The 72,089-nt window shown below is 41.1% G+C and overlaps 4 protein-coding genes and 1 long non-coding RNA gene across 11 annotated transcripts in view; 4 read left to right on the top strand and 1 right to left on the bottom strand.

Moving 5' to 3' along the window:
- Nucleotides 1-28,389: 28,389 nt before the first annotated feature.
- LOC129771054 (uncharacterized) lies at nt 28,390-29,208 on the bottom strand. Its single transcript, XR_008742269.1, has 3 exons — nt 28,908-29,208; nt 28,732-28,844; nt 28,390-28,664 (listed from the first exon to the last, which is right to left on the bottom strand). It is a non-coding gene; the product is annotated as an uncharacterized LOC129771054 (long non-coding RNA).
- Nucleotides 29,209-30,867: 1,659 nt separating this feature from the next.
- Nucleotides 30,868-31,838, top strand: LOC129771051 (nuclear pore complex protein Nup98-Nup96-like). 2 transcript variants are annotated; one of them, XR_008742266.1, is made up of 3 exons: nt 30,868-30,986; nt 31,050-31,144; nt 31,216-31,838. XR_008742266.1 is itself a non-coding variant. In XM_055774336.1 (2 exons), the coding sequence occupies exons 1-2, from the start codon at nt 30,926-30,928 to the stop codon at nt 31,489-31,491; spliced, it is 333 nt and encodes a 110-aa protein (XP_055630311.1). In that variant the 5' UTR covers nt 30,883-30,925; the 3' UTR covers nt 31,492-31,838. The 2 variants fall into 2 exon arrangements, 1 of the variants encoding a protein (XP_055630311.1); XM_055774336.1 differs by lacking the exon at nt 31,050-31,144 and having other exon boundaries at nt 30,883-30,982.
- A 5,743-nt stretch (nt 31,839-37,581) lies between these two features.
- Nucleotides 37,582-39,143, top strand: LOC129771431 (uncharacterized). Its single transcript, XM_055775060.1, has 3 exons — nt 37,582-38,014; nt 38,079-38,313; nt 38,375-39,143. Exons 1-3 carry the CDS (start codon nt 37,713-37,715, stop codon nt 38,858-38,860), a joined length of 1,023 nt encoding a protein of 340 aa, XP_055631035.1. The 5' UTR covers nt 37,582-37,712; the 3' UTR covers nt 38,861-39,143.
- Nucleotides 39,144-47,135: 7,992 nt separating this feature from the next.
- Nucleotides 47,136-49,415, top strand: LOC129766717 (uncharacterized). Its single transcript, XM_055767316.1, has one exon. The coding sequence runs from the start codon at nt 47,136-47,138 to the stop codon at nt 49,413-49,415; it is 2,280 nt and encodes a 759-aa protein (XP_055623291.1).
- Nucleotides 49,416-70,837: 21,422 nt separating this feature from the next.
- Nucleotides 70,838-72,089, top strand: part of LOC129771637 (uncharacterized) — a 44,633-nt gene continuing 43,381 nt past the window's right edge. For all 6 annotated transcript variants that reach the window (XR_008742431.1, XR_008742432.1, XR_008742433.1 and 3 more), the window contains exons 1-4: nt 70,838-70,940; nt 71,007-71,669; nt 71,747-71,804; nt 71,977-72,089. The exon at nt 71,977-72,089 is cut by the window's right edge and continues 508 nt beyond it. Coding sequence is in view for 3 of the 6 variants with exons in the window: in XM_055775498.1 (XP_055631473.1) it covers nt 70,911-70,940; nt 71,007-71,669; nt 71,747-71,804; nt 71,977-72,089 (864 nt within the window). In the remaining 3 variants the exon portion in view is untranslated. The remainder of the gene's footprint in view (nt 70,941-71,006; nt 71,670-71,746; nt 71,805-71,976) is intronic.

A 72,089-nucleotide genomic window follows, 5' to 3' on the forward strand; every position in this document is an offset into this window, starting at 1 on the left:
GCATTGCATACTTTGATTGTTTCTGTTTGTTGTTCCTGGTGTTCTTGACCGCAGTTTCTGCAAAGCGGATTTTCGCGTTTGCATCGTTTGGTCGTATGCCCAAATTTGTAGCATTTGTAGGGGTTTCATCTATTAATTTAGTTATAGAAAGGAGCTTACCAATAATATCCTTGTCCTTGGTTGTAAGAATATCCTGCGTCCTCTTTTTTTCGTCTCGTTGTGGTCGCGCGCTGTTAAATTTATCCCCCGCAACGTTGGAGATAGTTTTGCTAACTATGAACGGATTGGAAGGGATCACGTTCTCTCCTGTTGCACGAAGGAGCAGAATCTGCAAATTGCCGTTGAGTGGGTCGGCCCACTTTGGAGAGGTACGTTGGGTAGGTTTCCCTTCGTACAGGTTTGTAGCCCGGCCTTTAGGAGGCCCGGAGCTACTGGAAGCCATTTTGTTGTCTGGCTACACCCTAGGTATAGCCGACAAGTGGGTTTACTTTTGCACTAAAGCACTGAATAAATCTTGTGGGGGCTTGCAACTTGACACTTGACACATATCCCGTTCCCAGAAAATACAACTTTTTATACGAAAGCACTTGAAAAACCGCCAATATCGCGGGTAAACTTTTGGAATTATTCTCTCCTGTCACTTCACAGTTCGTACGCGTGCGTCTTCTTTTAAAATTTTATTTTATTTTGTAAACACTACCCTTAGAAAAATCCTCGGTCGAAAACTACTAAATACATATGGTAATGCAAAATTAGTAGAATGTACAAATTTTTTGTACATATTGTCAACAAACCCGCATCCCTACCAGAGATTAGTATATTTTACTCGTTAACATTAGTAAGCTTGGATATTGTCATATCTGAAAATTGGTGAGAAAAGCGCGTATTAACCATTTTCATTGTTCCCATAAGGCAATACGGAGGTATAATAAGGATATAATTCTGATACGTGCATTTTCGGCGAGAAAATGTAGCCGATATTGGGCTTCCGAATCATGGTTCTGCTTGACATATGTGTTTATTAGTACGGTCGAAAATGACTATAGATTGGTAGTATTTACCAAAAAATTCGTTATATTTACTAATTATTTCTCTCAGTGTAAGCACTACTATTGAAATTGGCAACACTGCCAGAAAGAAAAAGGGGGCGTGGCGTCAGTGACGCCATGTAAGCGCGCGATTTTCCGGTTCACCGGTAGGCGCCCGCTCCTCACGGTTGAAACGAACTGTTGTTTCCTGCTTCTTTTTCTGCTGCCACACTAAAACCGTTGAAATCACTCCTTTCGAAAACGCCGGGGGGGACGTCCTAGTCCGCTTGTCCAAAACGTCAAACTGCTGAGCTGAAAATAAAAGCGACCTTCTCGGTCGGAGGTTAAAATCAGTAAAGAATGTAAACCCCACCCTCTTTATTATATAAGCTTACTGTATACTTACTTCGATGTTATTCGTTTCTCTCTCAGAGTAAGCTACGAATATAATAAGGGTGGGGTTTACATTTTATACTTTTATGGTTTATAAAATGACGCTTCCTTTGCTTTCGCTCATTTCTTACTCTATCTCGCACCGTGAGGACTCGTTTGTGTGGGACCAAGCACACAGCTCGTTAGTCTTTCGGTGGTAAGGCACCACGAAAGCAGCTCGGATAAGTGCACCAGCCGCGGGGAGTGTGACCACATCGCTATCGACCAGGATCTTTGCGTGAAATTCGTCGCTATCAGAAGTCGACCGAATTGCTGATCCGCAATCTACCTTTGCAGCATTTGATTCGTGGAATTGCTCAGGACTTCAAACCCGATTTGCGCTTCCAAAGTTCCACGGTTATGATGCTGCAGGAGGCCTATTCGAAAATAACAAATTATGTGCTATCCACGCAAAGCGCGTCACATTATGCCCAAGGACATCCAGCTGGCCCATCGTATCCGAGGAGAGCGTGCTTTTAGCTTAGCATAAAATCAACTGTCCTTTTCAGGGCTCCAAATTTGATGGATAAGAGCTCAGAAAAGTTTTTTACAGACCAAACTGAAAGGAATATATTCGTTTGGACGCCATTCAGCATCGAGAAAATTTCGGAATGATCTAATCGTTGCTGAAAAATAGTCTTCCAGTTCCCTGGGAATTGAAAAATACATTCATGCGAAAGAGTTTATTTTAATGTTTTCTAACCATATAACACAGCGACCAAATATTTTTCAATCAAGTGCTATTAACAGGTGGTTATCGAGTTAGCAATAACCACTGGAGGGCTGGAAAGAACTAATCATTGCTGAAAAATAATCTGCCAGTTCCCCTGGGAATCGAAAAATACATTCATGTGAAAGAGTTTATTTTAATGTTTTCTATCCATGTAACACTGCGACCAAATATTTTTCAATCAAATGCTACTAACAGGTGGTTATCGAGTTAGTATTAACCACTGGTGGGCTTCGAGTATCGAGGAAAATCTGAAAAGAATTAATCGTTGCTGAAAAATACTCTGCCAGTTCCCCTGGGAATTGAAAAATACATTGATGCGAAATAGTTTATTCTAATGTTTTCTATCCATATAACACTGCAATCAAATACATTTGGTTTTGTGATTTTTCAATCAATCGCAATTAACAGGAAAGCTTCTGAAAATTATTCTTCCCCATCAGTAGGATATTTCCGTATCCAATACTGGATGCATAAAACCTTGTGCCTCCAACGTAACGCTCTCGTTTTCGAAATCCCCCAAATATTCATTCATTCAGGATGAATTCAGATTCAACTTCAAACAAATGATCTCTAAATCAACGATAGTCCTACGTTACCCTTGCGGTTATACCATAGATATAACCCACTTCCTGTTTTTAATCCGGACACTTTGCATTACATTCAATATCATACCACAGCCACAACATTTTTGACGTAGAACTACGTCTTTCATTAAGGGTGCCAAATCAGAAAACAGGTCACGTTTTTATGAAATAAAGTTAACGTTAATAACTATTTTTGCCGCGAACGGATTTTGGCGATTCACATACTAAACGAATCGGAAATTACGTAAGATTTGTTTAATATGATATACATTAGAATCCCCTGGTTTGTAAATGGTTAAAATTCATGAAAACTTGAGGCGTTTCCATTTTCCATACATTTGTTCTGTCCATTTGTGTGCTTTCCCGAACAGAGCTATCAATAACGAGCAACTTATCGACGACCAACGGAGGGGGAATCGTAGGATTCAAAGTCCCCATGAACAAAGGAAAAGTAGAAGAATGAAGGGGAATACTTGCCTAGAGTATAAACAGTGGATCTCGCTGAGGCAAACTTTCATTCAGCATCGGACTGTTGAGCAGTCCAGTTCACTTTGCTTTCGCTGCGCTTCGATCTAAGATTGGACCCCACCAGTGGTATTCCAACTTGGATATCGTCGTTTGGTTTTTCTGTTCGTTTTTCACGTTATTCGTATCGTGTGTTTTTCTTTCCGCGTCATAAATTGGACGCTTCACGTAGTGTATGATGAGCAAGAAGAAGAGGAAGGCAGGCTCGAGCCCTGCCGAGCGAACGCATTGCCAGGGGCAATAATATTTCGAGGCAAGTGTCATCCAATGATGCACGCGATGTTGGTGCAGTGAAAAGCGCTCGCACTGAACCGAGCCTTCCTGAGTATGACACCGCATCGCACAACAGCGAAGTAGGCGATTTCGGCGCGTCGGTCGAAAATGTAAACGCCGTTACCCAGGCAGCAACCAAAATCAAGCTCCCCACGCTGGTGGTGAAGGCGGTCGCTCTTGACAAACTCATCAGCGAATTCGCATCGATGGGTGTTACAGCAGAGTACAAGCTGTGTGGCATAATTCAGTCTTTTTGACGTAGGATTACGTCTTTCGGGAACATATTGGGGTACAAATTGAAAATCTAAAATCGAGGACATCGCGAAAATTGTCCAATTTCAAACGCTTATTGCTCAGTCATTTCATGATGGATTGATGATATTTTTGCGTCAATCGATTTGGGCACTCCATAACAATTTTGACGTAGGACTACGTCTTTCATTTCTATACCGGGGTGTAAAACCAAAGTTTCGAGAACGAAAGCGTTACGCTGGAGACCGAGATTTTGAGCGTTAATAACTCTTAAACAACTGAACGAAATGGTATGATAAACACTTCATTTGAAAGATAAAATGTATACGCGACATATACTTGTTACTTTTTCATCCAAAAACTTGTTTCAATAGTCTTAAAATTGCTTTCAAAACAGGCTATTGAAATCACCAATCGGTATATAAGCGAGCGCCGCTCGTAAACCCACTCAGTTATGATTGAACAGCGATTGGAGCATGTTGTCGCTGTTGTTGTGGAGCTAATTTCGTTTATCATGAAAACGCTGATGAACGGTGTCACCAAGAGCCTGTTTGTGCACCTAAGGCCAAAAGGGAATCCATCAGGAGGAGAGTGATGCCACGGTTCCGCTTGAAACATCGGAGCAGCCGCCACACACACACACATACACGCGCGGAATTCTCGTTGCTATCATCGTTGCTGAAAAATAATCTGCCAGTTCCCCTGGGAATTGAAAAATACATTCATGCGAAAGAGTTTATTTTAATGTTTTCTATCCATATAACACTGCAACCAAATACATTTGGTTTTGTTATTTTTCAATCAATCGCAATTAACAGGAAAGCTTCTGAATATTTTTTTTCCCCATCAGTGGAAATTTTCGTATCCAATATTGGATGCATAACATGAAAAACGGAAAATGTTTCACATCGCGAAAATCAAGTCATTTTCGAGCGATTATTTGCTTTCTACTCATATAATGCTGCGACCAAATACATTTCGTTTTGGATTTTTTCAATCAAGTGTGATCAATGTAAGACCACGTCTTTCGGCAATTTATTAGAGGTGCAATGAATCTTTAGGAATTCCCGCTCTACGCGCACTGGCAAACAATGTTTACTCAACAATCTCTCAAACGAGAAATGGGTGTTGTGAGAAAGGATTAGCGAACGCGAAAACGACAAACGGGAGAAAGATACGTTTGGAGGTTGAAGGAAATTGGCAGAAAACTTCTTCATTCTATCATTCAAATAATGTGATTCATACTACATCGTTTTGCCAGAAAGAGATTATTAATGTTCAAAGGAGGAATCGAGTCCTCCGAGGAAATTACCCAGCGCAAATTAGAGTCGACTATCGATTGCGGCATTCGTACAAAAATAATTTTATAATGCAGTTTCACCAAAGTGATTTCTTCGGATATATTCACTACATCATGTCATGTATTTCATATTCTTCATTAAGAAATGCATATCCATGGCACCTATCGGTAACGAATTATTATCGAAACCACGATTTTCGCTAAATGCTCCTTTCAGTTCGGCCTGTAAAAAACTTTTCTGTACTCTAATCCATCAAATTTGGAGCCCTGAAAAGGGCCGTTGATTATATGCTAAGCTAATATAGCACGCTCTCCTCGGATACGATGGGCCAGCTGGATGTCCTTGGGCATGATGTGACGCGTTTTGCATGGATAGCACACAAATCGGCGCAAGTCGGTTTTGAAGTCCTGAGCAATTCCACGATCCAAATGCTGCAAAGGTAGCTTGCGGATCAGCAATTCGGTCGACTTCTGATAGCGATGAATTTCACGCAAAGTTCCCGGTCGATAGCGATGTGGCTTCTCCACCTATCCTGCTACTGGTGCGCTAATCCGAGCTGACTTCGTGTGCCTTACCACCGAATGACTAACGAGATGTCTGCGAAAGACTAACGAGCTCGAGTCCTCACGGTGCGAGAGTAGAGTAAGAAATGAACGAAAGCAAAGGAAGCGTCATTTTATAAACCATAAAAGTATAGAATCTAAATCCCACCCTTATTATATTCGTGAGTATACAGTAAGCTTATATAATAAAGAGGGTGGGGTTTACATTCGATTCTTTTATGTTTTATAAAATGACACTTCCCTTGCTTTCGTTCATTTCTTACTCTACTCTCGCACCGTGAGGACTTGTTTCATCGGGACTAAGCAGACAGCTCGTTAGTCCTTCGGCGGTAAGGCACCACGAAAGCAGCTCGGATAAGCGCACCAGCCGCAGGAAGCGTGAAGAAGCCACATCGCTATCGACCGGGAACTTCGCATGAAATTCGTCGCTATCAGAAGTCGACCGAATTGCTGATCCGCAAGCTACCTTTGCAGCATTTGGTTCGTGGAATTGCTCAGGACTTCAAAACCGACTTGCGCTTCCAAAGTTCCGCGGTTATGACGCTGCAGGAGGCTTATTCGAAGATACCAATTTGTGTGCTATCCATGCAAAACGCGTCACATCATGCCCAAGGACATCCAGCTGGCCCATCGTATCCGAGGAGAGCTTGCTATATTAGCTTAGCATATAATCAACAGCCCTTTTCAGGGCTCCAAATTTGATGGATTAGAGTTCAGAAAAGTTTTTTGCAGGCCAAACTGAAACGAGAATTTTCGTTTGGATGCCATACAGCATCGAGAAAATTCCGGAAAGATCTAATCGTTGCTGAAAAATAATCTGCCAGTTCCCTGGGAATTGAAGAATACATCCATGCGAAAGAGTTTATTTTAATGTTTTCTAATTATATGGCGAACACAGCGACCAAATACATTTGATTTCGTAATTTTTCAATCAAGTGTAATTAGCTGGAAAGCTTCTGAAGATTATTCTTTCCCATCAGTAGGATATTTTCGTATCCAATAATGGATGCATAACATGAAAAACGGAAAATGTTTCGTATCGCCAAAATTATATAATTTTCAATCGATTATTGCTCAGTCGCCGGAATTTTCATACTCAGAGAGTTCATTCTCCTCTAGTTTGCCTTCCAAATTGCCATCGTAAACCACACCTTCTCTCGATTCAATCACGCACGAAAAGCATACTGAAATGATATTCTGGTGGTGAAACCCATTCATTTTTCGTGAGGCGTCGTGCACAAATTACGTAACGCGATAAGGGGGGAGGGGTTAGATGTTGCGTTACTTTCTGTTTATTAGAGATAGGAAATTGCGTTACGAAAGGGGGGGGAGGTTCAAAATCCGGATTTTTGCGTTACGTAATTTGTGCACGACGCCTGAGGACATCGACAAGACAACATCGTTACTGAACGAGCTGAACGGCGAGGGATCGAGGTATTCATTACCTGGCTTGACCTGACCTGAAATGCAATCAGTTTGTTTTAACTGTGAGGGAGCGCAGAAAAGCCGATCGATCAGAAGGAGAAGAGAAGGTGACCAAGAGAGTATCAGCATCGAAATACGGTTCCTCGGGAAGACATAGAAGCAGCCGCCACACACACATACACGCGCGCAACTCTTTTCGTTTGCTGGTTATCGAGAGGAAACCTGGAAAGAAATGATCGTTGCTGAAAAATAATCTACCAGTCCCCTTGGAATTGAAAATTACATTCAAGCGAGTTTATTTTAATGTTTTCTATCCATATAATACTGCGACCACATACATTTGGTTTTGTGATTTGTCAATCAAGTGCAGTTAACAGGAAAGCTTCTGAAGATTATTCTTCAGAACAAGGTTTTTTGTATCCAATATTGGATGCATAAAACCTTGAGTCTTCAAAGTAACACTCTCGTTTTTGAAGTCACCCAAATATTTATTTATTCATTCATTCAGGATGGATTTAGATTCAACTTCAAACAAATGATCTCTAAATCAACGATAGTCCTACGTCACCCTTGCGGTTATACCATAGATATAACCCACTTCCTGTTTTTTATATTGAATAAAATAATATATGTCATGACACTAACTATCGAACAATTCAAAAATCTCAACCCCTATCCTAACGTAAATATCCACTTCTAGTTGGTCGAAATTGACGATACATGCGGCGGTTCCCTAACAGAGACATCAAAACCAAGCTGCCTGGGGGAAATCGGTATTGCAAATACATTAAAGTAGGGGTAGCTTTCGTTCCCACCGAAATGTGTTCCCTAATAGAGACATCGAAACCCAGGTGCCCTAGGGATATCGGCATTCGAGAGTATTTTTATATTGCAAGTAGGGTGAGTGATACAATGAATTCTAGCAAATAAAATTGAAATTTGTAATTTTAATGTTGGTTGCTTCGTGAAATTTAATATCAGTGACCGATCGTGTATTGTGAAAAATTTAGCACAAGAGTAATTGTAAAATTGTATATGGTAGCAGTTGTGTTAAAAATGACTTGATATATGAAACGATTCATTTCAATTTCCATAAATAAAAACCAACGTGTGTTCCCGCTCGAGAACGGGTCGTTCGGTTTAAGCTGTCTTTTTTGTTGCGTTCATTTTCACCCAAGGAAAGTTCATGCGGCGAGAAAAAATTGGAAAAATGAAGAAATATTCGAAAAAGTGATTTCCCATATGCTCTACATATAGTATTAGGTGTTTTTAGTCCAATTAAAATTCGCATTGGGTTGAATAAATACTCAGAAAGTAAAAATTATAAAACAAAATTACCTTTTCCATTTCAAATATGTTTTCTCTAAATTAAAGTAACATGTTTTTACTGATGAGAAAAATTGATAATTGTGTTCGGTGTTAGGAATTTTCTTATATTACATTGGTGAATTTTTTTGCTTTATTTCATCCATACATAATACAGGAGGCATCTCGTCTAGGGTCAAAGAGAGCGGTTTTCATCATATGTCATTCAACTTCGGCATCTTCTATCTGATACGCACCGCTCAACGACTGTTTACCATACTTCTTCCATACCTCACTCGGTAAACATTGGTGGAGTGAACAAACAATACCCAACAACCAAATAAAACTGCCTTTTTCAGAGCCACCAAATCATTATCAAAGAGTTTAACGATGTAATTCTTCAACATATCCAAAATCAACAGATAGTCTAACGGAATCCTGCGTCAACTATGCGGTCGTGTCTCGGACACAACCCTCCTGTGACTTTTTCCAAGCAGTTAACATTGTTTGTTTTCCGTCATCATAAATGCTTCGTTGGTGCCTTTGAGAATGCATCAATGCGTTAAACTGACGTTATGGCGAAGCAGGCGTTAAGGTTGTGCGTCAAAAAAATATTTGGGGAATACCAAGCATCTTGAATGTCTTACTGGAATGTTATAAGTTGTTTGGGTTCGCGTGCCAGTTGCAAAACTGCCTTCAGCTAGGATTGCATTAGCGCTATGAAGCATTGCTACTGTTTTCGAGGTTGTTATTAACAAAAAGAGTTTATTTCGCTTGTTTAGTCACCGAGAAAGTAAATGTCGTTCTGGAATTTTGTATGTGGTTTCGCTTGTCAGTAGCAAAACTTCCTCCACTAAGGGTGATAGCTGCGCTTCTCTCGAGCATGAGAAAGAAATACAACTTTTTTTTCGAAGCCAGTAATATTAACAGAAGCGTTTCTTTTGAGAATAGCGCAAAATGATGAGAAGTGTTTTATATTCCTAGTAGTTTCAAGCCACCAATGTATGGCTCTGTATGCATGCTATGGCGAACGCTTGTTTGGCGCTTGGTTTACGTTGTACGAACGATGCCTAGAGGTGCGATTCCTTTAAGGCAATACTAAATAACATGTAGTATGATTTTTGATACTTGCAAGTGTTGTCATTGTTGTTGTTTCCATGCGGTGCCAAAGATATATTGATGTAGTTATGGGATATGGAATAATGGTGCTGGTGCAACATGTATATAATCGACTCTAGCCGAGATTGCGAAAAAAGCAAAAAAAAAAGTGTTCGAGGTAAATTTTCAATGCATTGACATGAAATAAATTGCGACTTACGATTAGCTAGTGTATTGTTTTGCGAGGGCGAGAATGAATCATCAATCAATTATCGTCAACAAATTCTACAATGAAAAAACCATTTCAGAGATTATTCTACTAAGCAATTGTTTCTAAAATTTCACAGCATTATAGAATAATATCCGAAGGTATAAATAAGCGACTTATATAGAATAACAGCGTAGTTCTACGTCAACAATGCGGTCGTATCTTGGACACAACCTCCTATAATTTTTTTTATATGTTGAATTTATGCGATTAATAGTTACTAATATAGTTACTGATAGTTACTAATCAATCGCATTAATTCAACATGCACAAAATGTTGTGGCTGCGGTATGATATTAAATGTAACGCACAGTGTCCGGATTCAAATACATTACTGTATACTTACTTCGATGTTATTCGTTTCTCTCTCAGGGTAAGCAACGAATATAATAAGGGTGGGGCTTACATTCTATACTTTTATGGTTTATAAAATGACACTTCCTTTGCTTTCGTTCATTTCTTACTCTACTCTCGCACCGTGAGGACTCGTTTGTTTGGGACCAAGCAGACAGCTCGTTAGCCTTCGGTGGTAAGGCACCACGAAAGCAGCTCGGATAAGCGCACCAGCCGCAGGAAGTGTGAAGAAGCCGCATCGCTATCGACCGGGAACTTTGCTTGAAATTCGTCGCTATCAGAAGTCGACCGAATTACTGATCCCCAAGCTACCTTTGCAGCATTTGATTCGTGAAATTTCTCAGGACTTCAAAACCGACTTCCGCGGTTATGACGCTGCAGGAGGCCTATTCGAAGATACCAATTTGTGTGCTATCCATGCAAAACGCGTCACACCATGCCCAAGGACATTCAGCTGGCCCGTCGAATCTAAGGAGAGCGTGCTATATTAGCTTAGCATATAATCAACGGCCCTTTTAAGGGCTCCAAATTTGATGGATTAGAGTTCAGAAAAGTTTTTTGCAGGCAAAACTGAAAGGAGTATTTTCGTTTGGATGCCATTCAGCATCGAGAAAATTCCGGAAAGATCTAATCGTTGCTGAAAAATAATCTTCTGGTTCCCTGGGAATTGAAAAATACATTCATGCGAGTTTATTTTAATGTTTTATATCCATATAATACTGCGACCACATACATTTGGTTCTGTGATTTGTCAATCAAGTGCAGTTAGCAGGAAAGCTTCTGAAGATTATTCTTCAGAACAAGGTTTTTTGTATCCAATATTGGATGTATAAAACCTTGAGCTTCCAACATAACGCTCTCGTTTTCGAAGTCCCCCAAATATACATTTATTCATTCATTAAGAATGGATTTAGATTCAACTTCAAACAAATGATCTCTAAATCAACGATAGTCCGACATCACCCTTGCGGTTATACCATAGATATAACCCACTTCCTGTTTTTTCAATTTAGATTCATTTCAGCCATTGATTGTCGTCAGTATATGGTAAGAAAGTTGGAGTTTTGTATTAGGCTGTCAAAAAAGTCCTGCGGTAAGCACGTAGTTCTAGTTGTATTCATTGTATCGAGTCATACTATAGCTTGTTGGAAAGGTAGAATATAGTCCTTGACAGTGTTTTGTTTGGTTAAGTCGTTCGTGAGTTATAGTGTCGCAAATATGGAGCAAAATAAAGAGAAAATCCGACATATTTTACAGTACTACTATGACAAAGGCAAAAATGCATCTCAAGCTGCCAATAAAATTTGTGCAGTTTATGGACCCGCTACAGTTTCCATTTCCACCGCACAACGATGGTTTCAACGTTTTCGTTCTGGTGTAGAGGTCGTCGAAGATGCGCCACGCTCCGGAAGGCCTGTCGTCGAAAATTGCGACAAAATCGCTGAATTAGCGGAGGAAGACCGGCATAGTAGCAGCCGTAGCATCGGCCAAGAGCTGGGGATAAGTCATCAAACCGTTATTAACCATTCGAAGAAGCTTGGATTCACAAAGAAGCTCGATGTATGGGTGCCACACACGTTGACGCAAAAAAACATCTTTGACCGTATCGACGCATGTGAATCGCTGCTGAATCGCAACAAAATCGACCCGTTTCTGAAGCGGATGGTGACTGGCGATGAAAAGTGGGTCACTTACGACAACGTGAAGCGCAAACAGTCGTGGTCGAAGCCCGCTGAAGCGGCTCAGACGGTGGCCAAGCCCTCATTAACGGCCAGGAAGGTTCTGCTGTGTGTTTGTTGGGATTGTCAAGGAATAATCTATTATGAGCTGCTTCCCTATGGCCAAACGCTCAATTCGGACCTGTACTGCCAACAACTGGACCGCTTGAAGGTAGCACTCATGGAGAAGAGGCCATCTTTGATAAACAGAGGCCGCATTGTCTTCCATCAGGACAACGCCAGGCCACACACTTCTTTGGTGACGCGCCAGAAGCTCCGGGAGCTCGGATGGGAGGTTCTTTTGCATCCGCCGTATAGTCCGGACCTTGCACCAAGTGACTACCACCTGTTTTTGTCCATGGCGGACGAGCTAGGTAGTCAGAAGTTAGCCACAAAAGAGACCTGTGAAAATTGGCTATCCGAGTTTTTTGCCAATAAGGAAGCGAGCTTCTATAACATGGGTATTATGAAGTTGGCATCTCGTTGGGAACAAGTCATCGAACAAAACGGCGCATATTTTACTTAAAACAGATGATTGTAACTAATTTTATGAACAAATGAAAATTCAAAAAAAATACCGCAGGACTTTTTTGACAGCCTAATATATTTACGATGGTTTTAACACGCGATTTGACCAAAGTCATAGATAATCTTCGAAAATTTTAAGTTTGATAATGCATACCGGTTATTGATACTATGATACTATGGATAATTACGATGAAATCGATATCATATCAAATTGGCTGATATAATTGATTATGTAGAGCCGATACGAGAAGGATTTGTAGTATTTTTAGCGCAATACACGCTATTCATCGTTTACTTAGTTGAAAAAACAGGAAGTGGGTTATATCTATGGTATAACCGCAAGGGTGACGTAGGACTATCGTTGATTTAGAGATCATTTGTATGAAGTTGAATCTGAATTCATTCTGAATGAATGAATATTTGGAGAACTTCGAAAACGAGAGCGTTACGTTGGAGGCACAAGGTTTTATGCATCCAATATTGGATACGGAAATATCCTACTGATGGGGAAGAATAATCTTCAGAAGCTATCCTGTTGATTGCGATTGATTGAAAAATCACAAAACCTAATGTATTTGGTCACAGTGTTACATGGATAGAAAACATTAAAATAAACTCTTTCATGTGAATGTAATTTTAAATTCCCAGAGGAACTGGTAGATTATTTTAATATAAATGATGATGGTCCCACCTCTTTCCCCTACATAGGTTTGAGCTGGACGAGTTATCTTGTGGATAATTATATGGAGGAGTTTCTTTGTAATATCAAATCAACCAGTAAGCTAGTTAAAAACAAAAAACGGTCCGGTTGTACCACTGGCATAGATTGTTTATCAAAAGAACAAGTAAGGGCATTATCTAAACGCTAAATATTCCATGGCATGTCAAGAGAATTTCCAATCCGGGAAGACACTTGACCGATCGGGAATCGAACCCAATGCCTATATCAGCATTAGCCATGAATTTACAAGGGATTTCCCGCTTTACTAGATTCCCGAGAACGATCTACTAATGCGATCGCTTTCGAGTCCAGACAGCTGAGCAACCCCGAGCCTAATTCTAGCCGACACTTCAGGCCCAGTAACTCTCCCAAGGCATGTCAAGAGAATTTCCAACCCGGGAAGACCCTTGACCGATCAGGAATTGAACCTAATACCTATGTCAGTACCAGCCTTGAATGTACAAAGGAAATCCCGCTTTACTGGATACCCGACAACGATCTGTTAATCGTTTTCGAGACCAGACAGCTGAGCAAACCTAAGCCTAATTCCAGCCGATACTTCATTCAACCTGGGGTATAATCGCGTCAATCTGAATCTGCAATGAGATCTGCCACAACACAGAAAGATCTCGTCAATCATCTGTCAAAAGGATAAATTTACAAGTATTCCGGTTGAGCTATCCCTAGCTTCTTTTCAGTTTCCACTTTCAATCCCTTGGAATGGATCGATCTTATTAAACAAAACAAAAACAAAGAAAAAAAAGTCACAGGAGACACGAGACACGACCACATAGTTGACGTAGGATTCCGTTAGGCTATCTGTTGATTTTGGATAAGTTTGAAGAATTACGTCGTTAAACTCTTTGATAATGATTTGGTGGCCCTGAAAAGGGCCGTTTTGTTTGGTTGTTGAATATTGTTTGTTCACGTCATCAGTGTTTACCGAGTGATGATGACAGAAGAATGGTAAACAGTCTTGGATGGTGCGTATCAGATAATAGATAGTATCAGATATAGATAAGTGGAACGAGATATGATAAAAACCGCCCTCTGTGATCCTAGACGAGATGCCTCCTATGTTATGTATGGATGAAATAAAGAAAAATAAACTCACCAATGTAATATAAGATAATCAACAATTTAGAACACAATTATCAATTTTTCTCATCGGTAAAACATGTTACTTCAATATAGAGAAAACATATTTGAAATGAAAAAGGTAATTTTCCTTTATAACTTTTACTTTCTGAGTGTTTATTCAACCCAATGCGAATTTTAATTGAACTAACAGCACCTAATACAATATGTAGAGCATATGGGAAATCCTTTTTTCTATCATTTCTTCACTTTTCCAATTTTTCTCGCCGTATAAGCTTTTTTTGGGTGAAAATGACACAACAAGACAAACAGCTTAAACCAAACGACATTTTCTTAAGCGAGAACACACCTTGGTTTTTATTTATGAAAATTATCATATCATATATCAAGTCATTTTTAACACAACTGCAACCATATACAATTTCACACCTACACTTGTGCTAAATTTTTCACAATACACGATCGGTCATTGATATGAATTTTCACGAAGCAACCAACATTAAAGTTCCAAAAGTTTCTCTGTTAGGGACCCGCCGCATGTGTCGTCAATTTCGACCAATCAGAAGTGGGTATTTCCGTTAGGATAGGGGTTGAAATTGTTCAATTGTTCGATGGTTAGTTTCATGACATATATTATTTTATTCAATATGAAAAATTATTATGGAGTGCCGAAATCGATTGACGCAGAAATTTCATCAATTCATCATGAAATGGCTGAGCAATAAGCGTTTGAAATTGGACAATTTTCACTATGTGCTCGTTTTTCGATTTTCAATTTGTACCCCAATATGTTCCCGAAAGACGTAATCCTACGTCAAAAAAAAAAAAAAAAAAACCTACCCTAGTGTTGATCCCCATTTGGGTTCTCAAATGGGGATCAACACTAGGGTAGGAGCCTACCTGTTGGTCTCAAATGTTCCTATCTCACGCCTCCACGAAGATCATATGACGACATTTTTAGATCGGGCGTGAACTGGAAACACACACCTGGTCTTGGCTCCGAGAACGGGTGTCGAAAGTGGCTAAGTGAGGGGGTGCGAGCGAGTCAGAGCGCTATATCTCTCCCGGGGAAGGCCTCCCGGGTCATGGAGGCCTTGCCAACCCGCTGTCTCCCGGGCAAAGGAGATACACCCAGAAAATGGAGCTACGTTCACGAAGAATACTCAGAATGCGATCGCCCGAGAAGGGTCCCCGAACTGGAGCTGGTCCTGGAACGGGCGTAAGAGCGAGCGGCCAGCGGCTGGAGGGCGATGTGCAAGAGCGGGCCACCAGCCGGGTTCAACCCGAAGAGCTACCGCCACACGGAAACAGCAGCCATCGACATCACCAACGAAACGCTGCGCCTACGAGGCGTGTTGCGACTGTCAGACGACAGTCGTCCACACTTGTGGGTACTACTAGGCGACGGATCATGTGGACACACGAAATGAATGAATTCGTGATCCGCGCCTATTACATCTGCACTGCTTTGGAGACGGACATGAGCGGTCGCCCTCGAATACTCGCAATGTTCGAGGAAGCGTATCCAGAGTTCGTCGGGAGGATTGACCAAAACGCGATGAACGCGAGGCGTAGAGCGATTGTACGCAACAATATGCTCTCCCAAACGCAAGTCGACGAGATCAAGCAGCAGCTGCAGAGAGAACTAAGCTCCAGAACAAGCAGAGCAAGCGATGTGTCGAGACGAAGTTCAGTACGGCTGAGCAATTCATTCGCGAGTGGGGCACGCGAATCAGCACCAGTGGAGGCCACAGTACAACAACCCCCTGAGCCGGAAGACCCACAGCCAGATCAACAACTACTACGCGATCTGGTCTTCCATTACGACGAGGCGATCTCACAGTTCCGCGACACGGACCCTTTGTCGCGCCCCAGGATCCCGAAGTTGCAGCATTCCCGCAGGCTGACAAGTGCAGTAAAGCTCATGAACGAGCACGTTCTTCCGCTGCACTTGGTTGATGCTGAGAACATGGAGGAGCTGCAACTGAAAGTTTACTGTGCTGCTGTGGCGACCGCCAAAAGTTTAGGATACCGTATTAGGCCAAGAGGCGGACTGCTCCAACATCTCCGTGAAAGGCGTGAGCCTCCATGGCGAAGGAGATTGGAGCAACGGATCCTAAACAAGCGCGCCGCAATTGGAAGACTGATGGCGTACAAAAGAGGCAGCAGATCGGTGAAATTATGTCGCCAAGTTGCTGTGATCGTGCGGCCTACTGAACTTCGCCAGCTGGGAGCTCACCAGCTGACGGAAAAACTCGACACACTGGTACATCAATTGAGCGTCCTAACTAAACGGCTGAAACGTTACTCTGACTCTGCAAAGCGCCAGGAACAAAATCGGATGTTCAGAGATAACGAAAAAGCGTTCTACGACCACATTAGCGACGAGAAGCCCGACTACCGCGAAGGTTTGCCAGATATTAGCGATGTGACGAACTTCTGGGCTGGTATTTGGGAAACCCCAGTACAACATCGCGAAGGGCAAATGTGGTTAAGACGGGAGGAGGAGAGTTGTGGTGAAATTGGAGAGATGCCAGCTATCATCGTCGGAGAGAACGATGTCCGCGAAGCCTCGCGGTACCTGAGGAACTGGGCAGCACCGGGCCCCGATGGTGTCCAGAACTTTTGGCACAAGAAGCTGACCGTCGCACATCCAAAGATAGCTGAGTGCTTCAACAAGGTGCTACGTGACCCACACAACCTTCCTGAATTCGCCACCCGTGGCGTCACCTTCCTCCTCCCGAAAGACAGCAACACATTGAACCCATCAAAGTACAGACCGATAACGTGCCTATCGAGTATGTACAAAATACTGAGCAGCATAATTACCGCCAAAGTTTCTGCTCACTGCGAACAGCATCACATCATCACAGAAGAGCAGAAAGGATGCAGGAAAAATACGCATGGCTGCAAAGACCAGGCCATCATCGACGCAGCCATAGTCGGCCAGGCGGTATATAACCAGCGGAACCTAAGTATGGCCTACATCGATTACAGGAAGGCTTATGACTCCATACCTCACTCGTTTCTCGTCCGGGTATTGAAGCTCTACAAAATTGATCCCGTCGTCGTTAGGTTCCTGCAGCATGCGATGAGGCAGTGGAGTACGTCTCTGCACCTCAGTGATGGGGAAAATGTGTTGCAGTCTAGAACGCTGCAGATAAAGAGGGGGATATTCCAAGGCGACTCTTTCAGCCCGCTTTGGTTTTGTCTGGCACTGAACCCCCTCAGTAGGACGCTCAATAGAAACGGTCATGGCTATAAAATAAGGTATGGCGACGGCGCCCACGAAGAAGTGACCCATACCTTCTACATGGATGATCTCAAGGTCTACGCTGATTCACGTCAGCGTCTAGGTGTAGCTATCCGGGTTGTCGAAGACATAAGCAGGGACATCTGCATGGAGTTCGGCCTCGACAAGTGCCGCTGTGTCCATCTGCTGAAAGGGCAGCTTACCGAATCCGGAGGTTACGAGGTCTATGACGGCGAGTTCATAAGAGACATGGTTCGTGGCGAATCCTATAAATATCTTGGATTCCGACAGCTCACCGGGATTCGCCACTCCGACATCAAGACGGAGCTGCGAGACAAGTTCTTGAGTCGAGTGAACTGTGTCCTGAGGACTTTCCTCAACGCGGGGAACAAGGTACGCGCGATCAACACATTCGCGGTTCCCCTGCTGACCTTCAGTTTTGGTGTAGTCAAATGGAGCAAAACTGACCTAGAGGACCTTGAGAGGAGGATGAGGAAAGCATTCAAAGAGGCCGGAATGCACCATCCTCAATCGGCACTGGAGAGAGTTTCACTGCCACGCAAAGAAGGGGGACTTGGAATAGTCGACATATCTGCACTGTGTGTTGCCCAGGTACGACAACTGCGCGAGTACTTCGCAGAACGCGCTATACCGGGCTGTCTGCGCCGCCGACAGAGGATACAGCGCTCTGCACTTGGCGCAAGCGGAGTACCAACTCAACTGCAATCTGCAGACAGTGGAGGAGAAGATTGCAGCTTGGAAGCAGAAGGCAGTGCATGGTGCCCACCCCCATCAACTGGACCGGTCACACGTCGACAAGGCCGCATCTAATCTGTGGCTAACGCGTGGTGAACTCTCTTCAGTAGTAGAAGCCGACATGATAGCCATCCAGGACAGGATAATGCCGACGAGAAACTGCAGGCGGTACGTCTGGCATGACATTTGCCAGACATTTGCGTTGATGACATTTGCCGGATGTGCCATCAACCAGGTGAAAACATAGAGCACATTATGGGAGGCTGTCCCGTTTTGGCCAACGCAGCCTACACCGAGCGCCACAACAACGTGGCCCGTATTGTTCATCGACAACTGGCGCTCCAATGTGCTCTACTGGAAGACAACGTACCAAACTACCGGTACCTGCCTGCACCTGTCCTGGAAAATGACCGTTTCAAGCTGTACTGGGATCGCACTGTTCTGACCGACCTCTCGATCCACCACAACCGCCCAGATATAATGGTTTACGACAAGAGCGACCGCAAAGTCACCATCATCGATGTCGCTATTCCACTGAACCAGAATCTGGAGGAGACCCACGGTCGCAAAATCTGCAAGTACCGACCATTGGCCGTGGAGCTCAAGGAACTGTGGGGGCTAAGGGAGGTCCCAAGAATTGTTCCAGTCGTTCTCTCTGGAACTGGAATTGTCCCGAAGACACTTCTGGAAGCGCTAAAGGTGTTGAACATGGAGAAGGAATTGGCCGGCATCCAAAAGTCGGTCATCCTTAGCACCTGCGCGATTGTCCGACAATTTCTCGGTCAGGACTGAAACAGCCCGAGAATGCAGATACGTGCATTCCGCAGAGCCTAGTCCCCCTTTGGCATTCAGAAGCCCGGGGGCAGGTGAAAATTCTGGCTAGGTTCGCCTAGTTAAGAAGTGAGATAAGTCTGCCAAAAAAAAAAGTAAAGAAGTGAAGGTTCTAGGTTCTCAAATGGGGATCAACATAGGGTAGGAGCCTGCCTGTTGGTCTCAAATGTTCCTATCTCACGCCTCCACGAAGATCATATGACGACATTTTTAGATCGGGCGTGAACTGGAAACACACACCTGGTCTTGGCTCCGAGAACGGGTGTCGAAAGTGGCTAAGTGAGGGGGTGCGAGCGAGTCAGAGCGCTATATCTCTCCCGGGGAAGGCCTCCCGGGTCATGGAGGCCTTGCCAACCCGCTGTCTCTCGGGCAAAGGAGATACACCCAATAAAATGGAGCTACGATCACGAAGAATAATTAGAATGCGATCACCCGAGGAGGGTCCCCGAACTGGAGCTGGTCCTGGAACGGGCGTAAGAGCGAGCGGCCAGCGGCTGGAGGGCGATGTGCAAGAGCGGGCCACCAGCCGGGTTCAACCCGAAGAGCTACCGCCACACGGAAACAGCAGCCATCGACATCACCCAAGAAACGCTGCGCCTACGAGACGTGTTGCGACTGCCAGACGACAGTCGTCCACACTTGTGGGTACCACTAGGCGCCGGATCATGTGGACACACGAAATGAATGAATCCGTGATCCGCGCCTATTACATCTGCACTGCTTTGGAGACGGACATGAGCGGTCGCCCTCGAATACTAACAATGTTCGAGGAAGCGTATCCAGAGTTCGTCGGGAGGCTTGATCAGAACGCGATGAACGCGAGGCGTAGAGCGATAGTACGCAACAACATGCTCTCCCAAACGCAAATCGACGAGATCAAGCAGCAAGTGCAGAGAGAAATAAGCTCCAGGAACAACAGAGCACGCGATGTGTCGAGACGAAGTTCAGTACGGCTGAGCAATTCATTCGCGAGTGGGGCACGCGAATCAGCACCAGTGGAGGCCACAGTACAACAACCCCCTGAGCCGGAAGACCCACAGCCAGATCAACAACTACTACGCGATCTGGTCTTCCACTACGACGAGGCGATCTCACAGTTCCGCGACACAGACCCCGAAGTTGCAGCATTCCCGCAGGCTGACAAGTGCAGTAAAGCTCATGAACGAGCACGTTCTTCCGCTGCACTTGGTTGATGCTGAGAACATGGAGGAGCTGCAACTGAAAGTTTACTGTGCTGCTGTGGCGACCGCCAAAAGTTTAGGATACCGTATTAGGCCAAGAGGCGGACTGCTCCAACATCTCCGTGAAAGGCGTGAGCCTCCATGGCGAAGGAGATTGGAGCAACGGATCCTAAACAAGCGCGCCGCAATTGGAAGACTGATGGCGTACAAAAGAGGCAGCAGATCGGCGAAATTATGTCGCCAAGTTGCTGTGATCGTGCGGCCTACTGAACTTCGCCAGCTGGGAGCTCACCAGCTGACGGAAAAACTCGACACACTGGTACAGCAATTGAGCGTCCTAACTAAACGGCTGAAACGTTACTCTGACTCTGCAAAGCGCCAGGAACAAAATCGGATGTTCAGAGATAACGAAAAAGCGTTCTACGACCACATTAGAGACGAGAAGCCCGACTACCGCGAAGGTTTGCCAGATATTAGCGATGTGACGAACTTCTGGGCTGGTATTTGGGAGACCCCAGTACAACATCGCGACAGGCAAATGTGGTTAAGACGGGAGGAGGAGAGTTGTGGTGAAATTGGAGAGATGCCAGCTATCATCGTCGAAGAGAACGATGTCCGCGAAGCCTCGCGGTACCTGAGGAACTGGGCAGCACCGGGCCCCGATGGTGTTCAGAACTTCTGGCACAAGAAGCTGACCGTCGCACATCAAAAGATAGCTGAGTGCTTCAACAAGGTGCTACGTGACCCACACAACCTCCCTGAATTCGCCACCCGTGGCGTCACATTCCTCCTCCCGAAAGACAGCAACACATTGAACCCATCAAAGTACAGACCGATAACGTGCCTATCGAGTCTGTACAAGATATTAAGCAGCATCATAACCGCCAAAGTTTCTGCCCACTGCGAACAACACCATATCATCGCAGAAGAGCAGAAAGGATGCAGAAAAAATACGCATGGCTGCAAAGACCAGGCCATCATCGACGCAACCATAGTCGGCCAGGCGGTTTATAACCAGCGGAACCTAAGCATGGCCTATATCGATTACAGGAAGGCTTATGACTCCATATCTCACTCGTTTCTCGTCCGGGTATTGGAGCTCTACAAAATTGATCCCGTCGTCGTTAGGTTCCTGCAGCATGCGATGAGGCAGTGGAGCACGTCTCTGCACCTTAGTGATGGGGAAAATGTGTTGCAGTCTAGAACGCTGCAGATAAAGAGGGGGATATTCCAAGGCGACTCTTTCAGCCCGCTTTGGTTTTGTCTGGCACTGAACCCCCTCAGTAGGACGCTCAATAGAAACGGTCATGGCTATAAAATAAGGTATGGCGACGGCGCCCACGAAGAAGTGACCCATACCTTTTACATGGACGATCTCAAGGTCTACGCTGATTCACGTCAGCGTCTAGGTGTAGCTATCCGGGTTGTCGAAGACATAAGCAGGGACATCTGTATGGAGTTCGGCCTCGACAAGTGTCGCTGTGTCCACCTGCTGAAAGGACAACTTACCGAATCCGGAGGCTACGAGGTCTATGACGGCGAGTTTATAAGAGACATGGTTCGTGGCGAATCCTATAAATATCTTGGATTCCGACAGCTCACCGGGATTCGCCACTCCGACATCAAGACGGAGCTGCGAGACAAGTTCTTGAGTCGAGTGAACTGTGTCCTGAGGACTTTCCTCAACGCGGGGAACAAGGTACGCGCGATCAACACATTCGCGGTTCCCCTGCTGACCTTCAGTTTTGGTGTAGTCAAATGGAGCAAAACTGACCTAGAGGACCTTGAGAGGAGGATGAGGAAAGCATTCAAAGAGGCCGGAATGCACCATCCTCAATCGGCACTGGAGAGAGTTTCACTGCCACGCAAAGAAGGGGGACTTGGAATCGTCGACATTTCTGCACTGTGTGTTGCCCAGGTACGACAACTGCGCGAGTACTTCGCAGAACGCGCCAACCAAAACGCGCTATACCGGGCTGTCTGCGCCGCCGACAGAGGATACAGCGCTCTGCACTTGGCGCAAGCGGAGTACCAACTCAACTGCAATCTGCAGACAGTGGAGGAGAAGATTGCAGCTTGGAAGCAGAAGGCAGTGCATGGTGCCCACCCCCATCAACTGGACCGGCCACACGTCGACAAGGCCGCATCTAATCTGTGGCTAACGCGTGGTGAACTCTCTTCAGTAGTAGAAGCCGACATGATAGCCATCCAGGACAGGATAATGCCGACGAGAAACTGCAGGCGGTACGTCTGGCATCAAGACGTTGATGATATTTGCCGGATGTGCCATCAACCAGGTGAAAACATAGAGCACATTATGGGAGGCTGTCCCGTTTTGGCCAACGCAGCCTACACCGAGCGCCACAACAACGTGGCCCGTATTGTTCATCGACAACTGGCGCTCCAATGTGCTCTACTGGAAGACAACGTACCAAACTACCGGTACCTGCCTGCACCTGTCCTGGAAAATGACCGTTTCAAGCTGTACTGGGATCGCACTGTTCTGACCGACCTCTCGATCCACCACAACCGCCCAGATATAATGGTTTACGACAAGAGCGACCGCAAAGTCACCATCATCGATGTCGCTATTCCACTGAACCAGAATCTGGAGGAGACCCACGGTCGCAAAATCTGCAAGTACCGACCATTGGCCGTGGAGCTCAAGGAACTGTGGGGGCTAAGGGAGGTCCCAAGAATTGTTCCAGTCGTTCTCTCTGGAACTGGAATTATCCCGAACACACTTCTGGAAGCGCTAAACGTGTTGAACATCGAGAAGGAATTGGCCGGCATCCAAAAGTCGGTCATCCTTAGCACCTGCGCGATTGTCCGACAATTCCTCGGTCAGGACTAAAACAGCACGAGCATGCAGATACGTGCATTCCGCAGAGCCTAGTCCCCCTTTGGCATTCAGAAGCCCGGGGGCAGGTGAAAATTCTGGCTAGGTTCGCCTAGTTAAGAAGTGAGATAAGTCTGCCAAAAAAAGAAAAACCCCCTTTGGCATTCAGAAGCCCGGGGGCAGGTGAAAATTCTGGCTAGGTTCGCCTAGTTAAGAAGTGAGATAAGTCTGCCAAAAAAAAATCACTTTTGCCAATGTTCAATTTCAAATTTTACTATGCCGGTTCACGCGCGCGATGCTCAAACTCTTGTAGACTTCACAATTATTTTGAAACTAATCTAATAACTAAAATTATTAAAAATTGAAGAAAAAAAATAATAAAAACAACATACCATCATCATCATAGTCTAAAGATAAAAAAACACACACACATGCACTTACACCTAAAACAGTACTCTATTCATTATGTAATAATGATGACGGTCCCACTTTATTTTCCTACAACGATTTGAGCTGGACGAATTTTCTTTGATAACTATATATATATATATATGGATTTCTTTTATAATACAAACAAAACCAGTATATTAGTTAAGAGCATATACATAGATTGTCACTCGAAAGAGCAAGTAAAGGCATTATATGAACGCTAGATATTCCATCAGTAACCATTCCATTTTCAGTAACGATTAGATATTTCCACATTTTCCTCGATACTGGAAGCCCACCAGTGGTTAATGCTAACTCGATAACCATCTGTTAATAGCACTTGATTGAAACATATTTGGTCACAGTGTTACATGGATAAAGGGTGTGTCACATCAAATTGCATCACGGAAAAAACGCTTATATCTTCAGCTTTCGCTTATAATCAGATAAGAGTGTATAGATCACGTTGGCCATGCTTCACTGTCAATTTTTCGTAAATTTGGAAAAATGTCGTCGAACGAAAAAGAGCGTCGTGAATTAATCCTGTGCACTCATTTCGAGAATCCGGAGTTGTCACATCGGGACATCGGTAAGATGCTGGGAATCGTCCAATCCACGGTCAGCAGAGTACTAAAACGATACTTCGAGAACCTAACCATCGACCGGAAGGTGAAGAACGGCAAAAATGGATGCTCCGTCAGTGAAAAAGATCACAAGCGCGTAGTTAAGCAGTTTAGACGTGATCCGAGAAGTCCGGTCCGGGATGTCGCCAATAAGCTGAATTTGTCAAGTTCATTCGTCCAGCGGACCAAGCAGCGGGAGGGCCTGCGTACATACAAGGTTCAGAAGGCTCCTAACCGCGACGAAAGGCAAAACATGGTGGGGAAGACGCGAGCCCGGAAGCTGTACACCGAAATGCTGACGAAGCCGCATTGCCTGGTAATGGACGACGAAACCTACGTCAAAGCGGACTTTCGTCAGCTGCCGGGCCTGTTGTTCTTCTCCGCAGAGGACAAATTCAGCGTTCCGGAGGAGATTCGCAAGCAGAAACTATCCAAGTTTGCCAAAAAGTACATGGTGTGGCAAGCGATCTGCTCTTGCGGAAAGCGGAGCGCCCCCTTCGTGATGACCGGCACGGTAAACGGGCAGGTTTACCTTAAGGAGTGCCTACAGAAGCGCTTACTACCACTATTGAAGCAGCTCGAGGGCCCGACCATCTTCTGGCCGGATCTCGCTTCGTGCCACTATTCAAAGGACGTGTTGGAGTGGTACGAAGCCAACGGGGTCACCTTCGTGCCAAAGGAAATGAACCCGCCCAACGCGCCGGAGCTTCGCCCAATAGAGAAATATTGGGCGATTATGAAGCAGGCCCTCCGGAAGAACCCAAAAGTTGTCAAATCGGAGGCGGATTTCAAGAGAAAATGGATTTCTGTTCAAAAAAAACTACAACCTGACGTTGTACAGAACCTTATGGACGGGGTAAAGAGAAAGGTGCGAGCATACGGGCTTGGGCTCGAAGTATGAATAAAAAGAAAATGCCAAAAGTTGTTGATTAGTTTTTATTTTACTATCTAAAATTTTCAAAAGGATCGGTCTACTGGGCGAATTTCTACAGCGTTTTTTCCGTGATGCAATTTGATGTGACACACCCTTTAGAAAACATTCAAATAAACTCTTTCACATGAATGTATTTTTAAATTCCTAGAGGAACTGGCAGATTATTTTCCGGATCTTTCTCGATCCAAACGGAAAGAATTCTGTGCATGTATGTGTGTGTGTGTAGCGGCTGCTTCGAGATCTTCCCGGGGAACCGTTTGTAGCATCACTCTCCTCCTGATGGATTCCCTTCTGGCCTAAGGTGCACAAACAGGCTCTTGGTGACACCGTTCATCCGCGCTTTCATGATAAATGAAGAGCTTCACCACAACAGCGACAACATGCTCCAATCGCTGTTCAATTAGAACTGAGTGGATTTCCGAGCGGCGCTCGCTTATATACCGATTGGTGATTTCAATAGCCTATTTTGAAAGCAAATTTAAGACTATTGAAACAAGTTTTTGGATCAGAAAGTAACAAGTATAGAACGCGTAGACATTTTATCTTCCGAATGAAGGGTTTATCATACCATTTCGTTCAGTTGTTTAGGAGCTATTAACACTCAAAATCTCGGTCTCCGGCGTAACGCTTTCGTTTTCGAAACTTTGATTTTACACCCCGTTATAGAAATGAAAGACGTAGTCCTACGTCAAAAATTAAAGTTACAATACTTATAACAAGGCATTCCTCATAATATACATAGCACATTGTAATATCATGATTTTCTAACCTTTTCAGCGTGGAAAGAATACTTGAATTCTGGAAATTTGAAGAAAATTCGAATTTTTCTAACAAATTTAAAAGAATTTCATATTGAATAAACAAAACATCATCACTTTACTTGCTGCCCCATCTTGTTGTAAATCTAACGTAAATTCGTCAATTGAAGCGTAGATGCATAGCAACCAACGTAATTCGAAAGGTACTGAAGGTGTTCTACTGTTCTTTACCCGTTTATAAGGACGTGGAAACTAGACAAGAGGCCATATGAATAAAAACAAAATTCAGCTTTACTTTACTTCATTCGAGTAGTTTTTGGGGCCGGGGAAGGTTTTCGTGATAGTTTGAGCCCCCCCTCCCCTCTCTAAGGGGGGCTACCATATAAATGAAACACAAATTTCTGCTTTACTCGAGATTTTTTCAAGCAAATGAAACCAAATTAGGCATATGGAGGTTTTAGGGTGCAATAAGCAATAAATGTTCCTATGGTGGTTAGACTCTCCACCCTTCTCTCTAAGGGGGGGCTGCCATACAAATGAATCACAAATTTCTACATTACTCGAGAACTAATCAAGCAAACGAAACCAAATTAGACATATAGAGGTTTTACGGTGCAATAAATGTTTCTATGGTGGTTAGACACTTCACCCCCTCTCTAAGGGAGGGCTTCCATACAAATAAAACATAAATTTTTACATTACCCGAGAATTAATCAAGCAAATGAAACCAAATTAGGCATATAGAGGTTTTAGGGTGCAATAAATGTTTCTATCTTGGTTAGATACTTCACCCCCCTCTCTAAGGGGGGCTGCCATACAAATGAAACACAAATTTCTACATTACTCGAGAATTAATCAAGCAAACGAAACCAAATTAGGCATATAGAGGTTTTAGGGCGCAATGAAGGTTTCTATGGTGGTTAGACACTTCACCCTCCTCTCGAGGGGAGGGCTGCTATACAAATGAAACACAAATTTTTGCATTACTCGAGAATTAATCAAGCAAACGAAATCAAGTTTGACGTGTGGAGGTTTTAGGGTGCAATAAATGATTCTATGGTGGTTAGACACTATTCCTCCCTCTCTTAGGGTTGGCTGTCATACAAATGAAAAACAAATTTCTGCATAACTCGAAAACTAATCAAGCAAATGGAGCCAAATTTGGTATGTGAAGATTTTAGGGGGCACGAAACGTTTCTATGGTGAATAGACACTCCTCCCACCCTCTCTAAGGGGTGGAGAGGGGAGGGGTCTGTCTTTATTATATCATATTTTCTGTATTAAACATTTATTCCATGTAACGGAGAAACATGTTAAAATCTTGAACGAGAATTGTGTCTGAAAATAATATGATATTATAATGATGAGTTTTGGTAGAAGTACTAGGAATTTTTTAGTAAAAGGTAGATTCAACGGGGTCGATTAGAAGATCAATCAATGAACAGTTCTGCGATTGGACTCATGAACTTGCGCTTAGAAAACGAGAATGTTTGAAGGTATTGATAACAAAAAACAAATTTTGGACGGGACGAAGTTTACCGGGTCAGCTAGTCTCATATAAAAATTTCATCTGAAGATAATTTGATATTATAATGATAAGTTTAGTGGGAAACTAATCTCGTATCCAGATGTCGACGCCGTACCGTTGTCATCGCGGATACGTTTCATTCCGTTTCCACCGTGAAGTGTATTCGAGAATCAGGCCCGATGTGAAAATTTTCATTCAAATTTTAACATTTGAAAACTGGCTTCGTGTCTTCTAATCTGATAGGTATTACACTAAGGGCGATTACACATTATCCGGTTTCTGCCGGACCGGTTTCAAAAAGCGCCGCTGGGTTTGGACGGAAATCCGGACAACAATGTGAAAGAGACCTCGCGCTACACAAAACCGTACATCTCTCACAAACACATATATGCATTTATTCATATGTGGATTTGACAGGTAAACATTGCTTCAAATATTCCGGTTACATGCAGCTGAGTGCAGACGGAAAACCTTAAACCCACAGCTGCTGCGGCAACCACGAGCGTTCTTATATGTATGTTCCTTGGAAATCACATAAGGCCGAATGTTGGAGTGTAGCACACCATGAGCATGATCAAAGTGAGACCAGGCCTCACGGACATTACACACATCCTGCATCATAACGGCGTTCTTACCGTACCTATCGTGAATACTTCCGCCCCACTTCAGAATACGTTTAAAAAACTAACTTTAGTCCAGCTGCGGTTTATTCATTCGTACGCATAATTATTTCGTTTCCAAGCATACACGAATAGTATGATTTATTTCACACGCTCTGTTGCCACATAATTTTTCAACAGTCTCAGAAACACGGTTAGATAAAAGTGCAATTTGATGAACCAATAATAATAACATTCCGTTACAAGCCAGAGGCACTATTTATTTATATGTATAATGTGTTCACTTCCTGTGATTATTTTGGAATTTACCTACAAGAGAATGTATACACATCCATTCATTCTAGAGTTTTTTTTATTTCATTAATACAGTAAACAAATTACGAATAAAATAACATAATTCGTTCAAACACTATTCCATTGCTGCTTCCGCTGATCCTCGTCGAAGAACGAGCTCTACATATGCCGCAATTCCTCGAGCACGTAATCCTGGGGCATGGGCAGCTTCTCGAGCCCAATTCGCATCACAGCTATCAATACGCGGATCCGGGGCAAAGAATGACCGAATCAGATAAGCTGGAATTTCGTTCTGACAGAACCGATGCTTTGGCGTCGGGAATTGGAACATTTAGACCACAGAGCACATATCTGACAGTTTTGGCTGGAGTGCCTTGGTCTCGTCGTCGATCGCGTCGCCGGTCAGGTCAAACTGGAATACCCAAAGAATATTAGACGAGAGAATTATTTTTAGTGTGTTCAAATTAACAAAAACTAACCTTCTCATTCAGCTCGATAAAGCCGCTCGAAATCCGCCCCTCCATGAACCGATTGAAGATTTGTTTGACATCCCCGAACTCGTTCAATAATTATTTCAGATAAGGGATGTTGCCTGTGAACAAAAAATAGAAGTCAATTAAATAACTCGATCTGCTTGTCAAAAGACACCACTCACCGTTAATAACACAGTCCGTGGCAATATGCTAAATGATGACATCGTGCACCTGTGACCATTGCTTCTCTTTGAGCAGAAACTTGCATCACAGAATTAGTTCCACAACACTGGTAGTTGTTGAAGAAGTGAAATAAAAATTTCAGCATCCATATCGCTTGCAAATTATCAACTGGTTTCAAAATCAACAAACAAACGTCAATAGTGCACACATACTATTACATTAGACGAAAAATTGCCTGAATTGTACTAATACTAACAGACATGACAAACAACTGTCAATTCGCTTTCATGGCATGGAGCTTCGTGCTCCGCTTTTGGGAAATGATAGTGATAATGGATTTTCAGGTGCATTAAACACATATCTTAAAATAAAAACTTAAACTATGAATGAAAATTAACTTCTTCTCATGAAATGTGTTCTTTATGTAATAAAGTAATGCGTTCTTTTGCAAGTTGGGAAACCTCCTGAACAATAATTGTGTCTGATAATGATTGTATATTACAATGATGAGTTTTAGTTAAAATATCAAGGAAACTATACAAAAATGGTTAAGGAAGAATCAATACCTCAGGTTCTGACCAATCAAATAATATGAAGTAAAAGTTTTCATTAAAAATTTAAACAACTTAAAACTGTCTTGAGGTGTGATAATCTTATAGAGAATGATTTGCTTTCCCAAACCGATGTCTCCACCAGACGTCGACACTATTCTATACCGGACAAGCATTATACGCGATGACAGTAGTATTGTATCGACATCTGGTGGAGACATCAGTTTGGGAAAGCAAATCATTCTCTATAACATTCTCAGACTTGTCTCAGAAGACTCAGACAGCTCTCTAGAGCACTGAGAGCAAAAGGCAGACAATCGGATATCCCCGTCCGGGATATCTTAGGTAGCCGTGATCCTGATCTTCTGCTTCATCTATACCTGTTCCTCAGAAACGCCGATGTCAACGTTTAATGATGTTTCCTTCGTTGTGTCCCTGTTTCATATCCCTCCTATCCGATCTATAAACTTTTACTTAGTCGCGCACTCACACTCTTTACAGATACACGGGCCAAAGGTTGTGCAGTCCACTGATCATTCAACAAGAGCCAAAGGTTGTATCGCTCATGACAACTCTACACGAGCTGATGTTTGCGCCGGCTAGTGACCATCCTATCCTGGATTCCTCGAGTCGAGAAGACGCACCACGCTAGATATGGGGTACAGACTAGGGGGCGTTGCTGATTAATGGTCAGCTGCATCCCAAAAGGAAGTATCCCGTGTCGGGCACAGGTACAGAGCATTGGAGACAGCAACATCACAATTACGAAAACACTTGTAATACTAACCTCGAGCCAACCGCGAGTAATCGGTTACATATTACTAACATAGTTATAAGGCAAACATTGTCGAAATATTGAACTCCCGGCCCCGTTAGGCTGACGCCATATGAGCCTTAATAAAAATATATATTTTGGAAAAAAAAAAAAAAAAAAACATTCTCAGACCATAAGGCAGTTTTAAGTTGTTCAAGCTTTGAATGAAAATTTTCACTTCAAATTATTTGATTACTCAAAACACGTGGAACTGATTCTTACTTAATTATGTTTGTATAACGTTCTTGATGTTTTCACCAAAACTTATAATTATAATATGAAATCAGTATCAAACACAATTCTTGTTCAGGGTTTTTTCACTACTTGCGAAAGAACGTATTGCTATATTACATAAAATATATTTATTACAAAAAATGTTTATTTTCATTCATAATTTTTATTTTGTATATGTGTTAATTGCACCTAAAAATTTATTTTTACTGTCACTTCCCAAAAGCAAAACACGAAACTAAATACCATCAACGCGAATTGACAGTTGTTTGTCATGTCTGTGAGTATTAGTACGATTCAGGCAATTTTTCGTCCCATGTATTAGTATGTGTGTGCTATTGACGTTTGTTTATTTTGAAATCATTTCAAAAGTTGCAAGTGATATGGATGCCGAAAATAAATTTCTGCTCAAAGCGAAGCAATGGTCACAGGCGCACGAGGTCATCATGGAGTGTTTTGCCATGGATTGTGTTCAACGGTGGGTAATGCCAGCGACAAATTATTCATAATTCATTGATTAACTTCTGTTTTTGTTTTGCTCACAGAAAACTTCCATCATTTAAATTCGATACTGAACGAGTTCTAGAATGTCAAACAAATTTTCAACTGTTCCATCAAGGGGCAGATTTCGAGCGACTTTGTGAGTGTTTGTTAACTTGAACACACCAAAATAGTTTCTCTTCTAATATTCTTATTCGGTATTTCATACAGTTCAACCTGACCCGGAACGCGATCGACGAAGAGGTGGTTAAAGCTTGGCTCGAGGAATTCAAGACGAAACTGACCGATCTGTGCTCGGTGATCAAGATGTTTCCCTGCCCGACGCTGAAGCATCGACTCTGTCAGAACGCAATCACCCAGCTATTGGACATCCGCTATGCGTTGATGCAAAATGCGCTCGAGAAGCTGCTTCTGCCCCAGGAATACGTCCTCGAGAAATTGCGGCTGAGCGCGTTTCTGGACGAGGATCCGCGGAAGCAGCGATGAATAGCGTTTGAAAGAAATGTATGATGTAATTTTAATCGCAAAGCATTATTACTACAATGCTGAAACAAAAAAAACACTCTAGAATAAATGGATGGGTACACATCCTTTCGTACGCAAATTTCAAGATGATCACAGGAAGTGAACAGATAATACATATAAATAAGTAGTGCCCCTGGCTTGTTAGGCAATGTTATTATAATTGGCTCATAAAAAATTGTTCATTTTTATCTAACTATCTGAGACTGTTAAAAAAGTATGTGGCAACAGAGCGTGTGAAATAAATCATGCTGTTTGTGTATGATTAGAAATAAAATAAATTAGTGAGTGAATGAGTACACAGCAACTGGACAAAAGTTAGTTTTTGTAATACTGTTGATGACAGCCAAGTCTTTTGTCCAGTAAGTTTTTCATGTTCATTTATCATTGCAAATTTACGTTGCCGTCGTTGTGATAATCATTGTAAAACGAGATGCGCCTAAGATGAACGTGTGCGCTCTGCAAATTACGGAAAAGGTTTGCGAACGTATTTTGAAATGGGGCGGAAAGGTTTATTACACCTTTGACCGCTCTGACGGCACTTATCGTTAAAAACACCGTCCTGATGTGCGCCTGCGAGGCCTGCACTCACTTTGGCCGTGCCAAACTTCGACATTCATATGTACTTTCCAAGAAACGCAAATTTGAGCAGGCTCGTGGTTGCAGCAGCAGCTGTGGTTTCAAGATTTTTCATATGCAATTTGTTCATGACCCATCCCCAAAAGGCACATCATGAGAGGGTGCTCACAAACAATGGTGGGAATTCAGAAAACACGGGTTCGATCAGCTCGGTGCAGCTGTACCACAGGTAATAAGAACAAGGTACAGATGCTTGATCTTCGCTCACTCATATGCGATCGGGAAGCGAAAGATGCGCAAGGGAATTGGGGAGTTCACCGCTGCCGATAGCGATCGAGAACATCGCACAGATATGCGTTCAGCAAAGCGTAAGCGGAAATGATTTTATTATTCTGCCGAGCAGATACTTCCGAATCGTTCACTATGGAATCAACAATAAATTAAATATTTTATCGGATGTTTTGTTAAATGAATACAAGTTGTAATGTTGTGAAACTGTACATTATGAATATAAGTTTTATATACCTAGTGTTTTCATGTGAATATATGTAGTTCTACCAGAACTGTATTTTGAATGAAGAGAAGGATTCTTTGATGTTTGTGCCGGTTGTTCCGCCGTTTTGTATTTACTGTCGACATTGCGTGGAGTGCAGTTCGAGTTTTTGTTCGCCGATAGCAACTTGTGGTGGGGAAAATAATTTCCCCATACAATGTTGGCAGTTGGAAATTGTGGGCTGTCGAATTGAGCCAGCCACCTAACAGCAATCAGTTGTATGTAGCAGAAATATTTGCAGCAATGTTCACCTGTCAAACCACTGTATAAACAAATGCATGTATGTGTATGTGAAAGATGTACGGTTTTGTATAGCGCGAGGTCTCTTTCACATTGTTATCCGGTTATCCGTCCAAACCCAGCGGCGCTTTTTGAAACCGGATAATGTGTAATCGCCCTAACGAGATAGGGACCCAAACTATACATTTTGAAACGAAACCTAAACAATCAGTTGACAGATGTTTAAGAAAGTAAAAACTATGTTCGAATTCGAACATGCGTTAAAATGAAATTAGTAAAGTAAACTTTCATTCATACGGATTCAAGTAAATACTAGGAAAGTTTACTTTACTTAGAAACTAAATATTTTTGACGTAGAACTACGTCTTTCATTAAGGGTGCCAAATCAGAAAACAGGTCACGTTTTTATGAAATAAAGTTAACGTTAATAACTATTTTTGTCGCTAACGGATTTTGGCGATTAACATACTAAACGAATCGGAAATTCCGTAAGATTTGTTCAATATGCTATACATTAGATTCCCCTGGTTTGTAGATGGTTAAAATTCATGAAAACTTTAAGCGTTTCCATTTTCTATACATTTGTTCTGTCCATTTGTGTGCTTCCCCGAACAGAGCTGTCAATAACGAGCAACTTATCGACGACCAACGGAGGGGAAATCGTAGGATTTAAAGTCTCCGTGAACAAAAGAAAAGTAGAATAATGAAGGGGAATACTTGCCTAGAGTGTAAACAGTGGGTCTGGCAAACTTTCATTCGGCATCGGACTGTTGAGCAATCCAGTTCACTTTGCTTTCGCTGCGCTTCGATCTAAGATTGGACACCACCAGTGGTAATCCAACTTGGATATCGTCGTTTGGTTTTGACGTAGGACTACGTCTTTCATTTCTATACCGGGGTGTAAAATCAAAGTTTCGAAAACGAAAGCGTTACGCCGGAGACCGAGATTTTGAGCGTTAATAGCTCCTAAACAACTGAACGAAATGGTATGATAAACACTTCATTCGAAAGATAAAATGTCTACGCGTTATATACTTGTTACTTTTTGATCCAAAAACTTGTTTCAATAGTCTTAAAATTGCTTTCAAAACAGGCTATTGAAATAACCAATCGGTATATAAGCGAGCGGCGCTCGGAAATCCACTCACTTCTAATTGAACAGCGATTGGAGCATGTTGTCGCTGTTGCGGTGAAGCTCTTTATTTATCATGAAAGCGCGGATGAACGGTGTCACCAAGAGCCTGTTTGTGCACCCTAGGCCAGAAGGGAATCTATCAGGAGGAGAGTGATGCCACAAACGATTCCCTGGGAAGACATCGCTACACACACATACACGCGCGGCTATTAACAGGTGTTTATCGAGTTGGCATTAACCACTGGTGGGCTTCCAGTATCGAGGAAAATGTGGAAATATCTAATCGTTACTGAAAATAATCTGCCAATTCCTTTGGGAATTTTCAAAATATATTCATGTGAAAGAGTTTAATTGAATGTTTTCTATCCATGTTACACTGTGACCAAATATGTTTCAATCAAGTGCTATTAACAGGTGGTTATCGAGTTGGCATTAACCACTGGTGGGCTTCCAGTATCGAGGAAAATGTGGAAATAACTAATCGTTACTGAAAATAATCTGCCAGTTCCTTTGGGAATTTTCAAAATATATTCATGTGAAAGAGTTTAATTGAATGTTTTCTATCCATGTAACACTGTGACCAAATATGTTTCAATCAAGTGCTATTAACAGGTGGTTATCGAGTTGGTATTAACCACTTGTGGGCTTCCAGTATCGAGGAAAATGTGGAAATAACTAATCGTTACTGAAAATAATCTGCCAGTTCCTTTGGGAATTTTCAAAATATATTCATGTGAAAGAGTTTAATTGAATGTTTTCTATCCATGTAACACTGTGACCAAATATGTTTCAATCAAGTGCTATTAACAGGTGGTTATCGAGTTGGCATTAACCACTGGTGGGCTTCCAGTATCGAGGAAAATGTGGAAATATCTAATCGTTACTGAAAATAATCTGCCAGTTCCTTTGGGAATTTTTAAAATATATTCATGTTAAAGAGTTTATTTGAATGTTTTCTTTCCATGTAACACTGTGATCAAATACATTTGGTTTTGTGGTTTTTCAATCAATCGCAATTAACAGGATAGCTTCAGAAGATTATTCTTCCCCATCAGTAGGATATTTCCGTATCCAATCGATTTGCGCCCGCAATCGATTATTGCTCAGTCGCCGAAAGTTCCGAGCTCAGAGAGTTCATTCCCCTCTAGTTTGCCTTCCAAATTGCCAACGTAAACCACACCTTCTCTCGATTCAATCACACACAAAAAGCATACTTAAGCGATATTCTGGTGGTGAGACACATTCATTTTTCGTGAGGACATCGACAAGACAACATCGTTGCCTAACGTGCTGGAGGAGGTGGACGGCGAAGGATCGACACATACACGCGCAGAACTCTTTCCGTTAGGATGCCATTCAGCATCGAGAAAGTTCCGGAAAGATCTAATCATTGCTGGAAAATAATCTGCCAGTTCCTTTGGGAATTTTCAAAATATATTCATGTGAAAGAGTTTATTTAAATGTTTTCTATCCATGTAACACTGTGACCAAATATTTTTCAATCAAGTACTATTAAAAGGTGGTTATCGAGTTAGTATTAACCACTGGTGGGCTTCCAGTATCGAGGAAAATGTGGAAATATCTAATCGTTACTGAAAATAGTCTGCCAGTTCCTTTGGGAATTTTCAAAATATATTCATGTGAAAGAGTTTAATTGAATGTTTTCTATCCATGTAACACTGTGACCAAATATTTTTCAATCAAGTGCTATTAACAGGAGGTTATCGAGTTGGTATTAACCACTGGTGGGCTTCCAGTATCAAGGAAAATGTGGAAATAACTAATCGTTACTGAAAATAATCTGCCAGTTCCTTTGGGAATTTTCAAAATATATTCATGTGAAAGAATTTAATTGAATGTTTTCTATCCATGTAACACTGTGACCAAATATGTTTCAATCAAGTGCTATTAACAGGTGGTTATCGAGTTGGCATTAACCACTGGTGGGCTTCCAGTATCGAGGAAAATGTGGAAATATCTAATCGTTACTGAAAATAATCTGCCAGTTCCTTTGGGAATTTTCAAAATATATTCATGTTAAAGAGTTTATTTGAATGTTTTCTTTCCATGTAACACTGTGATCAAATACATTTGGTTTTGTGGTTTTTCAATCAATCGCAATTAACAGGATAGCTTCAGAAGATTATTCTTCCCCATCAGTAGGATATTTCCGTATCCAATATTGTATGCGCCCGCAATCGATTATTGCTCAGTCGCCGAAAGTTCCGAGCTCAGAGAGTTCATTCCCCTCTAGTTTGCCTTCCAAATTGCCATCGTAAACCACACCTTCTCTCGATTCAATCACACACAAAAAGCATACTTAAGCGATATTCTGGTGGTGAGACACATTCATTTTTCGTGAGGACATCGACAAGACAACATCGTTGCCTAACGTGCTGGAGGAGGTGGACGGCGAAGGATCGACACATACACGCGCAGAACTCTTTCCGTTAGGATGCCATTCAGCATCGAGAAAGTTCCGGAAAGATCTAATCATTGCTGGAAAATAATCTGCCAGTTCCTTTGGGAATTTTCAAAATATATTCATGTGAAAGAGTTTAATTGAATGTTTTCTATCCATGTAACACTGTGACCAAATATGTTTCAATCAAGTGCTATTAACAGGTGGTTATCGAGTTGGCATTAACCACTGGTGGGCTTCCAGTATCAAGGAAAATGTGGAAATAACTAATTGTTACTGAAAATAATCTGCCAGTTCCTTTGGGAATTTTCAAAATATATTCATGTGAAAGAGTTTATTTGAATGTTTTCTATCCATGTAACACTGTGACCAAATATTTTTCAATCAAGTACTATTAAAAGGTGGTTATCGAGTTAGTATTAACCACTGGTGGGCTTCCAGTATCGGGGAAAATGTGGAAATATCTAATCGTTGCTGGAAAATAATCTGCCAGTTCCCCTTGGAATTGAAAATTACATTCAAGCGAAAGGGTTTATTTTAATGTTTTCTATCCATAAAATATCCATATATAACATTTGGGTTTGTGATTTGTCAATCAAGTACAGTTAGCAGGTTAGCTTCTGAAGATTATTCTTCAGAACAAGGTTTTTCGTATCCTATATTGGATGCATAAAACCTTGTGCCTCCAACGTAACGCTCTCGATTTCGAAGTCCCCCAAATATTCATTTATTCATTCATTCAGAATGGATTTAGATTCAACTTCGAACAAATGATCTCTAAATCAACGATAGTCCTACGTCACCCTTGCGGTTATACCATAGATATAACCCACTTCCTGTTTTTCTGTTCGTTTTTTGCGTTATTCGTATCGTGTGTTTTTCTTCCCGCGTCGTAAATTGGACGCTTCGCGTAGTGTGTGATGAGCAAGAAGAAGAGGAAGACAGCTTCGAGCCCTGCAAAAAACGAACGCATTGCCAGGGGCAATAAAATTTCGAGGCAAGCATCATCTAATGCTGCACGCGATGTTGGTGTAGTGAGAATGCTTCCTTTAAAATGCAGGCTTTTATTCGCATACGATTTTCTCGCTAGCGATATTTTTCAATGCACGTCTTTACAATGGTGCGTGATATCGCGCAATAATCTGTCATAATCTGTCTGTCAAACCTTCATCCCTGCAATCTAACTGCCAATGACAGTTCATTATTTTCATTATTTGTTATTGTTGTGTGCAAACCAGTTATTTTTATGAGAAAAAATGAATCGACGTCAAGCTTTAATCCGATTGTTGATAGAAGTGAGAAAAAGGCGGAGAATAAATGCTTCTAGAATACCTAGAGTATGGTGGGTCAGGCCAATTTTTCTGGAAAGACGAGAACAAGGAGCTTGGTTGAAGCTCGTTCCATCTTTACGTGAAACAGACCCCAAAATGTTCTATAATTTTCTTCGAATGTACCCTGCTCAGTTTGACGCACTTCTGTCTTTAGTACAATGTGGACTACAAAAATTTTCCATACGTGAGGCAATTTCTCCCGGTGAAAGATTATGTATCACATTGAGGTATGTTCTGTCTATGATCTGATGCATATCTTGCATAGCAATATTCATTACCTTTCCTGTGCAGATATTTGGCGTCCGGTGATATCATGACCTCGTTGTCCTATTTATTCCGTGTGGCAATATCAACAATCAGTTGCATAGTATTCGAAACATGTTCCGTTCTATGGAACATTTTATCAACAATAGTGTTCGACAAACCCAGAGAAGAAACTTGGAGGAAAATCTCGGAAGAATTTGAGACTCGCTGGAATTTTCCACACTGTATTGGTGCTCTAGATGGAAAACATTGCATGGTACAGGTATGATTGAATTGGAATAGCACTTTTACCTTTGATCCAATAACTTTTTTTTCAATTACAGGCTTTTGCGAACTCTGGATCAGAATATTTCAATCACAAAAGACATCACAGTCTAATACTTTTGGCCTTAGTTTCTGCAGATTATAAATTTGTAATAGTGGACATTGGAGCAGATGGTAGACATAATGACGCAGGAGTGTTCAATTCATCTCTGCTTGGACAGGCTTTGAGGGAAGATACACTGAAAATCCCACCTCCTTCTGTATTACCTGGTACAAATGAAATGTTTCCATACACTATGGTTGGTGATGCAGCATTTCAATTGAAAACAAATCTTATGAGACCATACGGAGGAGAATTCTTACCTCCAGACAAATTAAATTTCAACTATCGTTTATCCAGAGCCAGGAATGTGGTGGAGAACGCTTTTGGAATTCTCGCTTCTCGATGGAGAATTTATAGAAAGCCAATTGCTGCTCGAAAAGATTTAGCGAAAAATATGATTAGGGCGACTGTGTGCTTGCACAATTACCTTATAATAAATTAAATGCGCAAACGACCTTCACAACGCAATTACATTGCGCCCAATATAGCAGATGTTTATGATTGCACTGGATAGTATATTCCAGGACAGTGGAGGGAAGACACAACAGAATCTGATGCCATTCGAAGACTTCCTTCATCTTTGAGGATATGTGCTCGTAACTTTTCTACTGAGGCTAATGCTGTTCGTGAGAAATTTACTGACTCTTTCCTTGGACCAGGTTCAGTAAAGTGGCAATGGAGGAAGATACCAGTGACTAATAGTAGTGCATAACGAGGAATGAATGGAAAATAAACATGTTTTTTTATTATATTTCTCTCTTTTTAATAATCTAACCATTATCACTAATAAAAATATATATGATGGATGTCGGCGTTGTTATTCAAATAAAAACAGTGTTTAATTTTTATGAGATATTTGAAGACTAATTAAATTATTGGAAACATCTTTGTAAATTGATCTGAAATAGATCTCAGATATTATTAAAATATTATTACAAATATGTAAGTATTATTGAAAATCTATTATTAATGAAGAATGGAAAGCATTTAAAGGATCGATAAACTATTTTTAAAGGAATACATTAATCAAAATAAAAAAAAAACTTATAATCAAAAGGTTGTTCCATATTCATGAATTACCGTATAATTACCACTAGCCATTATTATCTATATTATTGTTGTTAATTTTTGCATTCAGATATGTTTCAATGATCTTATAAAAATATTGTTAAACAAGCCTCTGATGAGCAGCATAATGATGAAAAGTACCAAAAATCTAGAATGATTCGTAATTTTATCATAATTACTAAAGATCATTTCTATAGCTTCAGTATATCTCAGCATTAATGCTGAAAACTTTCCATTAATCCATGGCATCTTTCGAATATCAATGTTATTATTACAATATTACAGTTAAGTGCGATTCACATACAACATCCACGTCACGTTCACGTTCCATCACATCTCGTTGCGTCAATTATTCTCCCATGCAATTCTTATGGAAACATTCACATACACCGGCAACGGCAACTTCGACTTGCCTTCGACTTCGATTTACCGTCGCTGGTGTATGTGAATGTTTCCATAAGAATTGCATGGGAGAATATTTGACGCAACGTGACGTGATGGAACGTGAACGTGACGTGGATGTTGAATGTGAATCCACTTAACAGTAATATTGTAATAATAACATCGATATTCAAAAGATGCTATGGATTAATAGAAAGTGTTGGGAGCACTGCAGATCTTATCCCGCACGGTATGTGAAGTGCCACAAGGGTGGATATGTTTGTAAACAAACAAAGTTGACAGAGATAGGAGAGAGGTTGAGAATGAGAGATAGAGTTGCCAGAAGAAGAAAATAAAGAAATACTATACAAGTGGAATGTTATTGATAGTAGGAAATTTATGAAAAGGAAGTGTTTCTATAGAGCTGAATTAGATACGAAAATAATAGAATTCAGGACATTACACATAGAAATCTTGTAAGCATAAATTCAAATTAAATTTACAAGCTTTGAAACAATATTTATGGCACAGATACAACGAACAGGAATTTAACATTTCACACGGAAAAGTATTTGGAGCCAACGTATAAAACAAATTGTCGATCCACACGTAGAGAGTATATAGAGGAAGGAAGAAAGGAAGAGGAATTAAGAATTTAAAGGAACATTAATTGTAAGGAATATAGTATCTTAAATGTATTTTTTTTTAACCATAAAATAAATTACAGCTTTGATCGGCTGAAAAATTAAAGGTCGATTAACAAGGAAGTTTCTTTGTTCGATCCGAACAAAAATCAAAGAATTAGTTCGGATTTGATTACTCTTCGCAATGACATCTCGTAACACTAAAGACGATGTGGGTCATGAAAAGGCCCCACCCACTGCAAGTTCAGTATGCGTATATTGCAGCAAAGGTGAGTCGGATGATATCGACTGGGTACAATGCAAGAATTGTGAGCAATGGGCCCATTTTTCTTGCGCTGGTGTGGATGAGAAAATCGCTGAGGTTGATTGGCTCTGTTTGCGATGTGTTGCATCTAACGTTCAACAACTTAATGTTCCTAAGCCTGTGAAGACGCGATCAAATAAAGGCAAAAGTAGATTGAGAAGTGATGCGGGTTCTGTTCGCGGCAATGGATCTGTTTCGGACCTAACTGAGCAGCAGTTTGAGGAGGAACAGCTAGCGCGTGAAAAAGCATTTGCGAAGCAAATGGAAATCCGTGAGTCTAGATTACGTCGAGAGATAGAATGGAACGGAAAGCAGTTGGAAATGGAACGGAATATACGCAAGAGGGAACTTGAAGCGCAACGCTTGATGCAGGCAGAAAAGCTTAAACAAGAACAGGAGCTATTAGAAACACAGTTAGCAGATGAACAAGCATTCTTTAAGCAGCGGAACGAGATTCGGTGTAAAATGAATAACAGTCTTCAGAAAGTTCAATCAGTCGTGGAAGAAGGAGCTGCGGTAGCTGAAGCGTCGGAGCAGAAAGTGAAGGATTGGTTAAAAGATCAGAACGCTGAGGAATCCCGGGGAAGAGATGTACGTGGAGCTTACAGTAAGGGTGGGAAGCCGATGGTCAACGTTAAATGTAATGACTTGAAACTCCAAAGCCACCGTTTTGAAGAATCAAAAACACCAGTTAAAGAATGCGTAGTAGATCAAGACGAGTCTGATAGTGATGAAGAAGAATGTGAGGGCGAAAATTTGTTGGTTCAGAGCGAGGTTGGTAGAGATCGCAGTTTAACGGGGGGTCAAGTCTTAAAATTAACTCGTGAGCAGATTGCTACGAGGAAAGTGATATACGGCAACCTACCAAAATTTAACGGGGATCCGGAAACATGGCCGCTTTTTATAAGCTGCTTCGAGAATACAACCGAGGCTTGCGGTTATTCAAATATTGAAAACCTTGAACGTTTGATGAACAGTTTGGGAGGAGAAGCACTGAATGCTGTGAGAAGCATGTTGATACTTCCGGGTTCAGTGCCGGAAGTTATTCGAGATTTGCGCAGGTTATTTGGCCAGCCAGAGAAATTGTTGGGAATGTTGCTGAAGAAGGTAAAGAACGCCTCAACGCCGACGACAGATAATCTGCAATCATTTGTGAGGTTCGGCATAACTGTTAAGCAACTCTGTGATCATTTAGAGGCAACCCGCCTTCGTGATCATCTTCGCAACCCGCTTTTGGTGCAGCAACTTGTTGAAAAACTGCCACCAGACTATCAGATGAAGTGGGTAGAGTTCAAACGTGGTAAGAAGGGAACACCACTACGATTGTTCACTGATTACATAACAGGGATCGGTGACGTCGCCTCCGAAGCAGCGGCCTACTCGTCACTGGACAACGATTACGCGCGATACTCGAAGAATAAATCTGCAAAGAAGAACGAGTTTATACACCTACATGATTCGGCGACGGACAGTGATGAGGGAATGCAGCAGGAAAAGGCAAACAAACCATGCTGGATCTGTCAGCGAACTGATCACCGGATTAGATACTGCGACGACTTCAGGAAGATGAACATCGTAGAACGGTTGAGAGCTGTAGAGAGACTAAGGTTATGTAGCCTCTGTCTAAATAAACATGGCGACAAACCTTGCGGTTCCAAGATACGGTGTACGGTAAAGAACTGCAGAGCGAATCATCACACACTTTTACATCGCGTGGAAGAATCCGTGCAGCTACAGAAAGTAGAATGCAACGCACACAGAGGGGCAGATCGGTCGGTTATATTTCGCATGGCACCGGTGACGTTGCACTTTGGTAGCAAACGATACGATACTCTGGCATTTTGACGTAGGACTACGTCTTTCATTTCTATACCGGGGTGTAAAATCAAAGTTTCGAAAACGAAAGCGTTACGCCGGAGACCGAGATTTTGAGCGTTAATAGCTCCTAAACAACTGAACGAAATGGTATGATAAACACTTCATTCGAAAGATAAAATATCTACGCGTTATATACTTGTTACTTTTTGATCCAAAAACTTGTTTCAATAGTCTTAAAATTGCTTTCAAAACAGGCTATTGAAATCACCAATCGGTATATAAGCGAGCGGCGCTCGGAAATCCACTCAGTTCTAATTGAACAACGATTGGAGCATGTTGTCGCTGTTGCGGTGAAGCTCTTTATTTATCATGAAAGCGCGGATGAACGGTGTCACCAAGAGCCTGTTTGTGCACCCTAGGCCAGAAGGGAATCTATCAGGAGGAGAGTGATGCCACAAACGGTTCCCTGGGAAGACATCGCTACACACACATATACGCGCGGCTATTAACAGGTGGTTATCAAGTTGGTATTAACCACTGGTGGGCTTCCAGTATCGAGGAAAATGTGGAAATATCTAATCGTTACTGAAAATAATCTGCCAGTTCCTCTGGGAATTTTCAAAATATATTCATGTGAAAGAGTTTAATTGAATGTTTTCTATCCATGTTACACTGTGACCAAATATGTTTCAATCAAGTGCTATTAACAGGTGGTTATCGAGTTGGCATTAACCACTGGTGGGCTTCCAGTATCGAGGAAAATGTGGAAATATCTAATCGTTACTGAAAATAATCTGCCAGTTCCTTTGGGAATTTTCAAAATATATTCATGTGAAAGAATTTAATTGAATGTTTTCTATCCATGTAACACTGTGACCAAATACATTTGGTTTTGTGGTTTTTCAATCAATCGCAATTAACAGGATAGCTTCAGAAGATTATTCTTCCCCATCAGTAGGATATTTCCGTATCCAATATTGTATGCGCCCGCAATCGATTATTGCTCAGTCGCCAAAAGTTCCGAGCTCAGAGAGTTCATTCCCCTCTAGTTTGCCTTCCAAATTGCCATCGTAAACCACACCTTCTCTCGATTCAATCACACACAAAAAGCATACTTAAGCGATATTCTGGTGGTGAGACACATTCATTTTTCGTGAGGACATCGACAAGACAACATCGTTGCCTAACGTGCTGGAGGAGGTGGACGGCGAAGGATCGACACATACACGCGCAGAACTCTTTCCGTTAGGATGCCATTCAGCATCGAGAAAGTTCCGGAAAGATCTAATCATTGCTGGAAAATAATCTGCCGGTTCCTCTGGGAATTTAAAAATACATTCATGTGAAAGAGTTTATTTGAATGTTTTCTATCCATGTAACACTGTGACCAAATATGTTTCAATCAAGTGCTATTAACAGGTGGTTATCGAGTTGGCATTAACCACTGGTGGGCTTCCAGTATCGAGGAAAATGTGGAAATATCTAATCGTTACTGAAAATAATCTGCCGGTTCCTCTGGGAATTTAAAAATACATTCATGTGAAAGAGTTTATTTGAATGTTTTCTATCCATGTAACACTGTGACCAAATATGTTTCAATCAAGTGCTATTAACAGGTGGTTATCGAGTTGGCATTAACCACTGGTGGGCTTCCAGTATCGAGGAAAATGTGGAAATATCTAATTGTTACTGAAAATAATCTGCCAGTTCCTTTGGGAATTTTCAAAATATATTCATGTTAAAGAGTTTATTTGAATGTTTTCTTTCCATGTAACACTGTGATCAAATACATTTGGTTTTGTGGTTTTTCAATCAATCGCAATTAACAGGATAGCTTCAGAAGATTATTCTTCCCCATCAGTAGGATATTTCCGTATCCAATATTGTATGCGCCCGCAATCGATTATTGCTCAGTCGCCGAAGGTTCCGAGCTCAGAGAGTTCATTCCCCTCTAGTTTGCCTTCCAAATTGCCATCGTAAACCACACCTTCTCTCGATTCAATCACACACAAAAAGCATACTTAAGCGATATTCTGGTGGTGAGACACATTCATTTTTCGTGAGGACATCGACAAGACAACATCGTTGCCTAACGTGCTGGAGGAGGTGGACGGCGAAGGATCGACACATACACGCGCAGAACTCTTTCCGTTAGGATGCCATTCAGCATCGAGAAAGTTCCGGAAAGATCTAATCATTGCTGGAAAATAATCTGCCAGTTCCTCTGGGAATTTAAAAATACATTCATGTGAAAGAGTTTATTTGAATGTTTTCTATCCATGTAACACTGTGACCAAAAATGTTCAATCAAGTACTATTAACAGATGGTTATCGAGTTAGTATTAACCACTGGTTGGCTTCCAGTATCGAGGAAAATGTGGAAATATCTAATCGTTGCTGGAAAATAATCTGCCAGTTCCCCTTGGAATTAAAAATTACATTCAAGCGAAAGAGTTTATTTTAATGTTTTCTATCCATAAAATATCCATATAATACATTTGGGTTTGTGATTTGTCAATCAAGTACAGTTAGCAGGTTAGCTTCTGAAGATTAGTCTTCAGAACAAGGTTTCGTATCCTATATTGGATGCATAAAACCTTGTGCCTCCAACGTAACGCTCTCGTTTTCGAAGTCCCCCAAATATTCATTTATTCATTCATTCAGAATGGATTTAGATTCAACTTCAAACAAATGATCTCTAAATCAACGATAGTCCTACGTCACCCTTGCGGTTATACCATAGATATAACCTGTTTTTAGATATAGAGGTTCCTGTTTTTAGATGAAGGTTCGTCTACCACGTTGGTCGATGAAGATGTTGCATGTCGATTAAAGGCGGAAGAGGAACCTGAGCCGCTCATTGTTACGTGGACGGGAAACATTAATCGTTTCGAAAATAATTCCCGTAAAGTCGAGTTAATGCTGTCGGTAAAAGGATCAAAGGAAAAGATTCCACTAGAGAATGTTCGCACTGTATCAGAGCTTTTGCTTCCAAAACAAGACACACATTTTTCAGATGTTGTGAAGCGGTATCCACACTTAGCTGGACTCCCTGTGAATGATTTTCCAACAGGGCAAGCTGCGATATTGATCGGTTTAGATAATCTACATCTCTTTGCACCACTGGAGTCACGGGTTGGCAAACAAAACGAGCCCATTGCTGTGCGGTCTAGAACAGGTTGGACGGTATATGGTCCAGAGAAGCGGAAGCCGAGCGTCAGTACTTTCCTAAATTTGCATACAGTCACAGCAGTGAGTAATCAAGAGTTGCACGATTTAATGCGCAACCAATATATGTTAGAGGAGTCTAATTTTTCGTCGTTCCCTATTCCTGAACCAAAGGAAGAACAGCGTGCGAAAACGATTCTGCAAGCTACGACTAAGCGGATAGGAGAGCATTTTGAAACGGGGCTGCTATGGCGAGAGGATGAGCGGGCTTTCCCGACAGCTACCCGATGGCCCTGCGGAGAATGAAGGCTCTTGAACGAAAGCTGGAGAGAGATCCATCGTTGAAGCGAAATGTTTACCAGCAGATCAATGATTATCAAATGAAGGGCTACGCCCACAAAATTACCGACGCAGAACAAGCGCAGACACCGGGCTCGTCGGTCTGGTATCTTCCAGTGAACGTGGTTTTGAATCCACGTAAACCACAAAAGGTGCGTCTGGTATGGGACGCTGCGGCGTCGGTCAAAGAAGTGTCTTTGAACACGGAACTGTTGAAGGGGCCGGATATGCTGGTACCACTCCCGAAGGTTATTTGCCAGTTCAGAGAACGCCCCATTGCATTTGGCGGAGACATCCAGGAAATGTATCATCAAATCCGAATTCGTGTGGAAGATAAGCAAGCGCAACGGTTCTTATTTAGATTTGACCCAAGAGAAGTACCTCAGGTGTACGTGATGGATGTGGCCACCTTTGGCTCCACGTGTTCGCCCTGTTCCGCGCAATTTGTCAAAAACCTCAATGCGGAACAATTTGCGGAGAAGTACCCGGATGCAGTGACAGCAATTCGTGAGAAACACTACGTGGACGATTATTACGACAGCGTAGACTCGGTAGAGGAAGCGATCCAGCGGGCCAAGGAAGTGAAGTATGTGCATTCAAAAGGTGGTTTTCACATCAGAAATTGGGTGTCAAATTCGAAGGAATTGTTATCGGAGCTAGGTGAACGTAATTCGGATGCTGCAGTCCATTTTAATCGGGATAAAGGTACAGAGTATGAGCGTGTGTTAGGCATTGTTTGGGAGTCTGTAGAAGATAGCTTCTGTTTCGCCACCGCGTCGAATACAATGTACAAGGAGTTTCTTGATAGCGAAAAATGTCCAACGAAACGAATTGTACTAAGCTTCGTAATGGCCCAATTTGATCCAACGGGGTTCCTTACCCCCGTCACCGTACGGGGAAAGATGCTAATACAAGATCTCTAGCGCACTGGCTGTGATTGGGATACGAAGATCGATGCGGAGTCGCTAGAGAAATGGAGATGTCTGATAAATATAATGCAGAATATCGGGTCCTTCAAACTACCAAGAAGTTATTTCAGCGGGGCCAAATCGAGCGAGATAGAGGGTCTTGAGTTACATATACTAGCTGACGCAAGCGAAAAGGCCTATGGGTGTGTGGCTTACTTTCGAGCGATTGTTAAGGGCGAAGTGAGGTGCGCATTGGTGATGAGTCGTTCTAAGGTGGCTCCACTAAAGCAGGTATCAATACCGCGCCTAGAGCTACTAGCAGCAGTTCTTGGCGCACGACTATTACGAACGATTCATGAAAACCACAGTTTTGCGATTCACAGAGTCATCTTCTGGGTTGACGCTAGTGTCGTCCTTTCGTGGATTCGGTCAGATCAGAGGAGGTACAAGCAGTTCGTCGGTTTCAGAATTGGCGAGATTCTCAGTATAACTAAAGTGAGCGATTGGCGTTGGATACCGACTAGACTAAATGTGGCTGATCAGCTAACGAAATGGGGTAAAGATCCGGAGATGCATTCCGACAGTGTGTGGGTACGAGGACCCACATTTTTATACGAAATCGAGCAGAACTGGCCAAAAAAGGAACTACCGCCAGCAAACACAACAGAAGAACTTCGTATCCACTTATTATTGCACGAAACAAAAGGACAAGCAATTCTAATCGATGCAACGCGTTTTTCCAAGTGGAACGTGCTCGTTCGGACAATCGCGCCCGTATTTCGCTTCATCTCGAATTGCAAACGAAAGACCAAAGGGTTACCGATTGAGACATTGAAACCAACGGAACGACAGGCGAAGGCGTTGAAGCAGAATACAATGGCCTGCATACGTGTACCGTTGCAACAAGAGGAGTATGAAAAGGCAGAACATTGTCTGCTAAAAATGGCACAGGCGGAAAGCTTCATCGACGAGCTGAAGGTGCTGAAACGAAATAAAGATAGACCAATAAATCAATGGCTTCCGTTAGAGAAATCCAGTCCACTGAAAAAGCTGACTCCGCTAATCGACGAAAATGGCTTGATTCGAATGGAAGGCCGCTGCGAGCGAGCAGAAGATCTTCCGTTTGATTTAAGGTTTCCAGTAATTTTACCAGACAACTCAAGGATTACCAATCTGATTGTCCAAAACCTTCATGAGAGGTGTGGTCATGGATATCGACTAGCGGTGAAAAACAAACTCAGGCAGTCGTTTCACGTAATTCATGTGGATGCAGTGGTGAGAAAGGTATCGTCGGCTTGCATCTGGTGCAAAGTTCATCGTAATCGTCCTCAAGTTCCTAGAGAATCTCCGTTGCCAGTGCAGCGATTGACTCCGAATCTCAGACCATTCAGTTTCGTGGGAGTTGATTACATGGGACCATTTGAAGTGGTTGTTGGACGGCGCAAAGAAAAACGCTGGATAGCATTATTCACATGCATGGTAACGCGAGCGGTGCATCTAGAGGTGGCTCATGGGTTAACCACGCAGTCCTGCTTGATGGCGATAAGCCGTTTCATCTGTCGTCGAGACTGGCCGATCGAATTTATTTTCGATAACGGTACCAATTTTCAAGGGGCTAGTAAAGAGTTATTGGCGCTGCTTGAAAACATCGTGTTCGATTGTGCAGATCAATTCACTAATGCGAGGACTAAGTGGAGATTCAATCCACCTGCGGCACCTCATATGGGGGGTGTGTGGGAGCGACTGGTTCGCTCAACCAAAGAAATTTTGAAGGCCCTAGATGATGGTAAACGACTTACTGATGAGATTCTCCAGACGTGCATCGTGGAAGCAGAGGACATGATAAATTCACGTCCGCTTACGTACGTGTCACAAGAATCAGATGAAATGGAAGCGTTGACGCCAAATCATTTCCTGCGGGGCCCTCCATCCAGCCTCCGAAACGCAGCGATTCCACCCCCGTATCCGGCTGAGGCTCTTCGAGATACCTACAAACGATCACAACAGTTAGCGAGTGAGCTGTGGCAACGCTGGATCAAAGAGTATGTTCCGTCATTGAATCAACGCACAAAGTGGTTTGGCGAAACGAAACCACTGAAAGCGAGCGACTTGGTGTATATTGTCGAAGGCAACAACCGGAAGTGCTGGGTCCGCGGAATAGTAGAAGAACCCATCGTGTCTAGCGATGGACGTATACGGCAGGCATGGGTGCGTACCAGAACTAAGCGATACAAGCGTGCTGTAGTGAACTTAGCCGTGCTGGAGTTAGAAGCTGGTAACACCGAACCGGACATAACTTCCGGACCAGGGTTACGGGTCGGGGAATATGTTGGGAGCACTGCAGATCTACTACCGCACGGTATGTGAAGTGCCACAAGGGTGGATATGTTTGTAAACAAACAAAGTTGACAGAGATAGGAGAGAGGTTGAGAATGAGAGATAGAGTTGCCAGAAGAAGAAAATAAAGAAATACTATACAAGTGGAATGTTATTGATAGTAGGAAATTTATGAAAAGGAAGTGTTTCTATGGAGCTGAATTAGATACGAAAATAATAGAATTCAGGACATTACACATAGAAATCTTGTAAGCATAAATTCAAATTAAATTTACAAGCTTTGAAACAATATTTATGGCACAGATACAACGAACAGGAATTTAACATTTCACACGGAAAAGTATTTGGAGCCAACGTATAAAACAAATTGTCGATCCACACGTAGAGAGTATATAGAGGAAGGAAGAAAGGAAGAGGAATTAAGAATTTAAAGGAACACTAATTGTAAGGAAAATAGTATCTTAAATGTATTTTTTTTAAAATAATAATAAAATATAATAAAATAAATTACAGCTTTGATCGGCTGAATAATTAAAGGTCGATTAACAAGGAAGTTTCTTTGTTCGATCCGAACAGAAAGTTTTCAGCATAATGCTGAAATATACTGAAGCTATAGAAATGATCTTCAGTAATTATGATAAAATTACGAATTATTCTAGATTTTTTGTACTTCTCATCATTATACTACTCATCAGAGGCTTGTTTAACAATATTATTACAAGATCATTGAAACTTATCTGAATGCAAAAATTAACAATACTAATGATAATAATGGCAAGTGGATGTATATGAATCGCGCTTTAATCTAAGACCGACTAAAAATTGAACATAGGGTTGTCGAATTGTTTGCAATCCGCCAAAAAAAAAATCTTCGCTATGGCTAACTTAACTGTGGCTTTTTCTTCGTCATTCAATTTAATCAAAGATGGACCAAAGCTTTTCAAAAATAATATCTCAGGCTCATCTTCTCTAGCTAATGCCACTAAAGCCACTTCCAGGGACTTATCTGTTTTCTCGTTCGCATTTTTAATTTTCTTACACCTTGATCTGTCTTCCTCTCTGATTTTTTTTGCTTCTTTTTGAGCTCTATTTACAAGATCCTGCCGTTGTTTCTGTAGATCATTCTCCACTGCCTGGGGTATACGAGTTGATCTAGGAGCCATGTCATTTTCCCCTATATTTGAATGAACGGTCTCTGGACTGTAGGATATTATAGGGAAAACATCGAACATATCCTGATCTTCAGCTTCATACTCAAGATGTTCTTCTAGATGCTCCATGCCGGTATCTCCCATATAAATGTTCTGACTGTAAGTTTTAAATTTACAAATCATTTTAGTGTTAAAAAAAAGTGTTTTCAGACTTACAAATTTGAATCGGATGATCGACTTGTACCGTTAATTGAGTTCGATTCGTCGGAATAATTTAGATTTGACTCTGTGGGCCCATCATCTCTACCACATTTTTTGGAGGAAAAACAACCTTTCGTACCAGCACCTTTTTCTCTTCGTTTTCTGGCCGTCCCCGCTTTTATGTGTTCTCAAGTATACATGTTCCTTAATCCAGCAGTCGTATAAATTTTTCCAAATTTTAGCGCAATACGCACCACCTGTGGAAAGGGGAAGCTAAAATTAGATAATTGAATCTATAAAAAAAATATCAACAAATATTTACCAGTTACACTCAGGTCGGAAAATGCGCTCGCTATCTCTTCCCACATCCTCTGTTTTGCACAATTATCTCGATTGCTTTTCAAGTTAATCCACCATAGCTCTGGCATTTCTTCTACCAAGTCTATTAATTTTTCTTTTGAAAAGGGATACATTGAGATCGACATTTCAAATAAATGTCTTCTATTATCAATCAACACTTACCTAATGAAACAGATCAAAACAACATGAACAAGGTGGTACTAGATTGGTGGAACAAATCGTTCATAGCGTAAAGAATGTGATTTCAGATGGTTCGTAATTAGAAAGATAACAAATTCAATCGGATATAATCAAAAAAATTTAAACATAATTTTGATAATGCAGCAAAACGTTTACAATAGGTGTTTGTCTCAATTCTCACTTATAGAAGTGTCTCATCTGTATAGAACAGAACAATTATTTCGATATATCGTTCCACCTTTCTAGCATGTCTTGTTCGTACTGTCTGATGCATGTAGTGGTTCCTGTCAAAGCTACGCGATTTTCGCAGCCAAAGCTTGGAAAGTTCTATCTTTTTTCGCACTGCCATGAGTGATCTCGCGCTTCGTTCTGATTGGTTGACGAATATATTTTTTTTTCGTTAGAGAAAATCGCGCTCATTGTGAAGGATTGTAAATCCGGCAGAAGCGCTCACACTGAACCGAGCCTTCGCGAGTGTGACACAGCATCGAACAACAGCAAAGTAGACGATTTCGGCGCGTCGGTCGAAAATGTAAACGCTGTTACCCAGGCAGCAACTAAAATCAAGCTCCCCCGTTGGTGGTGAAGGCGGTTGCTCTTGACAAACTCACCAGCGAATTCGCATCGATGGTGCCTTTGAGAATGCATCAATGCATTAAACTGACGTTATGGCGAATCAGGCGGTGAGCTGAGCGCCAAAAAATTATTTGGGGAATACCAAGCATCTTGAATGTCTTACTGGAATGTTATAAGTTATTTGTGCCAATCGCAAAACTGCCTTCAACTAGGATTACATTTGCGCTAATATTGATCAAAATGAAGCATTGCTACTGTTTTCGAGGTTGTTATTAACAAAAAAGAGTTTATTTCGTTTGTTTAGTCACCAAGAAAGTAAATGTCGTTCTGGAATTTTGTGTGTGATTAGGTTTCGCTTGCCAGTAGCAAAACCTCCACTAAGAGTGACAGCTGCGCTTCTCTCGAGCATGAGAAAGTAATGCAACTTTTTTCGAGGCCAGTTATATTAACATAAGCGTTTCTTTTGAGAATAGCGCTAAATAATGGGAAGTGTTTATATTCCTAGTAGTTTCAAGCCACCAATGTATGGCGACTTATATAAAAAAGACGGGTGGGTAATGTCGGGGACATAACCGGAGTGACGTAGGACTATACAAAGGGGACAGCTTGTTAAATATATATTTTAAATATATTGTTTTATTTTCTTCTCCTACGTGAATACTTACCTATCTACCTGAAAAATGGATTAGTTTACTGTTTACTCTTTATGAATATGTTGATGGTTCTGAAAAGAACCTTTGGTGTTGTGTTTTTGTTATCACTCGATATTCCCATCTTGTTCGGTTAAACCTTCCTGTTTAGCTACAGCTTTCACAGTTGGAAAATTTCTTCCCATTCGACTTGTCACATATTGTTCAGTAAATTACATGCATTTGCCACTCGCCACAGCTTTCACAGTTGGAAAATTTCTTCCCATCCAGCTTTGTGACATGTTGTACAGTAAATAACATTCAATGGCACGTCGCATTATCACCACTCAGTGTCGGATTGGAGGTAATTTTAACCTGTAATTGAACATTTGCGATGACAGTGGTACAGTGTCGACTTTCAATGTGGGGTCATAATTTGGACCCCGAACTCTATGTTTACAAAAATGTCCAAATAAATATGTCGCATTACAGGTCCGTCCAATTAGCTAAATGTCGAGATAAGTGTAAATTACTGTACTTTCAATCTAGAAGCAATTTAAGAATTGATGAAAATCAATAAGCTCAGAACAACTGCCAAATTCACATACTCATCATATCCTGGCAAACAAATTATGAAACTTGTTCTGGATTTGCCACCAAAGCAGTTTGTATAAAGAACAAACTTTTTTCTTCTGCTACCTGATGCCGTTTTGCGATTGCGTTTGCCACTCGCCACTCGCTGCAACTGCCTGTTATTGTCTTGATGTGTTCTGTTCTGAATGCGGTTTCTCATATCGTCGCGAGCAGCTTTACCAGCCAACTCGATCACTTCGGCGGCCGAAACTATATAACGCCGGCTAGGTGGACTGGTGCACTGGTACTAACGCGCTCGGCCTAGCTACCCTTGCGGGGAACTCCAGATCAACACGGTTCGAGCGGGATTTTGCCTTTCCCTTCACTTTTCCTCCTTTTCCATGTCCAGACATGGCTGCTTGGGTTGGTTTGTTGAAGTGTTTTGATGCGAACCGATGTGGTGTACGGTTTGAATGAGAATGATCGTTACGGAAGGAAGGAAGGTATTGTATTATAGAGACTTTAAACTTTTGCAGTTCATTCGTCTCTAGCCTTGAGAAAGGCCCTTTGAAAACTCTACTGTATTCTACTCCAGCGCTACCACCTCCGCCCTCTTGCCTTGAGAAAGGCACTCGATCCCTCGCCGTCCAGCCCGTCCAGCAACGATGTTGTCCAGTCGGTGTCCACACAAAGAATGAAGATATTTTTTTGGGGTCCGCGTGTTTTATACTCTAGCGGTACACACTCACAGGATAGAGACGAATCGGCAGACTTAGCCAGAGGGGCGAGTCCAACGAGACAAACGAATGAGCCTTAAAAGGGAGCGATGGCAAAAAAATACATCATACTGATTTTAACCTCCGACCGAGAAGGTCACGTTTTTTTCAGCTCGGCAGTTTGGCGTTTTGGACAGCGGACTAGGACGTCTCCCCCTGGCGATTCCGAAGGAGTTATTTTTAATTATCTTTAAGTGGCAGCAGAAGGAGAGCGGGAAAAGGCAATAGCTCGTTTCGACCGTGGAGAGCGGGCGCTTACCGGCAAACCGGAGAAGCGCGCTTTTTTTAGGGCGTCACTGACGCCACGCCCCCTTTTTCCGGGGAGTGTTGCCAATTATTTTGTAGTGATTGTAGTGATCTCTAGTTATAATTAAAAAAAAAAAAAAGAAATAACACGCGCATACTGACAGTGAAGTGACAGTAGGAAAAACAGTTTTAAAATAATTTCGAAAGTTTATTCGCGATAATTGGTGGTTTTGTGCTCTTGCTAAAAAAGTTCGAATTTCTGGACACATCCCCAAGTGTAAAGACCCAACAAAATTTCTCAGTGTTTTCATCTGAAGATTAACCCACTTGTCGGCTATACCTAGGGGATAGCCTGACAACAGCATGGCTTCCAGTAGCTCCGGGCCTCCGGGAGGCCGGGCTACAAATTTGTACGAGGGTAAACCTACCCAACGTACTGCTCCAAGATGGGCCGACCCACTGAACGGCAACCTACAGATCCTGTTACTACGTGCCACAGGAGAGAACGTGATTCCGGCTAACCCGTTCGTCGTGAGTAAGACGATCGCCAACGCTGTAGGAAAGAAGTACTACACAGCGCGACCGCAACGAGACGACAAGAAGAGGACGCAATATATCCTTACGGCCAAGGACGAAGATATCATTTGTAAGCTCCTCTTAATCAACAAATTAATTGATGAAACCCCTATTGAAGTGATTTACCACCCAACCCTTAACCAACGCAAATGTGTTGTTACTTGTCGCGATGTCATGGACATCAAAGAATCCGAACTGGTGACAGAGCTTTCCGATCAAGGTGTGATCGATGTCAAGCGCATCACCAGAAAGGAGAACAATATTGTTGTGCCAACTGCCACTCTTATTTTGACGATTCGTGGAACTGTTGTTCCCGATTTCATTAATTTTGGATTTATTCGGGCTGGGACTAGAAATTTCTACCCCAACCCAATGCAATGCTTCAAGTGTTACAAATTTGGACATACTAGCAAACGATGCAAACGCGAGAACCCGCTTTGCCGAAATTGTGGACAGGAACATCCAGAACAAAAGGATGGAATTAAAACCTGCAACGCTTCAGCATTTTGCTTGAATTGCCAAGGGGACCATTCCTCTTCGAATAGGAAATGCCCCGTATGGCAAACCGAGAACAACATCACAAAAATCAGAATCGATTATGGTATCTCCTACAAAGAGGCGAAAGAAAAACACAACGGTCAAAATAATGGACCAACTTTTGCAAGTGTTCTGCAAGACAGACTCTCCAACTTGCAAAAGCCAACACCCAGCTGCAACTGCAAATGTAACTGCGCCTCGGCCGCTTCGGCCTCTTCTAGCCGCGAAAGCACTCCCCCAATTGACACTACAATCGATACTTCCATGACAGAGTCGACAACCGACAGCTCAACAACGGAATCCGAAAACGAATCAGTCATTTCAATGGACACTTCTGATGTTCCAAACAAAAATAAAAGGAAAATGGCGAAAGGATCATCTTCAGATTCAGATCAAAAATCCGAAGATGAAATCCAAACAAACAAGGACAAGAAAAGAACTAAGAATGAACAAAGAACTACACCACCAACAAATAACAACACAACACCAACAGAAAACAACAACAACAACAACAACACACATCAAACAAAAAACAACAGTAACAACAACAGCAACGCACATTCAACAAAAAACAATACAAACACTCCAAAGACTTCTACACCAAACAAAAACAACACCAATACCTCAAAGAAAGCTTCTCTTTCCAAGGGTAAAGTACCATCGAACTAATTCTCTTTGAATAGTTCAAACATACACACAATTAAGACTTAGGAATTAGAGTTAAAAACACCAACACATTCACTCCAACACAGAAATTCGGGATACAATGGAACATCAGAAGTATCCGACGAAATATTCTAGAATTGAAAATGCTTATTTCAAACTCTAATCCCACAGTCATAGCCCTTCAAGAAATTATGACACCAAACAATTTCAATAAACACTTCATCTCAAAATATATCACATATTTCAAAGAGGGTCCCAACCCCTCAAAAAACGGAGTTGCAATCGCAATCAAAGATGGCACTCCACATGATCTTCTTCCCATTACCACTGATCTTCAGGCAGTGGTAGTGCGCATTAAACACCCCTTTCCAATCACCGTCGTTAGCATCTACATCACTAATGATTCCGATCCGAACACTCTACGCGGACAACTGGACCATCTGTTCGCCCAACTTCCCGCCCCAATCATGCTTATGGGAGATTTCAACGCCCACTCATACGCCTGGGGAGGTGCATACCTCGATCGAAAAGGATCCATCATTGAGGATTTCATATCCGACCATTCTCTTCTCCTTCTTAACAACGGCCAACACACCAGAATCCATTATTCTGGTACTACTTCAGCCATCGATCTCACTATAGTATCAGACAAACTATCTTCAAAACTTTCTTGGAACATCCACGATGATACTTGCGGAAGCGATCATTTTCCAATCTTCACTTCCTTCGGCCAAACTTCTCCAGAGTTGTCAACAAGGCCAAGATGGAAATTTGAATACGCTGACTGGGCTGGCTATCAGTTTGACATTGAAAACCGCCTCTCCGCTAAACGAGATTGGGCAGCCGAGGAATTCTCCAAAGTTGTCCTAGAAGTTGCAATGGTGCACATCCCCAGAACCAGTGGCATCCCTGGCAGGAAATGTGTCCCATGGTGGTCGCCTGAGCTGAAGGCAGCGATCAAAGGTCGACGTAAGGCCCTACGCAAATTAAGAAAGGCCCATCCGGACAGCCCACTGAGACCCACTCTGCTTGCAGAGTTCCAAAGGGCTCGCAAAGAAGCTAAGACTGCTATCAACACAGCCAAGCACAACAGTTGGGTTAAATTCGTCAGCGAAATTAATCCCAACGCGTCAACAAAGGAGTTATGGAGTAAGATTGGCAGGCTTCATGGAAAGAAAAGAAGCAAAGAATATAATCTTCTAATTAACGGTCAATACACCAATGACCGGAAAATCATCGCCGAGGCGTTTGGAGATTTCTTTGCTTCCGCCTCCTCCAATCAAAACTACGACCAAACCTTTCTAACCCACAAAACGGAATGCGAAAGAATTCCCATCGATTTTCATACCGATGTGGAATTTGACTTCAACAAAAACCTCTCCCTCAAAGAGCTAGATTGGGTACTGAACAAAGTCAAACAAGGATCCACAGGACCTGATGACATCAGCTACCCTATGCTTAAGAGTCTACCCCATCTCGGGAAAAAGCACTTCTGAAGCTCCTCAACAAAGTCTGGGACAGTGGAACCCTCCCCAGTTGCTGGAAAGAGGGTTTAATGATCTGTATCCCGAAACCAGACATGAACAATCATCTTCTTGACAATTTCCGCCCCATCACTCTCCTAAGTTGTGTTGGGAAAGTCTTGGAAAAAATGATCAATCGACGCTTAACTACTTTTCTAGAGTCAAATAAGCTGATTGATCCCAGACAATTCGCCTTCCGTGCGGGAAAAGGTACAGAAGATTGCCTTGTAGCAATCGAAAAAATCCTAGACGACGCAACTGAAAAATTACACCACATTGATATTGTTTCCCTGGATTTATCCAAGGCCTTCGATCGGGCATGGAGGTACCCAGTGCTGAAAAGCCTTTTCGACTGGGGGATTCGTGGGAGATTAGGTCTCTTCGTTAAAAGTTTTCTAGAAAACCGGTCTTTCAAAACCGTTATTAACAACCACCAATCTTCTCTAAAAATCCCAGAAAACGGCTTCCCACAAGGCTCAGCACTTTCACCAACCCTCTTCAACATTGCCATGCAATCTCTATTCGAGATTATCCCGGACCATATAAAGATCATAGTCTATGCAGATGACATCACTCTTATCTCTACGAGCTGCTTCGGCTTAATTCAGAGAAAGAGGCTTCAAAAAACCTTAGACTCCATCCAAAACTGGGCTCTAAAAACAGGTTTTAAAATTTCCCCGGAGAAATCCAAACACATACATATCGGAAAAGCTCTCAGAAGGAGAACCTATCTTCAGCTCAACAAAATCCCGATCCCTACAATGAGGACATTGAAAATACTAAGGGTTACTTTCGACAAGAAACTCAACTTCACATCACATTCCCAAAAGACCAAAATAGCCACCAGAAAGAAATTGAACATCATCAAGGCTATCTGGCCATAGAAAGACGCTGCTAAATGTTGTAAATGTTTGGTTGGTCCCACAAATCCTTTACGGAATAGGCACCTTCAGCCGTGGAGGGGACAGGGTGTTAAACACCATTCAACCAATTTACAATAAAGCAATTCGGCTCGCAATTGGCGCTTTTCCCACCAGTCCTACTCTTGCCGTAATGGCAGAAAGTGGGCAACTTCCCTTCACCCACCTGGTAACAAAAGCCATCACTAATAAAGCCATCCGTCACTTGTCACTCCCCGAAAGCGACCACAATGTCCCATTAATACATAGGGCTAAAACATGGTTCAAAAATCTCACGAACAAAGATCTTCCCTATATATGTGAACGTTCGTCTGCGACGGGAAGAAATTGGAACGTCAAACCGCCGAACATTAACCTTGAACTTCTCAAGGCAGTTCGGGCGGGAGACCCTTCTCCAAAAGTCAAAGCCTGCTTCAATAACCTCGTTGCATCCAATTTTCCAAACAACCACCAGGTATACACAGATGGTTCAGTCAGTGCCGATGGAGTTGGATGTGGAATCTTTGAGAGTAGATACACCGGTAGCTTTTCTCTTCCACCGCAATGCTCCATCTTCAGTGCGGAAGCTTTCGCCCTTTTAATAGCTACCCAAGAATGCACCCATGATTTTCTTCCTACCACAATATTCTTCGACTCAGCTAGCTGTCTCCATGATCTTCTGAGTGGAAACAGCAAACACCCATGGATTAAGCAAACAGAAGAGGCTGCTTCAAATAAAAACATCTCCTTCTGCTGGGTTCCTGGTCACTCAGGAATACGCGGAAACACAGCCGCCGACATACTGGCCGGCAAGGGCAGCAAAATAGAACCCCCAGACATGCCCTGTCCTCCATCTGACATTGTCCGCTGGGTAAAACAGCAAGTCCGTGAAAGTTGGGACATAGGTTGGATAAACAGCCGTCCCACTCATCTTTATAAAATTAAAAATTCCACTCTCCCTTGGGAGGACCGTCTCAATAGTAGGGAAAGGCAAGTCCTTACCCGTCTTCGAATTGGGCACACTAACTTCACCCACTTACACTTGTTCTGCAGAGCCGAAAAACCCCAATGTGCTTGCAACGAAGCTCTGGTTTCCGTTAGCCATCTTTTACTTGAATGTCAACATACCAAAGATGCTCGAGTCCGACACAACATAGGTCAGAGTCTCCGAGATATCCTCAGTAGAGACGAGACCCAAGAAACCAATTTAATTGCGTTTCTGAAAGAAACCGACTTCTTTGGTAAAATCTAAATAGAAATACTAAATACCTTGGAAATTGCTTAGTAAAGTTCGCCACTTCACAGTCATGTATGCGTGTTTATGTGTGTATACACATGTATGTACGGGTCGGAAGGAAGGTATTCATACATGTATATACACGCATTCAATAATAATAAATAACAAATAATATAATATATACTTTCATACCCACATCTATCTTCTATCCATTACATTATACTTTAATCAACTTCCTATTCCTACAGCCACACTCACCAAGGAGGATAAATTCATTAAATAAACCTCTCCATTTTTCAGCTATACTATATACCATTAAATTCAAAACCACTATATTTTATTATCTATTCAAACTGTATTTCATTTCATTTCACCCCACCCCACACCCACTCCTCCCCTCTTTCCTTCCCATACCACTCCCACCCCCTCCCACTCCACTAATCCCACCCAAATCCTTTCCACTCCTTTCCTTCCTATCCTCCTGAGAAGGGCCGTTTTGTTTTTTGGCTTTGGAACACGCCTTTCGCTGGGTCACTTGTGCTTCGTTACTGCTTTGGTCCTCGGATCAGTAAATTTTTACTTTTCTTTACAGCATATATTAAATATCTTATGAAGCATAGGATCCCTTCCTACCTTCTTCTTTAACCAAGAGTCGAGCGGACAGATCTGATGAGTGATTTTTTTTTTGGTTTCCCTTTCGCCAGTCCCCTCTGGGCTGGTTTTATTGTGGCTCTTCACTGGACTAGAGGCGAATGAACTGCAAAGTTTAAAGCCTCTTAAAAACAAAGAAAGAAAGAAAGAAAAATACATTCATTACGATTTGTACATGCAGGCTAAAAAGGGTCCTTTTCAGGATCACAAAATTATCTTCAATCTAAAGAGTTTATCGTTTTGTTATCACTCGATATCCCCATCTTGTTCGGCTAAACCTAAGCGATTTGTTGCCACTCGCCACAGCTTTCACAGTTGGAAAATTTCTTCCCATCCAGCTTTGTGACATGTTGTACAGTAAATTACATTCAATGCGACGTGCCGAAGCGCCACTCAGTGTCGCATTGGAGGCGATTTTAACCTGTAATTGAACATTTGCGATGACAGTGGTACAGTGTCTCTATGTTTACAAAAATGTCCAAATAAATAAGTCGCATTACATGTCCGTCCAATTAGCTACTAATTGTCGAACTAATTGTATATTACTGTACTTTTAATCTGGAAACAATTCAAGAATTGGTGAAAATTGAATAATCCGGAAAGTCCCCAACTATCAATAAGCTCAGAACAACTGCCAAATTCACATACTCATCAGATCCTGGCAAACAAATTATGAAAATTTTGGATAATGTTTTAGAAAGCATTGAACTTTATTTCCTAAACTCTTTTTTGGAAGGTTTAATGGCCCTGAAAAGCGCCTTGTTTTATGGAATAGTTCCAATTTCGAAAACTTTGTACTCGTGGTTTTGAAAAAAACCATTTCGAACGCCCTCGATGCCGCCTTGTTCTGGATTTGCCACCAAAGCAGTTTGTATAAAGAACAAACTTTTTTTTTCTGCTACCTGCTGCCGTTTTGCGATTGCGTTTGCCACTCGCCACTCGCTGCAACTGCCTGTTGTCTTGATGTTCACCGAACCGAATGTGTTCTGTTCCGAATGCGGGTTTTCTTATCGCCGCAAGCAGCTTTGCCGGCTAACTCGATCACTTCGGCGGCCGAAACTATATAGCGCCGGCTAGGTGGACTGGTGTACTGGTACTAACGCGCTCCTTCACTTTTCCTCCTTTACCATGTCTAGACATGGCTGCTTGGGTTGGTTTGTTGATGTGTTGTGATGCGAACCGATGTGGTGTACGGTTTGGATGAGAATGATCGTTACGGCAGCGGAGCGGGGATTTTTAAGCTGACTGGCTGGCTCGAGAATTACGCATGTGTGAGACTGCGACCAATATTTCGTTCATTGTTTCTTTTTCCTTTCCAATCGTGCTTCATTCTATTTCGCTGCTGCTCTGGTTGCCCGTTTTGGTCGGTACGATTTGAGGAGCACAAAATGGACCAATCAAAAATGGGCACATAGTGCATTTTGACAATGCTTGATATTTCACAATTATTCAATTATTTATCTCAAGAAAAATGAAATGTTATTCGTTATGATAGATGCGTAGATATATTTCCTATCAATTGATGCAAAAACCTTTACGATCTATTGAGAAATGCTCGAGTTATAAGCGTTCCAAATCTTGCATTTTTTCCTACTTGTTCAGTGCCTAGATTTCCATTTCACCCCCTATATCTTCCGGTTAGACGTAGTCCTACGTCAATAACAGTGTAGTTCTACATCAACAATGCGGTCGTATCTTGGACACAACCTACTATATTTTTTTCTATTCATGCGACCTAAGGAATCGTCTCAAACTTCAGTAAAAAATAATCCTTACATGAGGAAGAACACATATATACCATTGATAAAAATAAACTATTAGTTGAAAAAAATTGATCTAGTTGCCACTGTCTCATAAGCTCACTTTATTGCAGGTATAAAATAGAACGGAACAATGTAGCAATTAAAAATAAGACTTTGGTTGAGCAAATTTTAAAACAATATTTCTAGTGCAGCGAAGAAAATATTGTTGGCAAACCTTAATTCTTTTGACGACAATTTCAGCCAATGATAGAAATTTTTGTGGAAATGAGATCTTCCAAAAATATACATACAATATCCTACTGAAATGACTTCACATTCTTCATAAACATCCCTATTCCGGAACACGATCAAGTTTGAAATAAACACGATGTTGCATTCTGTAACCCGAACGAAATCAACTTGTAAATAAAACCCATCCGAGATTCAAACATTTAGATCAATCCAAGATATAAACCAGGTGTATGACACGATTATCGCTATCTCACTCTACCTACCGTCACCGCCTATCTCACTATCCCTCTGCCAGAGAAGAGAAGTGGAGAGAAAAAAGTGGCAACGATTTGTGGCAAGAAAATGTAAACAGTGAAAAAATTAACAGATGGTTTACGCTCTAAAAATTGAACATAATGTTAAGATGTTTCTAAAACGATGGGAGACGTCATATATAAGGTGGGAGGTATATATATATATATATATATATATATATATATATATATATATATATATATATAGACGCTGAGAGTTCTGTGGACAAATATTATAATGAATTTTTATCGGTTTATGTATAATGTCGTTAATATTTACATTATCAAAATAAACCCATATGTATTGTAATCATAACTTGCTGTACTATGTACTACTTTATGGTCGTATTCCACCAATAATGACAAATGTGTAATTTACGAATGAAGCTTCGCCATAGAAACTGGACAAATTAAAATATGGCAAGAGCATCAGTTGAAATATTTTAAAGCATTCTCATCGAAATAAATTGAATGATACAATAATTATACGACTAGGTAACGTATGTACGCTTAAAAAACAACATAAAAATATGATTTCTGAATAAATTTATTTTTTTTCAATACCCTCTGTTGGTATTGTATCTAGAATTTACAAGATAATGAATAGTTAACATCAATTAATTTCTAATAACCAGCTTTTTAGTTGCTGGGGAAATTAACACCAAACTATATTTTTTTAAAATTATATATATTCCATTCTCAGATTTTCGTGTAAATTAGTAGTTTTGTTCCTTATCGCAAAATATTAGATCCCATTCCATTTTAGGGTGGTTCGAAAAATCTAGTTTTTCCCCTTTTTTCAAAAATAACATTCTTCAAAAACTCATCTTTTGAACTACTAAACCGATTCAGATGATCGACATATCAAATTGGCCAGTTAGCTAGTCTGTTAAAAAAAATACTATACTTGCAAGAAAAAAGAATTTTGTTTCCTTAATTATTGATCGTATTTGTTTTTTATAGTTTTCATTGTCCAAGGGCGAAATATTTTTTTATTTTTTTTCTCGAAAGCTGAGGATTTTTTATCTAACATCCAAAATGTGTTCTTCTTCGTTTTTAAATTATGATTTTACAAATTTATCCGAAATTTTTCATTTTTCTCCTTTTTTCCAAAAATTACGTTTTTCAAAAATTCATGACTTCTGATCTACTGAAACGATTCAGATAATTGACATAGTTAAATGAAGTTAATAATTTCACACTTGCAAAAAAGGGGAATGCTATACGCATATAAATAGTCTTATCGCATAGGATGATCGAACGAAGCTTAAAAACATGTTAACTTTGAAAAATCATAACTCAAAAACGAAAAAGAACACAGCTCTGATTTTTTACTGTGTTAAGTGAAGGTTTCACGAAAAAAATATAAAAATATAGCTCCCTTGGTCCCGAAACCATGTAAACTATAAAAAAAAACAGATACAATTATTAATCACGAAAACTAAATTATTTTTTTTCGCAAGTGCATTATTTTTCCTAAAAATTCTAGCTCATTGGCTTTAATTTGATAAATCGATCATCTCGGTTAAAATTATAACTCAAAAAAAAAAGAACACATCTGATTCTGAGTAAAAAATGTAAATGTGTAAAAAATCCTTAGTTTTCAAAAAAAAATTATAGAAAATTATAGCGCCGTTGGTGCCGAAACCATGTGAACTATAAAAAATGGATACAATTAATAATTACGAAAACAAAATTCAAATTTCTTGCAAGTTTGACAAAATACTAGCTAATTAACTTCAATTTGATGTGTCGATCATCTGAATCGGCTTAGTGATTCGAAAGTTATGACTTTTTGATAAAAAAAATGACTGGGAAAAGTGAAAAAATCGAAATTTCGTATTTTCACGAAAATACGAAAACCACTATATCAGTTTGGCATGGAATGGCTGAAGTAATACTGCAATAGTTCACAAATTTCAAAGTTTGCGTTTTTCTTGTTGTTTTTCAGAAAATAAAAGTATCATCAACTTTCTTGAATAGTGGATGTGATGTAATTCACTTTATATTTGTATATATATTTCTATATATTTTTAAACTAAAATATTTGTCAAACAAACTGCAAACCAAAAAACTTCTATACTGTGCCTTCATTTTTTGAGTTTAACATTCAAAGACTTGCAGACTTTGTGCACAGCACATGCCACTGGGGCCTATTGATGATTAAGTAAGTAAGATTTCTTCCAAAACGTCATAACTTTTCAACCATTGAGTCGATTCCAAAAATCGACATATCAAATGAAATCTTATTCTTCTATGGATCAACTTCAGTCGGTCATTCGAACAAACTCAGAAATTAAATACTACAGAAAAACTTTAATAAAGTTTAGAAAATTTGCCACTTAATTTTCCACAATTCGCTCTTTCACACCAGATTTATATCTTGTCACAATTTTAAACCTCAAAAACATCTTTCAAAATGATAGGTCAAAGCACGAAAAGCAGGAAAAAATAACAAATACTGGGGGGTGGGGTGGGTTAAATAATAAATAATTTTAATAACCATCTCAGAAAAATATTGAAAAAAACATTCCTTTTTTATTTTCTCTATCAAATTTTGATAAAATTGCACTGAATAATTAAAGAAGGGCAATATTAATATTTGAGTAAACTTATTTAATTATAAACATGTTTATATCAACCTTCCCATCTTATCATTCTTCATTAAAGACCTTGCGTTAAGACAGCTAGAAATCCATACACACTCAAATCAAGTGTGCCTGAAAAAATTATATTCTTCACGTAAACAAGCGATGAAAATGTGGACACTTTTTAGTTAGTAGAGGTGTGCAAATCAGCTCATCATGATGAACAGCTCTGATCATATCAGCTCATCTAAATGAGCTGTTCTTTATGAACAGCTCTTCAGCTCAGTTGTCAGAGCCGACTTTCAATTTGGGTCCCAAACTCGATAGCCACGAAGCCAGTTTGAAAATGTTAAAATTCAAATGAAATTTTTCACACCATATTATTAATTACTTGAAACACGTATTCCAGACTATTATTTACAACAGACTCGGCGAGTACAACATTTCCGACATTTTTACTGAGGCTTTACATTACAATAGAAAGTTTTCTTCAAAAAAAAAAATCTTATGAGATTTTTGCACCGCCTGCAAACAAAGTGTTTTTCATTGAAATAGAATATAGAATAGAATTTGATACACAGAAGTTAATTTTCATTAATAATTTGAATTTTAAAAACGTGTTCATTCTGCCTGAGAGCCAATTATTATTTTTGGCGCCCCCTAAACTGGTAAACAAAGCTCAATGCCGTCAACGCGAATATAACAGTTGAAAAGACGAGGGACAAATGAAACTAAATTGATGTCTTAACACGAAGAGCGAGAGACGGTCAGTTCATTTGAATCTTACAGCTCACACACTCTCTTCAATTCTACAGCTCTTTTCTCTCCTTCATCATCATCAAAGTGAGCTGAAGAGCTGTTTGATTTTTTTTTGCGAGCTGTTCCGCGTCAACTCACTTCAAAGAGTCGATTCTTCGGAACAGCTCATGAGCGGATGGCACATCTCTATTAGTTAGTGAATTGCTGAGAGAGAGGAGCCAGCTCGCTTTTGTTGTGATCAAGGCGCTTATATCAATGTATAACAGGTGAAGCAACATCATCATTTCAATAAGAAGGGGATTACGGTTTGTGGAGCGGGGGTTGTTTGTTTTGTTATTGCTAGGATACGCCATTATTGCACTTTCACATGCGAGAGTAGTGGAAATGAGAATGAAATTCTACCAAATCATCCCTTCTTTTTCACATAAATTCGCGAAAGCCGAACATAGTAGGCATCGTTCGAAAATGCGTCGTAGCAGTTTGTAGAGAGCCGCCGGCAGCGTTCTGATGCTGTTTGTAAACAATACCGACAGCAATTCCAATATGGCTGAAAGTGCATTTCATATGATTGTTTCACCTGGTATATATATAGGCGCCTTGGTTGTGATCACCCTTAAGCCGGGTTCAGACGGTGCGAGCAAGCATACGAGTCGGTCTAGTCAGTTACTGCAGTGCAGCTACTCACACCGTGTGAACACATCATGCCAGTTATTGTCATGTGTGATCCGGCGTGCGAGCTACTTCAAAGTTTTTTGAATTTACTCGCACTCGCATGCTTCAAAACGTCAAAAACAGAATTTAGCGTTCGAATCAGGGATGCCAAATGTAAAGAAATGTCTCTATTTTTAAGATATTTGAAAATATGCGAAGATATTTATAGACTTGAAAATTATTGGAAAAACAAATAAAACCCTCATAGTTTCTTAACGAAATCATTGTTATTCTGTTTTGCACGCTGGCGGGGCACGCTTTCTTTTTGAGATAGTTTTCTGGAGAATGTCTAATATAGAATCATTATCAGGCACAATTTTCATTCAAAATTCACTCACAACTTGCGAAAAAAAGTAAGGTTCTAAGAAACAGAATACATATTCGATTTAAAAAAGTACATTTTCATTCATTATTTTAATTTTTGACGCGTGTGAATAAAATTTTAAAAAGTCTTCTAGACTATCATTTAAAGCATCACATACTTCCGGAATTATCTTAGCTATGGATGCTTTCGAGATTCTAAAAAATATCGACAACAATCTGAACAATATTCCAGAAGAAAGGCATATCAATGTCATTTATATTATCACTCTTGCAGGTACAGCATCCTTCATGAGTGTATCTTGGCGTTGTATTTGTGGAGCAATTAAATTCAACAGTTTTTCCACTTGTTCAGGTGTTATTCTCAACACTGCTCTGTAATCTCTATAAAATTGTGTAATGATACATTCAACTGAAAACCTAAGATGAAAACTACCAATAAAGAAGTCGATTTCGGACCAATCATTTGACAAATTCGGACCTGATTGCTGTTTCTGACTATTTGATGGACATTTGAAAAATCGCCTGGCATCCCAGGTAAACCCGTGCCGTAGTATCTAGTTTCTCGCCAGCAGCTCACACTATGTGAACGGACAAGGCGAGTCAACCAATTGTCAAGCGAGTCCACCGGGTCAGTAGCTGCTCATTGTCAAGTCAGCTACTAGCAACGTATAAATGGGCCTTAAAGCCGGGTTCAGACGGTGCGAGTAAGCATACGAGTCGATCTAGTCAGTTACTGCAGTGCAGCTACTCACACCGTGTGAACACATCATGCCAGTTAGTGTCATGTGTGATTCGGCGTGCGAGCTACTTCAAAGTTTTTTGAATTTACTCGCACTCGCATCCCTCAAAACGTCAAAAAACAGAATTTAGCGTTCGAATCAGGGATGCCAAATGTAAACAAATGTCTCTATTTTTAAGATATTTGAAAATATGCGAAGATATTTATAGACTTGAAAAATATTGGAAAAACAAATAAAACCCTAATAGTTTCTAAACGGAATCGTTGTTATTTTGTTTGGCACACTGGCGGGGCACGTTTTCTTATTGAGACAGTTTTATTGGGAATCTAAATATAAAATCATCATCGGGCACAATTTTCATTCAAAATTCACTCACAACTTGCAAAAAAAAAGTATTGTTCTAAGAAACAGAATACATATTCGATTTGAAAAAAAGTATATTTTCATTCATTATTTTAGTTTTTGAGACGTATTTATTCCTCCGGCGAATCTACTATCATTTTCATTTCACAAATTGGTACACGAAGCTGCTGTCAACGCGAAGTAAATCAAATTTTGAAAAATCTTTTAGACTGCCATTTGTAGCACCACATACTTTCGGAATTAATTAAGCTATGGATGCTTTCGAGGTTCTAAAAAATAGCGACAATAATCTGATATATATTCCATATTCCAGAAGAAAGGCACATTATTTCTAGTTTCACTCATGAGTGTATATTGGCGTTGTATTTGTGGAGCAATTAAATCCAACAGTTTTTTCACTTTTTCAGGTGTTATTTCCAACACTGCTCTGTACTCTCGGGGATCATCATCGTGGAGTTACTCCAGTATTGTATTTGTTACTCCTTTTCTTTGCATCCAATTCCTGGCCCGAATCCTTTTTTCTTTCTGCTTTTTTCGGATAGTACCCTCAGTTCAAAGAAATTCAGCACAAAGTATTTGTAAACACGGCCAGCGTGTGTCTCGCGATAAAATTTAAAATTGTGTAATGATAAATTCAACTGAAAACCTAAGCCGAAAACAGCCAATAAATAAGTTGATTTCGGATCAATCATCTGTCAAATTCGGACCTGATTGCTGTTTCTGACTATTTGATGGACATTTGAAAAATCGTCTGGCATCTCTGGTAAACCCGTACTTAGTATCTAGTTTCTTGTCAGCAGCTCACATTGTGTGAACGGACAAGGCGAGTCAACCATTTGTCAAGCGAGTTCACCGGGTCAGTAGCTGCTCGTTGTGAAGTCAGCTACTAGCAACGTATAAATGGGCCTTTATGTCAGCGCGGACCAGTCACGGTGAACCAAGGGGAAGTATTGAAATATGTAGAAAATTTCAACATGACATTTTTTTTGCAAGACATTTTATGTGAAAATAATTTTGACGTCGGACTACATCTTTCATTTCTATACAGGGGTGTAAGTTCAAAGCTTCGAAAACAAGAGTCTTACATTGAAGAAACAAGATTTTGAGCAATAAAACCTCTTCGCCGGTTGAAAGAAATGTAATGATAACCGCTTCATTCGAAAGATAAAATGTCTACGCGTTATATGTGTGTTACTTATTGATCCAAAAACTTGTTTCAATAGCTAAAAAATTGCTTTCAAGGCAAGCAATTGAAATCACAAAAATCTGTATATAAGGAATATAAGGTACAAGCTCGGAAATGCACTCAATTATAATTGTACAGCGGTTAGATCATTTTGGAACAGTTACTGCTGCAAAAAAAACAAACTTGCTACTGTGAAGAAGGCGACCAGCAAGAAGAAAGCTGCTGATACTGTTGGTGTGGCTGCCCGAAAGCAAAAGTCAAACAAATCCTCAAAAATCGCTGCATGCAAGCCGAAAACGCCGAAGCCATAGAAATCAGTAGCAGCTTCGAAAAAAAACTACCATAGCCACACATAACGCACAACACGAGAGAAAACAAGATAGTGTTTTCAGCAAATCAAATCCAGTTATTTTCAGAAAGAGTTTATCAAATACTGCGGTCAAATACATTCTTTTTGTAATTTCTTCGATCAAGTGCGATCAACGTAAGATTACATCTTTCGAGCACTTTTTAGGGGTACAATGAATCTTGAGAAAGACAATTCATTCCGGATCGACACTCACAAAAACAATGTTCACTCATCAATGTCACAAAAGGAAAGTGGGTGTTGTGAGGGAGAGCAGAGTGAGCGCTTCATTTATGTAGACTGTTTGGAAGCGACAGTTATGTTGTCTATGGGAAATGGTATACAAATTAAATCACACATAAAGGGGAGAAAGAATCTTGACTCTTTTAGTTTTGTGGACAAGACCAATTGGTTCACCTTCACTATCGGTCAATTCGATTGGATCTTCAGTGATACTATTGCCTTGATTAGCAACCTGCATGTCAAATTTAAAATTTGCATATGAATGGTCCATCAGTGATGGGCAGGAACATCATGGCAAAGATGACGAGAGACTGGTAGGATAATTCTCATCTTCATCCGAATCGTGATCACTGCCTGTTAAAATTGCAGACACAGCATCCTTTTTAGTCAACCTACTATTATTTCCATCGGACACAAACAAAATTCCATCAAAATGCACCTGAGAGAAATCAATGTTGACTCTTTTAATTGGAAGATTAGCACTTATTTTATATATTCCACATACGTTGCATATTCAAATTGCATCGGAGAATATACAATCATCGCCCAAATTGCAAAAATCGATTCACTGAGCTTGCAGCAAAAGATCAACCTGGAACCAGTGAAAGAATGAATGAAAGAATGAAAAAAATTCGCGGAAACTGAATGAAAGATCGGAAAAAGTCACAAATGATCCCAAAACACCCATAAATTCACAAAAGATCTCCACCGACAAACAAATCATAAAAAAAACAGTTTGCTCCTTATTTCGGATATTGTTTTAGTAATCATCGAAATAATTCTTTAGAACAACTATATCGAAATTATCAAAAGTAAAAAAAAAATGTTGGAATGGGCCGATGCTGCTGGAATCCATGATGTGGGCTGGCCTGGTACATCTTTTATTATTTCCTACATGATCCTTCTTATACCCCCCATATATCCCTGTTAGACGCAGTCCTACGTCAAAAATCACATCGGGGATAAAAACGCACAAAAATACTCACAAACAAAGGTTCACGTCAAGTTTGAACACTTTTCTCATAAATGAATGACAACAACTTGCTTGATTGAAATTGTCAGATTGGAATTTTCTTGATGATGATGCGTAAGAAGAATAAGAAGAAAACAAACTATCTGTCATTCAGCTGGGTCCTCTCTCTCAGGTGAATTGTATGGAGTTCCACTGCTGTGGTTAAAGTTTTGTTACAGATAACGATGGGCTTATCGGAAAGGCAAGAAAAACGGGTATTGAATTTGAATCATCAAATTATTTGATTCAACATAAATGAAGCTTTGTTCTTTGTTTCCCAGCATAAAAACCGTATCGCTGAATACAATTTGAATCTGCCATGTTATGTGAGCGAAATAAGAAAATTGGACCCTATCGTGTTGGATGGTAACATACTAGCGTATATTGAGGACCTCATTAAACTGTTGATAAAAATTCGAGAATTTGAATGGTTCGAAGAGCCAGCAGACGATGACATTAATTTCAATGGCCGGAATGTTAGTTTTACGCTTGGCTGCAAATACTGTGGTCAAAAGAACATCGGTGCGTTTGAATTGATAATACACATAATGGACATGAATAAGCACGTCTCCCTGACTGGTAGATGCATGTTCAAATTACGAAAGCTGAGAGATAAAGCTAGCAGCGCCTACACATCTTTCCTAAATGAAGAAAGGGCAATATTGGAAAGAAACGGATTTTTTGAACGCATCGTTCTTGAGAACATTTTAAATTTTTATCTTATAACCAAATCATTCCATCAATTGACTACCCGCTATGTCAATTCACTAAGCGCCTTGGGATGCTTGCCTTCCACAATAGTAGCACGCGGAGCTCTGGATTTATTGAAAGAACTTGGTTGGCTGATGTCACGTGCGCAGTGCGTTAAATCTAATCCAAACAGTAATATGATTCTAATGTACAAAGTGCATAAGCTTTGCTACAAAATCGAGGATTCGATATTCGTGAGTACTATTGTTTATCCTTTTCCTCCAACATCCAATTAGTCTACGCATTTTAGACATTTTTTTCTGTTCTCTAGGACCTTTCCGATAATGCCTTGAAACACGCCAAAATAAGATTTGGCTCTAAGTGTACAGGTAAACCTGTTTTTGTGCGGTCCGTTTTTGCGTGATTCCTTGTTTGTGCGATTTTATTATGACATCGAGTCTAGAATCACACAAACTAAACGCACAAATAATAAAATCGCGCCTAAACAGTCACACAAATAAGGAATTGCATTATGAAATTATAATTGAGATTTTAATTAAGTTCCAGAGAATCGAAACTTTTTTTCCGTGCGGCCTCCGGTAGTGCCACAACACGTTCCACATACCATTGGACCATTTCAAAATCCTCCTCCAGTAGCAATGAACATCCTACAC

Source organism: Toxorhynchites rutilus, chromosome 2 (assembly GCF_029784135.1).
Source record: "Toxorhynchites rutilus septentrionalis strain SRP chromosome 2, ASM2978413v1, whole genome shotgun sequence".
NCBI classification, from domain to species: Eukaryota; Metazoa; Arthropoda; class Insecta; order Diptera; family Culicidae; genus Toxorhynchites; species Toxorhynchites rutilus.

Excerpts from the sequence above, each read along its gene's own strand:
- LOC129771051 (XM_055774336.1), top strand. The coding sequence starts at position 30,926 with ATGGTCACAGGCGCACGAGGTCATCATGGAGTGTTTTGCCATGGATTG. Across the intron at positions 30,983-31,215 it reads GCCATGGATTGTGTTCAACG|TTCAACCTGACCCGGAACGC; the intron begins GTGGGTAATGCC and ends TATTTCATACAG.
- LOC129771431 (XM_055775060.1), top strand. The coding sequence starts at position 37,713 with ATGAATCGACGTCAAGCTTTAATCCGATTGTTGATAGAAGTGAGAAAA. Across the intron at positions 38,015-38,078 it reads AGATTATGTATCACATTGAG|ATATTTGGCGTCCGGTGATA; the intron begins GTATGTTCTGTC and ends TTTCCTGTGCAG. Across the intron at positions 38,314-38,374 it reads GAAAACATTGCATGGTACAG|GCTTTTGCGAACTCTGGATC; the intron begins GTATGATTGAAT and ends TTTCAATTACAG.
- LOC129766717 (XM_055767316.1), top strand. The coding sequence starts at position 47,136 with ATGCAGAATATCGGGTCCTTCAAACTACCAAGAAGTTATTTCAGCGGG.